General features: G+C 35.1%; 2 protein-coding genes across 8 annotated transcripts; one reads left to right on the top strand and one right to left on the bottom strand.

Moving 5' to 3' along the window:
• The first annotated feature begins 23,446 nt into the window (after positions 1–23,446).
• On the top strand, positions 23,447–24,538 carry LOC130801658 (uncharacterized). Of its 5 annotated transcripts, none has more exons than XM_057665544.1 (3): positions 23,447–23,584; positions 23,689–24,001; positions 24,167–24,538. In XM_057665544.1, the coding sequence occupies exons 2-3, from the start codon at positions 23,744–23,746 to the stop codon at positions 24,347–24,349; spliced, it is 441 nt and encodes a 146-aa protein (XP_057521527.1). In that variant the 5' UTR covers positions 23,447–23,584; positions 23,689–23,743; the 3' UTR covers positions 24,350–24,538. The 5 variants fall into 5 exon arrangements, with proteins under 5 accessions (XP_057521527.1, XP_057521525.1, XP_057521528.1 ...); XM_057665542.1 differs by having other exon boundaries at positions 23,447–23,566; positions 24,164–24,538; XM_057665545.1 differs by having other exon boundaries at positions 23,447–23,566.
• An 11,287-nt stretch (positions 24,539–35,825) lies between these two features.
• Positions 35,826–50,966, bottom strand: LOC130801657 (probable galacturonosyltransferase 7). 3 transcript variants are annotated; one of them, XM_057665538.1, is made up of 10 exons: positions 50,497–50,966; positions 50,391–50,422; positions 50,212–50,271; positions 48,339–48,398; positions 42,541–42,643; positions 42,415–42,461; positions 41,996–42,288; positions 41,110–41,467; positions 40,493–41,017; positions 35,826–36,657 (listed from the first exon to the last, which is right to left on the bottom strand). In XM_057665538.1, exons 1-10 carry the CDS (start codon positions 50,681–50,683, stop codon positions 36,379–36,381), a joined length of 1,944 nt encoding a protein of 647 aa, XP_057521521.1. In that variant the 5' UTR covers positions 50,684–50,966; the 3' UTR covers positions 35,826–36,378. The 3 variants fall into 3 exon arrangements, with proteins under 3 accessions (XP_057521521.1, XP_057521522.1, XP_057521523.1); XM_057665539.1 differs by lacking the exon at positions 48,339–48,398 and having other exon boundaries at positions 50,497–50,948; XM_057665540.1 differs by lacking the exons at positions 50,212–50,271; positions 50,391–50,422; positions 50,497–50,966 and having other exon boundaries at positions 48,317–48,398.
• Positions 50,967–72,089: the final 21,123 nt, after the last annotated feature.

Below are 72,089 nucleotides of genomic sequence, written 5' to 3' on the forward strand. Positions count from 1 at the left end.
AGTACTTTTATTAAAGAACTTAAAATAAGCTATTATCAACATTGTTTATGAGGACATTTGCAAATAATATAAAGTTTTATAATAACAAACCAAATTAATATATTTATCAAATCAACCAAGTTCAGAAGGAAATTTATGTTATTATAGTAAATCAAATTAACTTTGATAAAATGAAGTACATTGAAATCTTTACTTTAAATATAATAATAACATTTAACAAAACAAGAATTATTTTGTTTAAACTTAAATGTTATAAAAATTAATCTCTCATTATGTTTGGTGCTTAAGGATAAATAACTAGATAAGTTACTAGCACTATCTATACTCAAGGCTATTTAAGCTAAGATTTAAAGAGGTTTAAAAATAGGGTTATTACAAATATTATTTGATTTTTCGAATGTTTTGTTTTGTAAGTTTTATATTAAGACATGTATACAAACAATCTACTATTGTTTCAAAGTTTGTAATAGGGAACTCTATAAGTTATAATTTAATTTTGACTTTTAAAGTTGTATTTACACTATTTTTCTTAGCAAATATTTGGCAGCTATTGTTTATTTTTTTACCTTATTTAATTGAATCAAGTTTTACAGCAGAACTAACAAGGTATGAAGATCAGGATTGCTGGTGTCAGCAGGGTTCAACAGTTGGATTAAATGATGATCTAGCTGTCCGTGTGCAGCTTATCCAATGGTTCTGGTTTATCGCTTAGGATTAGTTGAATAGTAGTTAGTTATAACAAGAGTTAGTTTTAGAAAGTTGTATTATAACTGTGTCATGGTAAGATTTATTTAATTTATTTATTTATATAAATTATTAATGTCACATTACGTAATTACCCTTTGACTTTTTTGGTTGACCCTGATTTTCAGTCAAGGGCCTTTTCTTAAATTCCCCAGCCTTCTTGATTGGCCCATGAGTTAGTAACCTCTAAATACCCTAACTCCCCTCTATTAAATAAGTTTCAAATGACCTAACTTCCTTCTGATAACTGCCCTTTACTCCTCACCATCATGATTCCTCTTCTTTAGTGCTGATAACCGCCCACCATTATCCATGATAACCAACCTTCTCCCAGAAGTAACTTCCTCTCCATCATTATAAATAGAGGCAACCAGCATCAAGGGAAATCAAGGGAAGGATCATCTGATAATAACCCTTCAAAAATCCTTGTTCACAACCCTCTTCATTAACCTTACAAAACCACAAGTAACTTCCACCCTTACACCCCTATTCTTGCGTTCTTCATTTCATTTATCATTGATCTCTGACTTCCGTTCTAACTTAAGCGTCGGAGGGGTTTCCCGGGAGATCACCTCTCGGACAAGGCTAACGTGTTGTGTTGCAGGAATTCAAGTCACTTCATTCCGCGAACTTCCGTCCCCGACAACGCTTCCACTTCCAGTATTCCAAGTGTCTTGCACTTCCACGTTTCACATCAGAAACAGTTTGGCGCCGTCTGTAGGGAAGTGAATAAAAAGTCATGGCTCCCAAGAAGAATCCAACTCAAACCGCTACCGTGCACAGCACAGATACAGACACTTCAGCGGGTCACGCTAACAATCAAGCCGTGACTCGCCGTGATCTGAACATGCTAGCACGAAACCTCACCGCCGCCTTCTCCGAACAACTCCGCGCCGTCATTAATTATAACCTTACTCAACAACGAGTGTTGGAAGACATGGTGGACCAAATAAAGAATCTGCAAGAACGAATCGAATCACATAATGAGATACCGAAATCCCATGAATCTCGGGATGGGAACTCGGGGATGTCACGTTCCAGTAGAAGAAATAAGAAGAGATGGGAGAGATCAAGGACCCATGCAAGCCTCAACAGAAGTGACTATCGAGACGGAGAATCTAAAACCGCCTCTCGAGATGCCCGTACTTACCTGGAAAGCAAGAAGCAGAGAGCGTCCGAAAGTGTCCAATCATTAGTGGACAAAAGAAGGGAAGAAAGGAAAAAATCGCAACTCACAGGATCCAGCCATCCCACCAGCCCCATCACTATACCGCTGAATGAAGTTGGCAAGGATAATCCTCCCGAAGGCTCCATGCCAATAAGCTCCCCGCTGACTCCGAGAATACTGAATACTCCCAACCCGGTGAAGATAAAGATCTCGAATATGACGGCCTTCGATGGAACGTCCTGCCTAGAGGAACACTTGATGGCCTACAAGAACTTGATGCTGCTATACACCACTAACCCAGCATTGTGGTGCAATTTCTTCCCAACTACTCTCACAGGAGTAGCCTTGACGTGGTATACCTCCCTTCCAGGGGGAAGTATCCATAATTTCGCCCAATCAAAAGGTAAATTCCTGGGTCACTTTGTAGCATCTAGAAAGCAGGAGAAATCGAACTTCCACTTGCTTAGCATAACACAATTGGAAGGAAAGTACATATCATCATAATTGAAGAATTTCATGAAGCAATACTGGAAGTAACTGACTTGGAAGAATCAGTCGCCTTGAACGCCCTGATTAACGGAATGAAGGCTCAAAGGCTGAAGTTCCAGTTGGTCGAGAGTCAAGTGAAGACATACGCGGAGGCCATGAAGCAATGTCAAAGCTACGTCACGGCCTCCGAGATATAGCAGGCACATGACCCCAAAAAACAAAAGTCTGAAAAGAAGCATCCAATATCCTCCAATCATTCCTCAAGGAACAGAGAGGAACGTTCATCAAGGAGGGATAGAAATTACTTGCCGCGTCGTCCGGAACCCCCATCAGACATGGGACCTCCACGATCTAGACATGTATATGCCATGGAAGGAGAAGCTAGAACACGGAACTTACTCGATGAAGGCAATGATCCGATGTTCAACCGGCACAGGAAAGACATTCTTCGCTATCCGGGACGATTTTCCGGTTCCACCCCCTACTACAACTCCTTCTGATCGCCGCAACTACAATTTGTGGTGTGATTACCACAAAGTACATGGCCACACCTTGGCCCAATGTCGCGAACTCAAACGTATCCTGCATCAGTTGGCCGACGAGGGGAAGCTGTCGAGGTTCATCAACCGGAAGGAATATGACACAAGAGGCGAAGTGGAAAGGAGGCCTTGGAACCAAAAACGCAAAACCCCCAAAAGAGACGAGGCTAGGCGCGAAAGTTCCAACACGCAGGGAACTATTAACATGATTTTCGGCGGTTACACTGAGGAATACCTTACCATCCGCGCTGCAAAAAACAGCGTTCATACTCTACTCAAAGGACCTCCGAAAACCACCTCAAGTGGGCCAATCATGAAATTCGATGCCACTACCTCCCAACCGCTGCAACAGCCACACACTGATCCTCTAGTGATTACCCTCAAGATAGGGCAAATGAAGGTTAAGCGAATATTGGTGGATACTGGAAGCACGACCGATCTTATAACGATGGAGTGCCTAAGAAGAATGAGGTTTAAAGAGAAGCACTTACAACCCCTCGATAAACCTCTGATCGGGTTCGGAAGAAATCAGGTCATTCTACTAGGGACAATCATACTCCCTGTGCGAGTAAGGGAAAGAAGCGGAAGTATAACAGTACCCGTACGATTCACGGTAGTGGACCTAACATTCCCCTACAATGCCATTATGGGACTCCCACTCATCAACAACATTAAAGCCGCATTCTTCCCTCACCAACTCTTGCTGCAATTCGACCAAGACGACGGACAAGTCGGCATCCTCAAGGGAGATTACGTAACAGCACGTCAATGCCTCGTCAACACCCTAAAGCGAGGAACTTCCGTCATCCCCTCTAAAAGAGAGAGGGAAGAAAACTCTCCAATCATGATGAGCGTGTATCTGGAGAACCCTAACACGCACGAAATGCCTCACCAAGTAGAACGATACGAGGAGGTGGACATGTTCGAAGGAAAACACATCAAAATAGGGAAAGATCTTCCAGATGCGGTCAAGCGAGATATCATGGCCACCATCGCCGAGTTTCGCGACATCTTCGCTTTTTCCACGAAGAAATGCCTGGCATACCAACAAGTGTCATATGCCACAAACTTGACATAAAATCAGGCTACAAACCCGTGAAGCAAAAGCTAAGACATCAGGGGAAAGAAAGAATAGAGGCCGCCAAAGAAGAAGTTGAAAAATTATTAAAAGCAAGGTTCATCAGGGAGTGCAAATACTCCGAATGGCTTTCTAACGTCGTTCTCGTCAAGAAGTCAAATGGAAAATGGAGGATGTGCGTTGATTTTACGGATCTAAACATGGCATGTCCAAAATACGACTATCCTCTCCCCAAGATAGATCGTTTGGTGGACTCCACGGCAGGCCACACCCTATTGAGCTTCATGGATGCTAACGCAGGTTACCATCAAATCCCTTTGGCCGCAGAAGACCAGTCGCACACCGCATTCATTACAAATGTCGTACTGCTATAAAGTCATGCCCTTTGGGTTAAAAAATGTCGGAGCCACTTATCAGAGAATGGTCAACAAGGTCTTCCAGTCCCAGATAGGACGAAACTTGAAGGTATACGTGGTTGACATGATCATAAAGAGCAAACAAGCGTCCGAACATGCCACGGACTTACGTGAAACATTCATAACCCTCTATGAACACCAAATGCGACTCAACCCTGACAAATGCGTCTTTGGAGTCACCGAAGGAAAGTGTCTTGGCTTTCTCGTGGACGAGAGAGGGATCGAAGCAAACCTAGACAAGATCCGGGAAATTCAAGATATGAAATCCCCTACGTCCGTAAAAGAAGTCCAAAAGCTAACAGGGTGCGTGGCCGCCTTAGGGTGATTCCTATCCAAGTCCGCGGAAAATGCTCGTCTTTCTTCAAGACCCTTAAACAAAGCAAGTTCGAATGGACAACAGAAGCCGAGGAATCCTTCCACTAGTTAAAAGAGCACATGTCCTCTTTGCCAAAACTAGATTCACCCATCAACAGGGAAAAGCTAGTCTTATATGTCTCGGTCTCCGAATACTCACTGTCAGGAGTATTAGTCGCTGAAAGAGAAAAGAAGCAGTTCGCCGTATACTACGTAAGTCATGCCTTTCGAGGCTCGGAGGGAAACTACAGCGAAATGGAGAAGGTCTTATTCGCAGTCGTGATGGCTAGTAGGAAATTGAAACCGTACTTCCAATCCCACCAGGTCACCATCCGAACCAGCCAACCATTGAAAAAGATTCTGGAAGGGAAAAACAAATCAAGCCGCGTCACAGACTGGGCTAATAACCTAGCAGATTTCGGTATTGAATACGAGCCACGAACGGCAATCAAAGCCCAAGCCCTGGCTGACTTCATTGCTGAAAATACCATCCCTCATCATCCCAAAGCCAATCAAGAATGGGAATTGTATGTAGATGGGTCCTCCACGCAATCAGCAAGCGGAGCGGAACTTCTAATTGTATATTCCGCCGGGGTTTACATGGAAAGGGCAGTCAGATTCGAATTTGCGGCATCTAATAATGAGGCAGAATATGAAACACTGCTGTTGGGGATTAAAATATGCCATGAAGCCGGGGCTAAATCCTTATCCACCTTTTCTGACTCCCAATTGATAGTCGGGCAAGTGAACGGGGAATTCGAGGCCAACGATGATAGCATGAAGATGTATTTGCAGCAATAAGAGAATTTATCAAGAAATTCGACAAATTCACATTGGTTCACATCCCAAGATCCCAAAATGCACAAGTCGACTCCCTGGCAAAACTTGCTAGCTCAACCGAAACATATGCGGCCCGTGATATCATCTGGGAAGTGCTTCCTAACCCTAGCATTAACTTCATGGTCAACACCATCGATAGATCAGAGACGTGGATGGAACCATACATCAAATACTTGCAAAATCAAACGCTCCCCCAAGACGAGAATCAGGCAAAAATGCTTTAAAAGAAGGCCGGATGGTTCGAACTCCACGAACGAACGCTCTACAAAAAATCATATACACATCCCCTTCTGAAATGTGTTTCTCTTGAAGAAGGAAAAAAAAATACACGAAGGCGGATGTGGAATACATCAAGGAGTACGAATTGTAATTGGCAAAGTCCTCAGAAATGGATACTACTGGCCCTCTCTCAAGGGTGATGCTGAAGCACTGATCAAGCGATGTCCCCAATGCCAGTATCATTCAAAGATAGGAAGAAAACCATCTAACTATTTGTTCGCCATTCAAGCTGTCCTACCCTTTGACAAATGGGGTATAGATCTCCTTGGCCCCTTCCCACCAGCCAAGGGACAACGAAAGTTCATCATCGTGGCTAACGATTATTTTACCAAATATGTGGAAGCCGAGGCCCTTAGCTCAATTACAGACAAGCAAGTCTGCCAGTTCATATGGCGACATATCATCACAAGATATGACATTCCTCGCATAATCATCACCGACAATGGGAGACAGTTTGTCAGCAAGCACACAATAGAGTACTGCGACAGGTACAACATTCAAATTCGATTCAGTTTAGTATCCCGACCTCAAACAAATGGCCAGGTCCAGTCAGCGAACAAAGAAATTCTATACGGCATCAAAAAGAAAGTGGAAGGGGCAAAAGGCATTTGGGATGAAGAACTACCCGACATTCCGTGGGCAAGCCAAACAACAATCAAAGAAGCAACGGGACACACCCCATTCTCCCTGGTATTCGGATCTGGAGCCGTGCGCCCCGTAGAAATAGGTATACCCTCCACGAGAGTTACCTACTACTCGCACAGCGAGAACGAACTAGAAAAAAGAACAAACTTGGATTTACTACCAGAGACAATGGGGAATGCCTTGTTAAAATCGATAGCCAAAAAAAAGAAAATGGTCCGCAGCTTCAACCGTCATGTCTAAACAAGACGTATCCAAGTTGGTGACTTCGTCCTCGCAAAATCGAAGCTACAGGAAAGATAGTAGAGAAAGGAAAGCTAGGAGCCAACTGGGATGGCCCATTCAAAGTTATCCGCGTCATCAAACCAGGGATGTTCGAATTGGAAGACGTAAAAGGAAAGAAATTACCCCGTCCGTGGAATGGAGATCACTTGAAGAAATATTTCATTTAGTAATATTCGCAAGAGGCTACAATCAATAATCACTAGTTTCATTCAAATACCAACTTGTCAAGCCGTGTTATCATTTACATTTTCATTGTTATCATCTTCGTCGTCGATTACAAATTCATTATCAATATAGCAGAAGTTTCAGTATTTTCAGACTATCCAACTTTAAAGCTTTAGCATTCACACATATTCGGTTATATTCTACTTTCTCATTATCATCTAGTTTTCAAATATTGCAAATCTTATTAAAATCAGTACTTTCCACAAAGAAATCAGTGACCTCAAAAAGTCGGACCCTTTGAAAGGGGTCCCAAAATCAAAATCAATCTAAGTTAAAATCAATGATTCATATAAATCCGACAGAATTCAGTGACATCCATAAGTCGGACCCCTTGAGAGGGGTACAATGATCAAATTTATTCTAAGTAAATTTGGAACTCAGCATTCTCCATTTTGGTCGGTGGTAATCCGCGGACCATAAAAGTATATTCAAAGTATCCCGACTATAAATATTTAAAACGTCAAAAATAATCAACAAAGACTAAACAAATCGTCATTCAAATTACAAGGCCCAAATATTCAAATTCCAAATTAAATCAAATTACAAATTCGTCAAACTACAATTCAAATTAGAAAATATTCAAACGTCATTTAAGAAGGCATCAACATCCACCTCAGGTTCAGGACGCAGCAGCTGTGGAGACCCGGCCACCCCCTCGTCAAGGCTTAGGGTGAAGATTACAAAATCTTCAATGTTGAACGGCTCCACCTCGATCTCTGACAGTTCCTTGGACAAGCCCTGGAGGTTTTTCCCTTCATCGATTATTAAATTTGATAAATCTAAGCACAAACTCTCCAGTTTAGAGAGCGCCAAGTTCTCAGGGGCATCCGAGGCCGAAGAAGGAAAGAGAGTTAACTGATCCAAGTCAAGGCATAATGCCTCCTTCTCAGCTTCCATATCAACCTTCTCCAGCCAAGCTCTCTCCTCCTCCACGTCCCAGTTAGGGTCAACCAGCACCGCCGACTCCCGCTCCAGAATCGAAGCTAGGTTGGTCAAAGCTTCGTCTCCCTTTTGATTGGCCATTTGTTGGAGAGAATCAAAGCCAGAAGATATTTCTCATCGCTGATCCTAGAGCTGGCGTCCATCATCTCGACCGTCAGATCTCCCAAAAAACTTGACGCTTCTAGCTCATCCGAGGTCAGCCAATCCCTAGCTATCCGGGCTCGTCTTTCCGAACGATGTTTGTACACTTTAGCCGCAGATAGCAAGGTCTTGAACTTAGCCAAATGATCTGACACTTGATGCATAAGAGACTGGTTCTGATGAACCAGCCTAGCGTGAATATCCATCAGGCGCCCCGTTTCATGGCCGAGGGTGGCAGACATGTTTGAAACTGCGTCCAAGCTCCCAATGGTCCCCTCTAGCTGCTTCTTGGCCCTCTCCCGCCACTGTTCAGTCCTGACCAAACGCTCCTTTAGTTCGGCGCATTTAGCCAGTTTCTCTTTTAAGCCCGGCAGCTCGCCCAATTCTTCTCGAAGCTTCTTGAGCTTCTCGTTCTGCTCATCGCAGCGGGAGGCCAGGGCAGCCAGGGTCTCCTTATCCGCAACACTTTGACGGCTCAAGTTTAGCTCAAAGGACAACCTTAAAAAAATCTGCAAAATAACGAGGATTAAAATCCATGTATAGATGACTTATTAAAAAGACAGAGTAAATGATGTTACCTCGGCCGCGGAAGCTTGGAATTGACGCACTCTATCGCAGGGAGACAGGGACTCTAAATGATCGACATCCACTTTGCTAAGTGCGAAGTCACCCTGTTGAATTGAGTAATCTTGCCCTTATGCCCCAACTCTGTAAACAGGGTGTCGTGTCTGAAGGGCAAGACTTCACGACGATGATACACCTCTGCGATATGTGACTGCGATATGTGAATCCGGGGCCGCAGCTGACTCCCCCACCTTCTCCTTGCCCTTGCTGGAGACAGCCGCCACCCTGACCAGAGGGGTAGACACCTCCCCCTCCGCCGACCTCACCTGTAGAGGCACGACCGTCCTTATAGTGTCCACGGAAGTTTTCTTCGTGGCACTTTTAGCAGTGGAGGAGGAGTCTCTCTTCCTCTTCCTCTCCTTCTTCTCTTTCTTCTCCTTCACTTCCTTCTGGAGAGGGATCACCATCTTAGATTTATCAGGGATGTGAACCCTCCTTCTTTCCTCGAGAAGTCGGAGAGCCTCCCCTTCTCTAGGCACTTCGTCCAACCCCTTTTCGACTGTGACCGAATCCTACAAAGAGAAAAAGTCAGAAAATTCCTCCTGTGTAACATCCCGGAAAAACTCGGATCGTTAAAAGAGAGATTTTTTTATTTTAAAATAAAACCAAGCAGGACCCGAGTTTAACCAAGATGTCATAAAGGCACGAGAAAACGAAATTTTTAAAGTTAAAACTTGCGGATCGAGTTCTACTAGAGTTATTGTAGATTAATTAGTGATATCATAGTCTTAGCAGCGGATAAAAGATAGGAAACCAAAAGTCCAAGGAGTACATCTCGAGAGCGAAGTCGCCTCTTGAATAAATCCATTTTAAAAAAGCTAATAAAGTTCGAAATTAAAATCCTTTCATACTCTATCTCTTTTATTCTTCAGATGTAATCCTCACTCCCCAGCCTGCAACTTAACTCTCTGCTAGTTATTAACCCCGAAAGGAAAAACAACATCATCGCAGGATCATTAAGATCAAAGGTACACGTCAGCAAAAACATCTCTTATAACATTAACATTATAGCATAAAGCACAATGGCAACTTACCATACGTTGGCTACAGTTCAATATTTACTTTTTAATAAATTTCAAATGATTCATTGAGTTAGTCAGCCATACTGCTGTACTTTTCCGGCCATACTGCCGAACCAAACCCCAAACTTCCGGAGTAAGACAATACATTAGGGGGAGCTAACCCCTAAGCAAGTCTCTACCATAGGCAACACGCCTTACTTCGGTGCCTATGGTTAAGTATGCATACCCCCGCGGTGGCTCATAATGCCCCCACAAACCGCGAGTAAAATCTTTCCACCAATCGACGTCATACTACGTCTACTTTAAAGTTAGTGAGGTCATACTACCTCTACTCATCAAGTTATTGAAATCATATCTCTTGAATAAGAAAGCATATCATCACCTTCACACTTTATTCAATATATTATTATTATTATTATTATTATTATTATTATTATTATTATTATTATTATTATTATTATTATTATTATTATTATTATTATTCCTTTATAACAACCAATCCACGATATACAAAGTTTTACTGCGTGTACGTACCTTAAGAAAGCAAAAGCAAATCTTAAATGAACCTATCAACTTCCCGTCACGAATCGACTTCCTACACGATTCAATCGTACATACGAGAATAAGCATATATTCACACTTTCTCAAACCACAATCAAGGCACACACATACACACATCTAACATCAAGCCACACTTGCAAACTATTCATGATCACACAACATACTTCATCACAACATAACATCCAATAAAATTCAGATTTAGTATTCTGTCCAGAACAGTATGTTAACACTGTCAAACTGAAATTCCGACTTCACCGTTGCGTCCGGAAGGCGTCAAAACCCCCAGGTACCAATTTTCATTATTCATAATGTACTCTAAATATTTTTAACCTATTTTCAAGCCAAAAAGTGTCTCAAAAACAGATTTTTTTACCATTTTTCTAACCCTACGGGATTCACCAAAATTTCATCAACAAATGAATTTCAAATGGTACATTGCCTATTAAATATCAATGACCAAATTTATATAATTCTTATGAACCATCTTTGACATTAAATTCATTGTTCAACAATAATTTCTTTAACCACACACATTTTTTTTTACATGAACATTCATTTTTATATATAAATTTCAAAATCACCCATCCCACAAACCAATCCTATTCTTCACATATATGCATATCTAAAAACTCTAAAAAGAAACATTCTTCATCAATTTAGATAGAAAATACATCCCAAAATCATACATGAAATTTTAAATTCTTAAATTAAACATGAATTATAAGATAAAACATATAATAATCATAGAATTTTAAACTAAAACTTAAGAATCAACATAGATTAAGAATTACACTTACAATTGTAAAGGAAAACACCTAATGATCAAGTGTAATGGAGTTAAGAATGTGGATTAGGAGAAATTTTGAAAGGATATGTTTTTTTGTCCTTGGAAACTTTAGAAATGAAAGGATGTCAAAATGAAAATGATTAAGGAATTAAGAAGGGTTAATTATATGGGATTAATGCCTTGATCCTTCATTACCCTAAGGGAGTTACAAGCTCCACCAAGAGTCCCTCCTTTTTTTTTTGAAAATAAAAGATGGGTAAAGGAAAAGTTTGGGCCCAAATAATTCTAATCGCCAAAAGGATTGCAAATCTCATGACCAAGCCCAATAATAAATAATATATATATATATATATATATATATATATATATATATATATATATATATATATATATATATATATATACATATATATATATATATATATATATATATATATATATATATATATATATAAATAATATTACTAGTAAATTATTAAATATATCGGGGAAAAAATATCGGGAAAATATCGGGGTGTTACATCCTGGCTCACTTATAGAAAACATGAAAGTATACCTTGGGTGGAAGAGGCAAAGGCTTCTCCACGGCCCTCTAGTTAGCCCCTTGAGCAAATCGCAGGACGCTGAATTGCTTCATTAGGTCTGGAGTCTTTGCCTTCAAAGTTTCCTTGGCACTCCCTGAAAAATCAAAAGTTAGAAACAAGTAAAACACAATGGTAAAGGAAAGAGCCAACGACCCTTACTTTGATCGATAGCCAAGCTGATGCGGAATGCTGAGAAGAGGTTCTCATTCTCCAGCTCAGAACGACCTGGTATCCAGTTGAGCTGTACGTTCATGGGTTTCCTCCCCAATTGCACATCCATCTTTGCATATTCTATAATCTCCGCATCAGTAAATGAAAATTGGGGGATTCCGTTATTAAAACCCAAAAGATTGGATTTGATGTCAAAAGAAGTCTTGATGTTCCACCCCCAGAACTATACAAATAGGCGAACTTTGTCCTATACCCCTTCTGGTTATCAGGGAGGTCGTGGACTATCTTCAGCCCACGACGGTCTGTAAAGATTATCCACCCCCAACCATGCAATTGGGAGTTACATAATCGGGCTCTAAAAATGTATCTAAAAGCTGTTAGTGTTGGAGGCACAGCCAAAACTTTACATAAAATCAAAAACGCCACCATGCAGCCCCATGCATTAGGGTATAACTTAGGCATAGAAAAGTTCAAAAAATCTAACACTTCCCTAAAAAAGGGATGAAGAGGAAACCTAAGCCCTAACTCGAAGGAAGGGAAATATACAGCTATACAATGTGGAGGGGGAAACCTAATAGTGTCGTAGTTCCCCGGTGTAATGATGTTTAAATCATCCTTCAAACCCCATTTCAGAGAGATGGCATCTCGTTGTTTTTTCAAGTCCCTCTTAGTTTGGAGGTCAATGAAATAATTGAGGGGCCCACCGCGCTTTCCCTTCCAGAAGACTCAGCTGCTCCCTCGATCTTTTCCATATCTACATACAATAACCCTTCCAAGTCAAGATTTATTCGCGGCAAGTAATTTGGGAAGAAAGCGATGCTCACTTCCCAAGGAGCCGATTTCATTATCTCCGGTGTATATATAGGAGATACAGACGTCTCATCCCCGGTCTTTATTGATTCGTAATGAGGGGTGATTCTCACGGAACTACTATCATTCGAATCATTTAATAACAATCCCTCCTTATTAAAACGTCTACATACTACCAAAGGAAATTCCGTCGGGTTAGCAGAGTTAATGTCCAAGTTATCTATTGTTCCATGAGTAGCCGCGACATCCACGTTAGTAATAGTCATAAAGTAGTAGTCGAAACTTGTAAAGAATAAAGACTAGTTTCATGAACTAATTCAAAGCCCTATACTAACATTCAAGTACACGAAGAACAATTTGAAGAAATTCAAAAATTTGAAAGAAAATTTGAATACCTTGTTTGAAGAAATTTGGAAATTTGTCAGGAATTTGATGAAATTCTGTCAGAAACCTTGAAGATCTTCAAGAATTTTGTCAGAAGTTTGAAGGATGGTAGGTTGTTGTCAGAGCTTATCTCTCTACTTTCTCTCACTAATAACTTGAAAAATGAAGGAGATATTAATGAAGATTAGGTGAGAGGGAACAATTCCAAAATCCCTATTTATTGCAGCAATAAATGCTTAACCTCACACTTAAACGCCCTTAAAACGAGAAGTGGAATCCGAAACTAAAACCGGGAAGTTGACAAGTCGGATCTTCAATGTAAGGGGGGTTAGGGATAATTTTTCTAAGTATCCAGTCACCCAGCTCTCAAGAAACCGTAGGGTCGATAAGTCGAACCCCCAATGAGAGGGTCAATATGGATAATTTTCCTAAGTATTTACTTGGCGTTATCCGTGAAGTCAATAAGTCGGACCCCCAATTAAGGGGGGAGATATGAAATTTTTCTAAGTATTTCAGCACTTGAATATGTCCGGGGAGTTGATAAGTCGGACCCCCAAGGTGTGTGAAAATGTTGATAATTTCTCTAAGTAATCAAGTTTTCTCCTGAAGCCGTAGGGTCGACAAGTCGAACCCTAAATTACACCCAAGAAAACATGGAAAAAATTCGAAGTCTGAAAGTTTGCTCATTCTACCGTCCGACTTGTAGATGTGGTGGATCTTTTGCTATGACATCCATGACAGCCGCGGAAAACAATGTAGCCGCGTCATCCCCCTTATTGCTACAAACCGTCATGCGACCAACTTCTAATTTTTCAAAGTATGGAAGATGTCCGTGTGGTCGATAAGTCGGACTCCCAGGTGCCCCCAATAATTTTGTAAAAATTCCAAGTATGGAAGAATTTCTGTGTTGTCCGTATGATTGAAGACACGGACCCTTACATTCTTTCCACGGCATAAAAAATACGAGACTAGTCAAGAAAAATGAGGGGCTCGTTGAGACGAGTAAAATTATTCTAAGTATTTTTATCATTCCGTGATATCGATAAGTCGGACTCCCAGGTGCTCCCAATCATTTTGGAAATATTCCAAGTATGGAAGGATTTTCGTATTGCCCGTATAGTTGAAGACGCAGACTATCGCACTCGTTCCGCGTCATGGTTAAATAAGAAGCTTGTGAAGATGAGGAGTTATTCAAAGACCTGTTCCGTCATATAGACGAGTCAGACCCCCTAGGTCCCCCCGGGAAGATTAAAAAATCTAAGTGTAAATCCAAGCCGCGTCATCAGCCGCTCACATGATTTATTATTCGGACTCTAAGACGTATGTGGGCCAATCAAACTCACTTCCGCGGCATATGATCCTCCTAAGACTCCACGATATGTAGTATTGTAATATAAAAAAAATAATAATAATAACAAAATAAAATAAAAAATAAAAAATAAAAAATAAAAATTATTGTGATTTTATCCGTATAGTAGACAAGTCGGACCCCCTTGGGGGCGATCTTGTTCCAAAATATTTTAAGTATTGGAACTCCCGCTGCATTAAAGTAGCATAAACTAAGCTGGAAGTATTGAAATATAAAATATCTGCGCGGAATGTTACACGTTGGTGATGCTGTCTCAGTTGGTCCTAAGTGCTGCACTTCTTATTAGAGGTCGCGGGATCCAACCTCCACGTTCACATTTTTGCTGCCGCACGATATAGATGGTTGGGGCTACTTCATGGCACATCGAAAGCCGCGGCTGTGATTCACTTTGTTCGTTTTTTGCTTAGATGTGGTGTGTCCCACGTGATTTTCACGTGATTTTCTTGAAGATGTCACAACCTTTTCGTTACAACTCGTAATTCGACATGTGAGTAGTCGATTCGAAGCTTACGAGCCCAATTTTCATAATCCGTCAGAAGGTCTGCCAGATTGTGGATATATTCGTCTGCTTGGGCATTCGAGTGTCTTCCACATCCGTGTTTCTTCGTGAATTCAGTTTTGATGGACAATTATTTTTTCCGCATAAAGGAAGATGTTTCCGATCGTTGGGGCTATTTTCTCACATCATCCTTCATGCGTGGGGTTAAATGTCATGGTAACATTTATTTAATTTATTTATTTATATAAATTATTAATGTCACATTACGTAATTACCCTTTGACTTTTTCGGTTGACCCTGATTTTCAGTCAAGGGCCTTTTCTTAAATTCCCCAGCCTTCTTGATTGGCCCATGAGTTAGTAACCTCCAAATATCCTAACTCCCCTCTGGTAAGTAACTTCCAAATGCCCTAACTTCCCTCTGATAACTACCCTTTACTCCTCACCATCATGATTCTCCTTCTTTAGTGTTGATAACCGCCCACCATTATCCATGATAATCAACCTTCTCCCAAAAGTAACTTCCTCTCCACCATTATAAATAGAGACAACCAGCATCAAGGGAAAGATCATCTGATATTAACCCTTCAAAAATCCTTGTTCACAACCCTCTTCATTAACCTTACAAAACCACAAGTAACTCACCCTTACACCCCTATTCTTGCGTTCTTCATTTCATTTATTCATTAATCTCTGACTTCCGTTCTAACTTGAGCGTCGGAGAGGTTTCCCGGGAGACCACCCCCGAACAAGGCTAACGTGTTGTGTTGCAGGAATTCAAATCACTTTATTCCGCGAACTGCCGTCCTCAACAACACTTCCACTTCCAATATTCCAAATGTCTTGCACTTTCACGTTTCACATCAAAAACAAAATGTTTTAGAAAGTTGTAACTATCTTTAGTTTACTTCTGTTTTGCTCCTTCTGTCTTATATATACAGAAGGCTTTGTACTCTTTCAGATTGTACTTTTCAAGATTCAATAAAAAAAATTTTACATTCTTTGTATCTTTTGCAAGTTTTTTAACATACTAAAGATAATTTTAGGATAAATATACTTAATATATTCTTAATTATAATTTATTAAACTAAGATCACACTTAAATGTACTCAATATATTTCATAATTTGCATATTATAAAATAAATATAATGTAACATTTCACATAAAGAGTAGAGTAAGAAGTTATACCATACTGACACCAAGAATTAGTATCAAATACAAATAAGTAAATATGATCCTCCAAGCTAAGTATTCCAAACTCCAATTCTCCAAGTTTCAAGTAAGATGACTCTAAAATAATTATCCAACTTCAAACAAAATAAATATCCAACTCTAAAATAAATACCCAATTTCAAAATAATGATCTTTTAATTATCCAATAATGCTCCAAAATGATGATGGTTTAAGCTAGTAAAAAAGTATTCTAAACTCCATCATCTTAAATTTCTTAACTAATAATTATTAGGAATTTACTAAGTAATATTATGAGGTTAATGTAGGAAGAAATTAGAAGAAAATTAAGTGGCATATACCCATAGTATCGTACGGTTATGAGGGGGCTTGGGGTAATTTTGTTCAACTTTTGCAAGGTAAATCCATTGGGTAATATCTAGTATGAAAGGAGATATTTTTAGGAAACAAAGAGCTACGAAGTAGGATGAAAACAATTACATCAATATGGTCCAAATCTTACTTCAATATCTACTAAGGAGGGTGTTTGATTTGTTTCCATTAATCTCACTCAATAATATTTTTATTATTCTAAAATCAATCAATCTATACTTAACATTTATAGAACAAAAGCTAAAGAAATTCAAAACACGAACAACAATTTGAGGTATTTTTTAATCAAACCTCTTTAACAATTCAAAATAAATAAGTAAATAAATGGAAAGGGAAAGTCGTGCGCAAGCCAGCCACGGAGGAGTCGCGTGCGACTCTCTCTTTTTTTTTTGTGAATTTGTGCGTTTTATATGATTAATAATTAATAAGTTATATTATTAAATGTTTATTAATTTAAGATTATTAATATTATTAATTTATAATTTCATTATTAATTATATTTAGTTTCAAGTAATTTATTTATGTATTATATTTTTTTTAATAATTTATATTATTAAAATAATTATTAATTTAATATTATTAATATTAATATTGTTTTTACTTCAAGTGACATGTTAATTAATTAATTGTTTTCAATTATGAATTAATATGTTAATTAATTTGTTTATTCATGTAATTAACTTAACGTGTGTAATTTAAGTTATTTTAGTTATTCATTTAATTTATTATTTTAATTAGTTATTAATATTTAAATAAATTATGAAAATTGTAGTAAATGGCGAGTAATCAAGGAAAAGAAAAGGGTTTTTTTAAAGGCTTATTGAGCGGGAATAGCTCTAGACCCACCTTACTTAGAGGAGACCCTTATGAGAGCGGAGTTACAAGTTCTGCTCGCCGTGCTAGGCAGGATCAGGCGGCCAGACACAGTCACGCGACCCATCCGCGGCCCAGTTGTGCATTTTATGCGACCCAACCGCAATCTGGTAGCGCGCGATTGTGCTCCTCCTATTTCTTTATAAAATAAATTTTGAATCGATTTCGAAGCTTACTGAATCATATCCATGCACATTTTTATTGGCCATTGTGATTCAATTATTAGTTTTAACTTGTTTTAGTTTAGTGAGTGTTTGGAGAGAGTTTTTATAGAGATTAAAGGTTTGAAAAGTAACCAGAGGCAATCTTGAAAATTCAGTATATAAAAGGTGACAACAAAATGAAAAGGGCTGCAAAGTTTAATAATACTCTTATCAAATTGCATAAGTTGTGTAAGTGGGCAAACATAAAATATTTGGGTAAGTTTGACTAAGGTTAACTTACGTAATTAAGATTAGTTTAATTGCAAAAATTAGCTTAAAAACTTAATTTAAAGTTAATAAATAAATATACAAAAAAAAACAAGTGTAGAATGATTTAAATAAAAATATTAAAGTTGTAAGTATAATTCAACATTTACTCGATTTTTTTTACAATAATCCCAACTATTGATTAATTATGAATAATCTAAACTTTGGGAGAGATTTGCCAAGAGTAGACCGAGGCAATCGGTAACCTATTGTCCAAAGTGATTTTTTTTATTAAAAAGTTAATTTATAATAAAATTAGAAATTTAAAAGGTGAATAAAAACATGTAAATAGGCAAACAAATCTAACAAATTAAAAAGTATAAAATAAATAAATAAAAAAACCCTTCTTTCTCCCACCGTCGACAATTTTCTCCCTAAGCATCAACCTTCTCCCCTAGTAATGGTGCTGAAGCATCATGAATGAAGTACTACTCATAGTATAATACTGATAATTTCCAATTAATAACAGGTAGAATTTTGTCGACAAGCACCCTTTTAACCTGGTGACCATCCACTAACTAATAGCTCCATTTTCAAATCAAAATTACTCATGAATTCCCAAGTATCATACTTATAAAACCTCTAAACAGAGAAAGTTTGAAACTTTTGACTTAAAAGTGAGAACACTACACAAACTGGAACAACCATTATAACCACCTTTACTCTTCCGGTCATATTGAGGGTTACTAATCATATTATACTAATTAATTTCAAATTTAAAAGATAGTCTGAGACTCCTTCATTTGGACGAATTGCTACAGGTTTTGTTATGGGAATCAACTCAATCAAGGGAAGGAAAGGTTGGGTTGGTGTTGGTAGTTAGTATTGTTGCAGGAATTAGTTTTGAGTTTTTTTTTTTTTTTTTTTTTTTTTTTTTTTACCTTTTGATTTTAACAATTTTATAAATTTATTTATTTATTATTAATAAGGGAAATTTACAAAGACACACCTTTTAAATTCCTTTTTTGTAAAGAAACACTGTAACACCCCGTAATTTATCGAGTTTAGAAATAAGTAAAATATAATAAAATAAAGTATAACAAAATAAAATAAATAAGTAATATTAAATTATACTACTTTATATAGTTAATTATAAAGTAGGTTTAATTCTAACGGTGACAAGTTTTATTGTGTACGTTGTTATCGCGTAGAGTTCTTTTTCCGATTTAACATTCTTATAATAAATAAAATAATTATTAACAATATATATATATATATATATATATATATATATATATATATATATATATATAGATATATATGTATATATATATAGATATATATATATATATATATATATATATATAGATATATATATATATATATATATATATATATATATATATATATATATATATATATAGATATATATATATATAGATATATATATATATATATATATATATATATATATATATATATATATATATATATATATATATATATATATATATAGATATATATATATGTATATATATATAGATATATATATATAGATATATATATATGTATATATATATAGATATATATATATATATATATATATATATATGTGTGTGTGTGTGTGTGTGTGTGTGTGTGTGTGTGTGTGTGTGTGTGTGTGTGTGTGTGTGTGTGTGTGTGTGTGTGTGTATATATACACAAAAGGGAATTTGAGAAGGCAGCCGGTTGTGGGGAAGTATGGGAGGAGTTTTGTAACTCCTCTCGTAATTGTGTTTTAGGCTTAATTAGGATGGGTCTTTAATTCCTTATTAATTCTCAAGCATTTCAAGCATCCTTAATCATCATTTTAATCATCTCCTGAACATAAAAAAATTCAAAAAAATATCTTCTCCTTTGCTCCCTTTTGTTTTCGGCATTCTCAAGAAAAAAAAAACTTTGTTGTTCAATCCAATCTTTTGTTCAAAGGGTATGTTTAGTTGAATTGTTATTTATAAATTTTATTCATAAGATTTCTAAGGTGAAATATATTTTATGTATGATGATATCCTATGACTTTTAGGAGGATTGAACATATTTCTTTTATATATAATTTTCTCTACTAATCCTTTAATAAACTTCAATTTTGTTAAAAGGATTGAGTTATGTTTCTGATTTGTATTCTTTAGCAAAGTTTAATTTGTTAAAAGAATTAAGTTAATATTGATATTTAAATAAATTTCTTTTATGATTTACATTTCTCTAACTAAATTACAATTGGTTAGTAGGAATTTAAATGGTATAGATCAAGTAGTGTAGTCATCTAAGAGTTATAAATCCTTTAGCAAAATTGGATTTGCTTGAAGGATTGTGTATTTATATATATGTCTTGATTCAAGAAGGATGATTTTTGTTTTATGATTCTCTACAAAATTTTAATTTGTTAAGAGAATTAAGTATTTAATTTAGTTATCATAATTTGTGGAGTTTTAAGTCTCTTGAAGATCTTATGGATGGGCCTATTCTTTTTATTTTGATGCCTCTTATGCTTTGATGATGGAGTTTTGTGTATGAATATATATAAAATAATAATAGCAACAATAGTAACGTAATGGGAGTTCCGGACAGCAGCTGCTGTCTCAGTATTGGTGCCAATTCGGAAAACGTTAGTCGTTTCCGTTATTGGTTTATGTATCCGATATGTTAAAAAAAAAACTCGTTAAATGCTTGAAATAATTATAAATAGTAATTGTATGTTAGAAATTATGAAATTTGGTACCCAAGGTAATTGATGCATTCCGGACGCAGTGGTGAAGTCGGATTTTTCATTTGAATTTTCTAAACTGTCCAAAATGGCCAATATAGTTTCTGGTCAGAAATTAAATTTGGAATCTTTGGAAATTGGATGAAAACATTTAAAATTATCAAGTCTTAGTAATATCTTAGTAGTATGGAGTGGATTAAATGTGTAAACACGTTCTAATACATGACCATATTGTGTGTGTTATTTAGGACCTCGATTCATAAGAGGGCGAAATTCTTATCGTGCTTAAACATTGTTTGGTTGCAGTGCTTAAAGGTACACGCTTAAACCATACTGTTTATATGGTTGTGCAAGTAGTGTTGTTTCATTTCTAATCGAGGCATTGTAAATCATATAAGGATTAGACACCTCAAATAATATGAAATAATTAATTGGAAATTGAGAATTTATGTGTTTGTCACCCAAAGGGGTTGACGTTTGGTTATGTTACCCAAAGGGGTTAACGATTGGTTTGGATTATTATAATTATTGTTCCCATGGCAGTTTTGGATCATTACGGTCATCATGGGGTATGCATACTTTAGCCTTTGGCGACCCGAACAGGACGGGCAACGTCTTAGATCGGTGGTTGCCTTGGGATTAGCTCTCCCAAGTGTATTCCTCCAAAAATATTTGAATTTATACTTGAACGACCCGAACAGGACGGGCAACGTTACAAGTTGGAATTATTGAATAATGAATATATATTAGAGCCTATGCATGCTAGGATAAGAACAATGCTTGTTTTCAACCTGTTTGATATATGTATGAAGTCTCTGACGTGTATTGGTTGTTCTTTGGAACCTGCTACGTGTTGTCATACGACGTGTAGTAGGTTGACTGCAGGTGGGGGCTGGAGTGAGGACTCGGCTTAGAACTCGTAAACATCAAGACTAAGTTATATTTTGTAATAAGTTTATGAGTCGAAATAACTCGGTTTATGTAACGAAAGATTTTGACGTTTTTCTTTTGTTTCGTACAACTTTTTAGCTAGTCTAGAGGCCGATAGGCTCTCGAGTTGTATGTATAGACTTCCGCTGACTTGTTTTCTTTGTTTGGCGTTGTTTCCTGCGTTGACCATATTCCTTTACCGTTGGAACGTTGACGATCCGAGTGAAAAATGATTTTTTTTTGTGTACGTTTGTGAACCGGCATCATGTTTTCATATGATTTTCCAGGTCACTTAAACCGGGCCGTTACAAACACCTTTTATAATTTATTTTTTGTAAAAAAAACACCTTTTAAGAGACAGTTTTAAAAATAGACACCTTAATTCAATTTCCTGTGGCTTTTGTATAATTTCCGACGTTGACTATGCCTGTTGACCTTCAAAAATTTTAAAAGATTAATTTTTTTTTATATTTTTATATTTTTATTATTATTATTATTATTTATTATTATTATTATTATTATTATTATTATTATTATTATTATTATTATTTATTTTTTTTAAAATTTTTTTTTATTATTATAGTTATTTTTTTTAATTTTTTTAATTATTATTATTATTATTATTATTATTATTGTTATTTTATATTTTTTTTACTTATTATTATTATTATTAATTTTTTTAGAAATTTTTTTTTAAATAATAATAAAAATAAATATTTAAAAAAATATTAATAATAAAAATAAAAATAAAAATAAAAACAAAAATTAAAAAAAATTAAAAAATTTTTTTAAAAAAAAATTTAATAATAATAATAATAATAATAATAATAATAATAATAATAATAATAATAATAATAATAAGTAAAAAAAAATATAAAATAATAATAATAATAATAAATAATAATAATAATAATAAAAATAAAAATAAAATTAAAATTAAAAATAAAAATTAAAAAAAAACTATAATAAAAAAATAAAAAAAAATAATAATAATAATAAAAATAAAAATAAAAAAATATAAATAATAATAATAATAAAAATAAAAAAATATAAAAAAAAATTAGTCTTTTTAAATTTTTGGAGGTCAACAGGCATAGTCAACGCCGGAAATTACACAAAAGCCACCGAAAATTGAATTAAGGTGTCTATTTTAAAAAAAAGTCTTTTAAAAGGTGTTTTTTAAAAAAAAAATTATAAAAGGTGTTTCTTTACAAAAAATGGGTTTTAAAAGATGTTCTTTGCAAATTTCCCTATTAATAATTAACGTATAATAACAGGAAAATATTTTGGCAACCACTCTTTTTTCTCTTTCATTTTTTCAATCAAAAAACCCTAACCTCTATTCTTTACTTTGGAGGTACTATCAAGCTTATGGTTAGTGGTACGCCTTATTTAATTTTTTTCGTTTTGGTCACAAATAAAGTGCATTCACTCTATATTATAAAGTTATTCTATCAATTTATTAGATTAGATGTACTCAAAATTTGGGTTTTAAAGTCTCTTATTGTGAATTTAGAGTATTGTTATCAATTCAATGGTAAAAATAATATGACGTCATCACAGTTATCAGTTCGGCTAATACAGTCAATAGTATCAAACTTATTTCTATTTTCAGAAAGCTACCCCTAATCCAAAGACCCCTTAGAGGAGACTGTATTAAGCAGCGATGTGATAGAGAAAGAATTTCAGTGTTAAATCTCTTTTCAAATGGTCATGACTTAATCTATATAGGATATCGTTTGATTAAAGTAGTTATGTATTTGATCGATTGTTATTGTGTTATAAATGTCGTATGATATTTTTATCAATAAATTATTAAGTTTCTTTCAAAGAAAAAATTATTATGGCAACAATATTTTTGGGTAATTGACTCAATAGTTGAGATTATTTAGAGTTAATCAAATATTGGGATTATGGTAAGAAAATCAAGAAAAGATAAAATTATTATGGATAATTTTTTTGTTGTTAAAATGGGTTCTTACAAAGCTGTGGAGGACAAACTGGATTCCGGATCAGTTTGATAGACCGGCTAAAATGTACTGGACTCAACATCATAAGTTGAGATTTTTGAGATGAAATAAAGAGAAAAATAGGGTAATGTTGACGACGCTGGTAAGGTTAAGAGTTTGTTTAGCATTGAAATTAAAGGGGAAAGCTAGAAGAATTGAATGTTTTCATTTGAAATCTACTAATAGTTGTACTAAACAATTTGTTAGGTTTGGAATTGGGGCGTTTGGCAAAGGTAGAAGAATTTATAGCAGCAACACCTATATGAAAATGGCAAGTCTGAATGGGGAAGATGCAACTGCTACACCAGATTCATCATCTACAATGGAGGAAAAACAAGTAGAAGAAGAAGAAATAGTGGTACAGTACGTTGTTGTAAGGAGAGATTTGATAGACACATGGCCGCTTGGTAGCGTTATTACTCAGGGTTGCCATGCTTCTGTTGCTGCCATTTGGGAACACAAACATGACGCTACCACTCTTCGCTATTGCTCTCCTCCCGCTCTCGATTCTATGCACAAGGTTTTTCGTTTTTTCAATTTACAATTTATCCATTGAAATTCTTTTATATTTCTTTTGAATTCACAATTTAAATCCGAATTTCATCGATACGGATCCAGTTAAATTAGCTGATTCATATGAATTGAATTCATATTTTGTTGTTATTGTTATATTTGGATGAAGCAGGTTACGCTTGAAGTGAAAGGGGAACCTCAGCTTGTAAATCTTTCTGAAAAACTGAAGTCCAATGGCATATTACATAAACTATGGATAGAGCAGCCTGAGAATTTTCCGACATGCTTAGCCACAAAACCGTACCCCAAATCTGTGGTATCCCCTTTTTTTAGAAAGTTGAAACTTTGCAAGTGATTCCCCAGCCCCTTATCTAATACTTCTACCATATCATGACTCATGACTATATTTTTGTTTTCAACTGATCTGGATTTTCACTGTCTAGTCCTGTAGTCCTGCTACTGCTCATTCAATTCACTATTGTTTTACTCGACTTTGTTGTCTGAAATTTTATACCAATAATTAGTCATCTGCTTCTTTGAGCCAGCCATATTTTTTTTTTCTGTTGAGACGAATTTGCCAATATTATCTGAAATTTTTATTTATTATTTTTTTTTTTGCTAAGAATTATTTCTTATGTGAGATGCCCAGAACACCTTTTAGGCTTTCACGATGTGTTGCCTATCATAGTGATCAAAGTGAGGTGAATTATCTAAAAATTATGTTTATGATACATTATTGTTTATATTATAATGGAAAAAGTGTCCTGAATCATCTTATGCTTCACTCATTTTCTATAAATAGTCCCACCTCTGAATTTTTTTTATAATCTAACATTTGCAATACATTTACTCCTTGCATACCTTCAAATCCTTTTACCTAATATATAATAAGTTATTTTGTTAACAAAAATAAGAAAAAAATTAATTTAGAAAGGAAAACACCTCCCACAGTCCTCTACCTCTTCCATCATCCTTACTCCACTTCCTGTGCCACCCAACCCCCTCAAACCCTGCCACCTCCCCCTTTGTGCCACCTTTCTGCAATTAAGTCTCCAATCCAACCACTTAACCTTCCCTAATACATTCCTTTCCCATCACCTTATAAACACCACCTCTGAAACCCAAACCTTAAACATAGCCCCACAAACACCCATCCCCTTCTAATTCCCATCGCCAAAAACCCTATTTCTCCTTGTCGAATGTGGTGTTGTTGGTTGTGAAGTGGCCAAAGCAAAGGCATTGCAAAGTGATTTTGGGTCTGTGGGGTCACGACTGATGCAGATGGTGGAGATGGCATGAAAGGTAATGCAGTATCGGTTGTAGAAATTTGGTTTACATGTTGTAGCAAGAGTTGCTGGCGTTGGCAGCATGACATGGGGGTGATGAAGGGGTGGGTAGTTCCTAAGATGGTGGAAGGTTGTGGTGGTGACGGTTGTTACGGGGTCAAACGTTGTGGGTGAGGGGGGTGGGGTCCTGGGGGAGATCGCCGATGATGGCGAGAGGGGGACTAGGCAATGGTGGTCGAGGTGGGATAAGGTGGAGAGAGGGGTGGAGAAAGGGTTATGAACCATGTGTAACTGGTTCAGTTCAAGACTCAGAGCAGAATCAGAACAAGATCGAGCTTTCCCTTGTATCAAAGCGGATTATGTTTTAAGAAATAAAATCGATATTCAATTTCAAAAAGCGTGTGTGCGCTTTCTTGTGAGTGTGAGTGAAACACTTGCATTTGTCCTTCTAATTTAGTGAGTGAAGCAAGATTAGAGTGCAAATAATGTATCCAAAATAAGGGAGTGAGCCTTGGTTTTTGTAGGGAAAAGAAAGACTTGGTTAGTGAAGCCAAGCCATTCTGATCCACAATCCATCAAAAATTGAACCAAGAATCAAATTGTTGGAGGGTGAATTCTGTGACATTGAAAGTGTGACCTGTTAGATTAAAGGGAGAAACATGGCTACCACACAAAGGACCATAATACTGAAGATTGGTCATCATTAAACCCTCAGTCTAGGCCCCAACTTGGTGTGCGTTATCTGATTTTCAGGTTTGAGGGTATGTTATGAGCAAATGTGTTGCAAAGGTTGAATTAATAAAAAAATAAATTAAATGTGAGATTATTTATAATTAGTGGGAGTGGTTATTTTCTGGGTACCTTTGTTTGCAGGCAAATTTGAACTCTGCTAATTAATTAAAAATAATCTTTGAGATGACTTGTAAAGAATCAAGTAATATATTTACTGGAATTAGAATTCAAGAAGAAAAGCTGTTAGGTTGCTTGATTATATATTTCTGTAAGTATGAAATTACAAGGATAGTATACCCCACTTCGAGAGGAGGCTCTCTCCCAGGTGAGCGAGCTCAATAACAACTTTTTGATGCCCAATACAATGCATGCATCAGGTATTTAAACAAAACAAGAATAACAACCTGCTGACATCACTAACAATTTAATGACATCATAATACAGCCAAAATATTAATTAATTAATTCTTTAATTCTTAGCTGCTCTCTTCCTTGTATATGTGAATAGGACCGGCGGTTTATTGGGCTGGCCCAATTGAGTCCTTGCATTACCTCCCCCCAAAAAGCCACCTTGTCCACAAGGTGAAAGTCAGGAAAGCGAAGATCCAGTGAAGCATAGTCCTCCCAGGTGGCCTCAAATTTCAGAAGGCCCTTCCATTTGACAAGCACTTCCGCTGTTATAGCTCCTCCAATAGAAGCATTACGAACCCCCAAAATCTCCTCTGGTTCAGCTACCATAATTATATCCTCCGTAAGCTGGGCAGGAATAGTAGGGCACATCGTTGCAGAACCCACGGCCTTCTTGAGTTGGGAGATGTGGAAGACCGGGTGTATCTTGGCTTCTGGAGGTAAGGATAACTTATAGGCAACCTTACCGATTCTCTCCAATACTTCAAAGGGCCCGAAGTAACGAGCAGCAAGCTTTTCATGTAGCCTAGTAACTACAAATTTTTGGCGGTAGGGTTGCAATTTCAGAAACACCAAGTCCCCTACCGCAAACTCCATATCTCTCCTTTTAACATCAGCCTGGTGTTTCATGATTTGCTGAGCCCGAAGTAACTGAGCCTTCAAATCATCGAGTATGGCATCCCGTTCTTGCAACTGCTCCTCAAGGAATGAATTTGCAGTGCTACCCTGCTCAAAACGGATCAAGGTAGGGGGGTCTCGTCCATATAAGGCTTTAAAAGGCGTACACGATATAGAGTTGTGATGGGAAGTATTATACCAGTATTCTGCCCAGTCCAACCACTTACTCCAACTTTTAGGTTTCTCTCCAATGAACTTCACTTTGTCCATCCGTTTGTGGGTGGTAAGCTGTGCTCCTTTTTAAGTAAGTACCTTGAAGGCGAAATAACCCCTGCTAGAAGTGACTCATAAAAATTTTATCGCGATTTGAGACGATAGTGGAAGGAAAGCCATGTAATCTGACCACCCTGTGAATGAACGCTGCTGCCACTCCTTAGGCCGTAAACGGATGCTTTAGAGGAATGAAATGGGCATATTTAGTCAGGCGATCCACTACCACCAATATCGTGTCGTAACCCTGAGATTTTGGCAGTTTCTCAATGAAGTCCATAGTCAAATCTTCCCAAACCTGAGATGGGATGGGTACAGGTTGCAGTAGTCCCGCGGGACTAAGGGTCAAGTGTTTGTTGCGTTGGCAGACAATACAAGAAGATACGTATTTGGATACACAACGCCGCATCCCCGGCCAATACCATTCCCTAGCCAAACGCTGATAAGTTTTAAAATCTCCCGAGTGACCACCTATGGTTGAATCATGGTACTCCGCCAACAATCTGGTGACCGAGTTCGAATCGCCTGGAATGGCCATCCTGCCTTTGTATTTAAGAATCCCATGTTCAATACTATAGCCTTTAGGCACTGGTTCCCCTTGTTGAATGACGTGAACCAATTGCTGAATAAATGGATCCGCGTGTATTTGCTGTTGGAATTCCTCCCATTTGATTCCGCCAGCTGAGATTAGAGTGCTGCACTCCATATCGGAATGTTCCTTACGAGACAACGCATTAGCCACCTTATTAAGAGCCCCCGGCTTGTACTGAATTTCGAATTCATAACCCAATAATTTACTCATCCATCTTTGATACTTCGATCCCACTTCCTTCTGAGCCATGAGAAACCTTAGACTTTGTTGATCCGTACGTATAATGAATTTCCGACCCAGAAGATACTGGCGCCATTTCATCACCGAAAGGACAATTGCCATCAACTCCTTTTCGTACACGGATTTTTGCCGAGCTCGCTGCCCCAATACCTTGCTGAAGAAGACTAAGGGATGTTCTGATTGCATAAGCACCGCACCTACCCCAAACCTAGATGCATCTGCTTCAATAATAAACATTTGATTGAAATCTGGCATAGCCAGAACAGGAACCTGAGTCATAGCTTGCTTCAATGTTGTAAAGGCTTGGGTGGCCTCTTCTCTCCATTCGAATTGGTCTTTCTTGAGTTGTGCAGTTAGAGGAGCTGCTATGGTGGCATAGCCCTTCACAAATTTGCGATAATGGCCCGTTAAACCCAAAAATCCACGGAGTTCCCGATGTTTGTAGGAACAGGCCAAGAAGTAACTGCTGAAATTTTCGATTGATCTACCGCCACCCCGGATTGTGAAATAACATGCCCCAGATATAGGGATGCAAACGGGGCGGGGCGGGGCGGGTATTGAAATTACCCATTTTCCCCGCCCCACCACCCGTCAAATATTTTGAGGCGGGGCGGGTATCACCTAAAACCCATCACCATCCCCATCCCCATCCCCGTGGTGGGTATGAATTCTATACCCGTACTCGCCCCATGACCTATCAAACCGGGACCCATCCCCTCCTCGATGGGGCGAGGATGGGGCAGGTCTCCTATTAGACCCGCCCCGCCTGCATCCCTACCCAGATACGCCACCTCCTCTATTTGCCCCTTTACATTTACGTCTGTCTCCTCTCCATACTCATCATCCTGTGAGATCAGCACGCTAAGCTCCTTTCGACGACACTTATGGCCGATAAACCATTTCTCGTCGCACCTAAAGCATAAACCCCTCTCTCTCTTCTGTTGGACCTCCCGTTCCGTGAGTCTCCTTATTTCTCCAGGTTTTTGGTTTATGTTTGTGGTAGTGAAGGTTTTGCTTTGGGGTGTGATTTGATTCTAGGTAGCAGTAGGGAAACTCGTGGAGTATGAAGATGATGGAAAGGTATTTAGGGTCTTTGGGTTATATTTTGTGAAAGGGGCAGTTTGGGTTTGGGCTGAATATTTGCGAGTAGGCCCAATTCTTAGTTTCTCTTCCACTTTAGCCGCCAAGTCCATTGCCTGGTCCAAGGTAATTGGGCCTAGCAATCCTACCTCGGCCCATATTTCCTCCTTAAGGCCATTTATAAATTGTCCCATGGCAATTTCTTCAGGTACCCCTTCTAGAGGAGCCAAGAGTTCAATAAACCTTCTGCGATAATCATCCACCTCTCCTACCTGGCGGTTGTTCAGCCATTGCTCCTGGAGTGTACCGGTGGAGGTAGATCGGAACTTCCTCAGAATTAGTCCCTTCATTTCGCCCCAAGTGGTCATAGGATGACGCTTGTGCTCCCATTGATACCAAAATAGCGCGTCACCCTCCAGTGCCACCACCGCAGCCTCCAGCTTGTCCTCCTCTGAGAGCTGATAAAACTTAAAGAAACGTTCGGCACGGAGGATCCATCCATTTGGGTTCTCACCATTAAAGGCGGGCATGTCCAGCCTCTTAAACCTCCAGTTAGCGCTGTTGCCGTGGCTCAAACCCATACCCCCTTCTTCATGAATACGAGATTGATTTGGCGAACCCCGAGGTTGTGCCCTAGCATCTGATTCCCCTGACTCACCTTCGAGACGCGAGCGAAGGGCTCCCAACGAGTCACGTACCTCTCGCTGAAAACGCTCCTGGTCCTCGCGGTTGTGCGCCACCTTCCCATCCAACTGCAGCGAAAAGACAACCAGTTCTCGCCGGAGATGTTCAAATAGCTGTTGTTGCTGCTCGACGCGTGAATTAACGAGGGCATTTGCGATCTCCTCAGCCACGATCGAGCGCATCTCCGTCATACCCTGTTCCAGTTGTTCGACTCTTTGCGTCACCGTTGATGGAGCCATCGCCGCTGTTCACTGATCGAACGATGCTCCGATACCAGGTTTGTGAAGAATCAAGTAATATATTTACTGGAATTAGAATTTAAGAAGCAAAACTGCACAGATCACATTAAGCTAATAACCACACAAGTATCTTGTGGAAAATGGGGCTATATACTGTAAAAATGAGAGATTTAATAGGTAGAGTACATTTTTGTCAAGATGGAGATGCCAATCTAGCCAAGGGCCCAATGGCGAGAGAATTAATATAGGTACAGGGTTCTTCATAGTTTCCAATGTTACGCCGGTCTACGAAATTATCGCTTTTGTCGGGACCACCAATGATGGCACCGGTAAGCTCATTAGGGTTTGGAGCATCTTTAGTAAAAAAGTCTATAAAAGTTCTTGCACAAGTCACCACCTCAGTCAGTGGCAATAAAGGGTTTGACGCTCCCCTGTGATGCGGTTTTTTTGGAAATTTTTTTCCAAAACCTACCATGTATGATCTCTGCTGGGGGTTGTTTCCCAAAATATAATCCATCTGCCATTCCCGTAACAGTATATGTTAGTATAACAAGAATTGTTGGTGTGATAATGAAGCTGGAAAATGTTAGATTCAAGCTTATTAATTTGTGTACCTGTTGTTTAGCAAAGCTCCCAATTGTACACAAATCATTTTCCATTGCGGGCTATTTAGAGTCGCTAGAAAACAGAAATCACACAACCAAGTCCAAAACCATAAAGTTCATCAAAAATAATAAGATAAACCGCCGGTCTCCCGAGAGATCGTCTCTTTGAGAGATGTCTCTCAAGCCCGGCCAGTACATTGAATTTTAATGTCCACTTACTGTATTCTTGATGCCTGGTTACATATCCTTGATGCCTACTTATAATAATGTCCACCGAAAAAGTACTTAAAATGCCTACTTACAATATGTTTAATGTCTACTTACAATATACTTAATGTTCATTGAGTAAGTACTTAAGTACTTACGATGTTCTAAATGTTTACTTACAATATTCTTAATGTCTACTAAAAATTTTACTCTATATTTTTCTTTTTGGATCAATTTAATTAGAGATGGTCTCTCAAAAAGACCGTTTCTCACAAGAATTTAAGCTTTAAAATTTAAGACTAAATTGGCAAATTTTAGGAAAAATTATCTAGAATAATCCAATGTTTTCATGATTTTCCTACAATAGTCCTACTTATTGATTAATCATAAATAATCTCAATTTTAAAGGGTATTTTCCTAAAGTGAACCCGGTAACCAAATGACTTGTTATAGCAAGTTTTATATTTTTTAAAAAAGATAAATTAAAATAAAATATCGAAAAAAATGTTAAAAAATGTTGAAAAAAAATTCTAATTCTTTTTAATTATTGAAAATTTTTTACGTAAATTTTTAAAAATTTTCTCTAATTTTAAATTAATTTTAATTTTAATTTTTTTTGTTGAATTGCTTACTATAGCAGGTCATTGGATTATCCAAGTTTACTTTAGGCAAATACCCCTAAAATTGGGATTATTCATGGTTAATCAATATGTGGGATTATTATAGAAAAATCATAAAAATGTTAAATTATTTTAGGTAATTTTTCCAAAATTTTGTGCACATCACTTTTTTTTTTAATTTTTATTTAGAGTTATTTTTTCTTTTTATTTTTAGATGTATCATTTCTATTATTAAAATTTTTTACGAAAATTTCACGTAGTAAGTATGAGATATTGATTTTTCCTCGTAGTAGACAAATTATTTTAAAATCCGCACGGTATCTTTAAGGTTTATAAAAACTCTGATCGTTTTTCAAAAAAAAGTGTTTGACATTTGTTAATCAAAATAGGATGCTCAAGTTTAGAAATAGTGACCCTTTTGCTGAGGAGTGTTCTAAGATTTTACCCTAATTTCTTAAATTTAATAAAAAATTATAAAAAACTATCTAATGTATATATTTTTTTTCAAAAAACTATCTTATGTAAATTTTTTTTGCAAAAGATTACCTAATATAATATAAACATTTATGGATGACTACCGGTTAATGTTTTTCTTATGTTGACCGTTAATATATTACTTTGACGAGCAAGTAGAGTCACATGATCTATTTAAATTAATTCACCATTTCTTCCCATTCTCAACCCTCACACTCATTTAAAGGTTTTTTCTTTATCTCCTTCCTTATAATTTTGGAAGATTTCAGCAGTTTTAACTAAAACCCAGATCAAGATTTGGGTGATTTTCTTGTTTCTGCTTCGAAAAATTTAAAATTTTAGGTATTTTTCAATTCTGCAGGTGTTTTTTGAGGTGGGTTCTCATAAAGTTGGAATCTTTCAGCAGTTTCAGTTAAAGCCCAGATCATGAATTGGGTGATTTTTCTGTTTATGCTTCTGAAATAGACAATTTTAGGTATTTTTCTTATTGGCCTCCAGTGGGTTTTTCCGTTTACTGCTTTTTGCTTGATGTTTGTATTGTGGTATGGCTTAAATTTGAAAAATATTTTGGGAATTGGTTTGGTGCTTTATTGTTGGATTGGGATTGTATTATTTCAGCCTTTTATTGTATCCTTAGCTTTTTTAGATCATATGTTATGCTGCTGTAATTAAGTATGAGTGTTCTTCTGAAACTTATTACTTGAGTTGATTAGTATTCGATTTTTTTTAGGAGTGATTCTCATTGGGTTGTTCTTCTTATACTTAGGTTTGAGGAGCTGATTTCTAGGTATACTGAGGAAGGAGACGACATCCTTCCTCAAATGATCTGTGGACAGCAGCCATGATACGTTCCTTCCCTCTCCATGCTTGTTTGTATGATAAAGCGATTCCATGTACCCGATGAATCTCTTCTAGTATCTCAGAGATGAAATGAGAGGAAGGAGGAAGGGGGGGGTCAAAATAATATGTTAACGGTCAACATACGAAAAACGTTAACCGGTAGTAATTCGTAAACGTTTATGTTACATTAGGTAGATTTTTGAAAAAAAATTAACATATGGTAGAAAAAATACCTATACATTAGATCAAGGATGCCCAAGTTCAACCCAATATTGAATGGCTACTTTTGAAGGATTTCGCTCTCGTTACATCGGTACCTATAAATCTTTTCAAAGGTTTGCAAGAATTCCAAGTGTTTTAGCAACCCAGATTTCGAAAAAAATTTGATGATGAACTACGAAAATAATCTATTACTCAATAAATATGGATTGATGTGATAGTAGAAATTGCTGATGATTGGGAAAAAATAGCTAGAGTTTGTATTTTACGGTAGCTCTTGCCATGAATTTAAAGGGATAAGTTACATTTTTGATAGCCCAGGAGCGAAAAACAATGAATGTCAAAACGTTTTTTTCTTTATCAAAAAAGTCATGGAGATTCTTAATTGGCAAACCTCGGAATTACTACCTAGATTTTTAAAAATAATTGTCAATCGTTTAAAAAATCTAAAACCTCAAAATTACCACGTGATTTTTTTTATAATAGAAAATACATTTGTTATATATACAAGTGATCTTCTCACTAAAATTTATCTATTTTACTATTCCTTCGGTGAACTTTAACTTCTTTAACTTTTTTATTCTTCCTATTTATTCTTTACAAATTTTCAAGAATAATGTATAAGTGTCGATATCCTTAAATATACATTATTAATAAGCATCATAAAAAATTATAGAAAGTTGTATAATAAAAAAATTGTATATAAAGATGAATCCGATAATATCTCATATTAATATATTTTATCTATTACGTATCTTTTAAAATTTTATTAAATTTATGTTTCCAAAATGGAATAATTTAAATGTAAAAAAACAAGGGGAATTATTTACAAAGTTATCTTTTATTACAAACTAAACTAATTTTTCTCATAAAATCTACTCTCATCAAATATGTAACCCATATATATTAGACTTGTCACCGATCCTATTTTGTAGGTTGATTTTTAGTTTTCCTAAACATTCTTCTCGATCAAATATAAGAAAAACGATAGCATTATGTCACTTATCACAATATGAAGTAAATAATTTGGACTTATTAATCCAAATAAAATAGAGTACTTGAAAAAAAAATAGAGTGAATAGTAGGGGAATCACGTGATTATCTCCAATGTTAAATTTTCTATCTCACTTCAATATTAGTCGACTCTCCCTTCATTTTGATTGATTAATCTGATAGAGTATACTCCTTTTATTTATTGTAGGTGTTTTATTTATTTTTGAGACACTATTTATCTATTATTTTTAAATTGTATTTTATTAATAATTAATTAAGTTAAAACATAGTCATGTAGGATCTTATTTGATTTGTTTTGATGTAAAGATTATTAATATCAATTTTTTTATAATTTTTAATTATACATAACTCGATGTATTAAGGATCGAATAAGTGCATTGTATAGAGTTCATAAAGTAAATGGGACACTTAAGATGAATAGGAGGGAATATAATATATCCTAGGGCTTTAACTATTAGCTTAAACTTTTAGTTGAGTTGATTTCTTGACATGGTATCAGAGCTAATATGACAAGGGGTAACGGGTTCAAATATCAACCACTACTCGTTTAAAGTGAAATATTTAGCACCAAGTATGAGAAGGGTATGTGTTACATTCACACTTCTTACTCAAAATGCTCTCTTGTGAGAGGACGTGTTAGAATATATAATATATTCTAGAGCCTCAACCACCACTCATTTAAAGTGAAATACTTATTTTAAAATTTAATATCTAGAAAAGTACAACTTGTTGAAAAAAAATTATAAAAAAACATATTTAATTCAAAAGTTCCTAAATTTTTATAGGATATGCTCAAGGTATATAATTATTAAGGACTAGTTTACTTGTTGGAAGTGTAAGGCAACAATATTGTAAATGGTATTAAATAAAGGGAAAGAAATGTGTGAATGAGTTAAAGAAACTAACGAGATTTAAAATTTATTTATTGACTTATTTTCAGTTTGACATTAGCATTTTAAATATAAATTCATCAATCTAGTCATGACCCACTACATTTTGAATAGATTTTTCAAATTTTGATTATAGATTTCTTCATTGTAACCCTAAAATTGTAAAATCGGTATATTAATCCTTTTTTATGTAAAAAATTTCTACGAAAAAAAAAATCCTTGACCAAATGGGATGACTCAAATTTGTCTTGAGCCCGATACAACCCGACCTAAAATAAACCAAATTATTCGATATATTGACATGTCTAATGGGGGACCATATCCATAAAAAAGATGTAATAAATTAATAGAATAGAAAAAATAAAAATTATAGCAAACTGAAAGGTACATAACAAGAGTAATGGTGACTTAAGTAGATTGGTGAAGCAATCAAAAAGATGTAGTAGGTATTAGATATTCTCCATTCATGTGTGCCGTGTGTGGTTTTACATTTGCAGCTGATAACAAATCAATTAGTCAATCACAGGTGGTTGAACTCTGGAAACGAAAGATTGGTTAACCACGGCTATCATTAGGAGTATTTATTAACATCGTAAATTCTGACCACCGTTAAACACCACTACTACGGTACATCAACTTTCTTTGGCATCCACCTTCACCAATTCCGCCATCTACAAGTCTACAACCGCCACTTTCTTTGGCGTGAACATGAACAAAAGCCTTGCGTATTCACAAGACCACGCTTATGTAAGGTGGACTTGCTATTGCTAATTGGAAAAAAAGAAAAAAAAAACAAAAACGAACAATCCTCACATAAAAATAAGAAACCAAATATATAGAGCAAATCGGCAAGCAATATTCAGTCCAAACAAAAAACGGGTTGTTCAAAACAAAGGGGTCTTAGACCACCTATCATTTACACAACACTTTAATTACTACTATAACATACGCACAGCACAACACATTTGATCTGCTCAGGATAGCAAGCAATTGGATTTTGATTTACCTTCTCATGATCGGATCGTGCAACTTAAAAAAGATATATAGATTCCCTTGATGTTCCCAATATCCCTGAAATCATAAGCTAAACATGTCCAAGCATAACTCCATCAATTCCCGAAATTTGAGTTGACAAGGAGCTCTTCTGCATCCATTTGATCAACAATGTACTCTTGTGTTAATTGAAAGAATAATTGGATTGTCGAGTCTATTCAACTACGAATTCTAGAATATAACACGCCAACAACTCCATCTTTAGAGTTGTGGCTGCATCTCTGAAGTCCTAGCAACGAAGGATTCTTTAAAATCCTCAACTAAGGTAAAAGAATGCCGTAACTTATACTTCAACAACCTGGATCCTCCTCTCTCTAAGGAATCACATTGCAATCACTCAAAAACTGGTCCTCTCTGTTTAAAAACTTAAGCCATAAACTTCTGTATTTTGGAATTCCTAGTTCAAGCCAAGGTTTCATGTTTCCATTATAATGCAACACTGCAAAATCCTTAACCGAATGTATATCAAGACCATATTCATGACCCAAACCTGAGAGAACCCATGTATCATCAAGAGGATAGACGAGATCCTGAAATGTAAGCAAACTAGCCCTAGATGCAGCGGCTTCATGCAGCCTGCCTTCCATATTAAGCTGTAAAGTATTAAATAAAACAAGGTTAGCTTAATAATGATGAAAAATCCCTTTGTTATGAACTGACTAATTCCTGAAAACAGTAATTTGGAAATGAAATAATAAAGGACAAAAAAGAGAAATTATTTTATAAAATTGATGATTTAAGAAAGATTACAGTCCTTAAAGTAATGAAAGAAAAAATAGATCAAGCTATTCGAGACAATTGAAATCTTCTAATGAGTATAAACCCACCCACTATGTGTTTAACAATTTTCATGATATCTCCTAGCTCCCCAATCCCCCCTATTTATAACAAAACTACCTCTTAATATCAACTTAATTGCTAAGATACCACTAACATAGTAATTACCTACATTACCCCTTTGTAAACCAATTATTCCCAATATGCCACCACAAATAAAGGTCGGGACTCTGGTGGATTCTGCACACCAGACATTATGCACCTTGCTTGCTTTATTTTAGACATTAAAACATGTTAGTAAATGAGACTTTTAGTGTCCCACATTTAATTATATTATCATTAAGTTTAGATCAATTAGAGTACATGGATTATCATAAGATTAATTACAGTACATGAATAGTTAAGAGTTATGAGTAGATGAAAGGCCAAAGATTGTGACTCTTAAATAGTTGCAATTATTGTTTTGCATTTTTCTTCCGTTATATAAAGGGTGTTTTGTACACATTTTCAAGTCAGAAAACAAGTAAATATCTTTCTCACTTTATCTCTTCTAGTTTATTTCATAGTTTTTCTTTACTTTCCCCCAACAATTCCCAAAAATTGGAATCAAGAGCCATAGTATCTAGGCATAAGTTCCGCATATATCCACAAATATAAAACACAAAACCCCCAAACACATGGCTTCTTCATCTTCTACAAATCAGACCTCAACCATATTATAAATTTCATGTTCAAAGGAGAAAATTATGATTTTCGGAGTGTCAAGACCATTTTAAGAGCCAAAGATTTATGGGAAGTAGTAGAAAACAATTCTAAGGTCGAAGCCACATTTTCTCAGGTTCCTAGTGGAACACCGCCAAAACAGGAAACTTCGTCCAAGGAGGAGATCATCAAAGACCAATGTGTTATGCATATTCTTCAGAACGGTTTAACGAATACACCATTTTTCAAAGAATAGTTACTACAACTTCATCTAAAGAAGTATGGGATAATTTGCAGAAAGAGTTTTAAGTAGACTGATCAAGACCATCAGACTCCAAAACTTGAGAAGAGATTTTGGAAATCGAGCATGGAGTTTAAAGAAAACATCAATAGTTACTACGCTAGAGTCACAGATGTAGTTAATCAAATGAAGATGTATGGAGATGAGATAAAAGAAAAAGATGGTGTTAATAAGATTCTTAGCACTGTGACAGAAGCATATGATAGTGCAACCGGTGTGATAGAAAGTACAAATGACTATCAACTCCAACAATATTAGAGATGGTAGACATAATGAAAGCACAAGAAGAAAGACTAAATAAAAGATCAAAGACAAGTCTGGAAGGAGCATTTCAGACTAGTCACGAAAACAAGAATGACAAGTAGAAAGTCAGAAACATTTCCGATAACAATTCTGCCAAAGGAGGAAATACAACAGAGAATCAAAGTTCTCCCAAACTAAAGAAAATTAGAAGTGATAGAGGTACATAGCATACCTCAATGCAATCCAACAAGATCTATGAAGATGATGGTGTTGATCACCAACTCACAGTTGGTTACACGTCGCAGCAGAATGGAGTTTCAGAAAGGAAAAATCGCACAATGATGAAAATGGCAAAATGAACGCTCGCGAAAAAGGGACATCCGAAGAAATTTTGAGCAGAAGTTGTTTTCACTTTGGTGTATTTTCAGAAGTTGATGAGATTGAAGACTTATGCCACATAGCAATCATTTAACACACAGATTTTCATGAAGCAGTTCAGTATTCGAAGTGGAAAGTTGCCATAGAAGTAGAGATTCGAATCATTGAGAAGAATGAGACGTGGGAGCTAGTTGAGAAGCTATCGCATAAGAAAGACATTGGAGTTAAGTGGATCAACAAGATCAAGATTAATCTGGATGTTCTGTTTCGAAGTATAAAGCAAGACTTATAGTCAAAGTTTATTCTCAGCAGTTCGACATAGATTAAAATGAGACATTTGCACCTATCTAAAGGCATGACATAATTTGAGCAATCTTAGATCTAGTTGCCTCAAAAGGATGGAAGGTACATCAAATGGATGTAAAGTCAGCATTCCTTAATGGACATCTAGAAGAAGAGATCTATGTTCAGTAACCCCAAGGATTTAAAGCAAAAGGGCAAGGTGACGAAGAATTGAAGCTGAAGAAAGCATTAAACGGTCTAAAACACGCTCCAAGAGCCTAGTACAACATAATCGATGATTACTTCACTCAATAAGGGTTTGAGAAAACTCTAAGTGAGCATACCCTATATGTGAAGAAACACAAGAATGCAGTTATACTAATTCTTTCTTTATATGTGGATAATCTAATTATTAATGGATTACATTAGGAATTGATTTCAGATTTCAAGAAGAAAACGATGCAAGAATTTGAAATGACTGGTCTTGAAATTCTTAATTATTTTATCAGAATCGAAGTTCATCGAACTTCCAAAGGAATATTCATTTTCCAGAAGAAATACGCAGAAGGCTTACAGAAGAAGTTCATGCAAGAGAATTATAATTCTATCACAATTCCACTTCAAGCAAATGAAAAGTTGTGCAAGGATGATAGACAAGAGAAAGCATATGAGATAATCTATAGAAGTATGGTAGGTAGCTTACTTTATCTTACTGCAACAAGGCCATACATAATATTGTAGCAAGTTACTTGTCAAGATTCATTCCAAGCCATACCCAACTTCATCTAGGAGCAGCAAAGAGACTCTTAAGATATGTAAAGGGTACATTAGGCTATGGTGTTCAGTGTCAAGCCATGTCTTTTAGACCAAGAGTAGTTGGTTTGACGGACAGTGATTAGGCAGAGTTTCTCGATGATATGAAGGGCACCTCAGGTTACAATTTTACACTAGGAAATGGAGTATTTTCTTGGTCATCTCAGAAGCAAGGTACTATAACCCAATTTACAACAAAAGCAAAATACATTGCAACTTGTGTAATCAGGCAATATGGATAAAGAAAATTATGTCTGATATTGGCGAAGTTCAAGGAGGAGTTATCGCCATTCATTGTGATAGTGATTCTGCGATAGCAATTTTTAAGAATCCTATCTTTCATCGAAAGACAAAGCATATCATGGTCAAGTATCATGTTGTCAAAGAAGCTTAGAGTAATTGAAGTCAAGCTGGTTGAGATTGATGGAGAAGATCGTTAGCAAACATTTTCAACTAAACTGCTTTTAAAGGTAGATTTAAGAAACTCAGAGGCTTACATGGAATGAAGACCAAAAGTCTCAAGGAGTGTTCGTAAATGAGACTTTTAATCTCCCACATTTGATGATTTCATCATTAAGTCTAGATTAATTAGAGTACATAAATCATCATTAAGACTAGATTAATTAGAGTACATAAATACTCGGGATTTATGAGTAGATGAAAGGCCAAAGGTCGTGACTCTTCAATAGCTACAATTATCATTTGGCATCTTTCTTCCTTATACAAAGGGTGCTTTGTACTCATTTTCAATTAAGAAAGCAAGTAAACATCTTTCTCACTTTATCTCTTCTAGTTTATTTCATAGTTTTCTCTACTTTCCCCCAATAAGTCCCAACAAAATTGTAAATCATATTGCTAAAAAGCATACTCCTATTTGATAAAGCTCAAACACAACAAGAAGGGTGAAACCGTGAAAAGAAATTACAACTCACCTGTTGGACTATTCTTCTGAATTTTTGGCTAAGATTAAGCTCCCGCCACCTTGCCAGGTTTATCACATTCAATCCGGACATCCAGGCACAAGAGTTTTGATTGAAATAGATTCTTCCCAGATAATGTTCCAGCTGACCCAACCTTACTGCACAATGCTCAGATGCACCATTGACCATCTTTCCCATGTTGAGTCTCCATAATGCTGACAAGTCTTGCTGTACAACAACATCATCATCCAGAACAACAATTTTGTCCAAAGTCTTGAAAATTTCTGGTAGGAAATAGTGTGAGTGGGAAAACAGGGAAATATATTCCGTCTTATAATGCATCTTTGGAAGCTTATGAGCAGTTTGAAAGGTAACACGAAATTCCTCAGGTAGGGATAAATCGGATATCATACTGTACTCTTCAATATTCAACACTTGAATTGCGGCTTTCTTGAATGTGTTACTAGAGAACCATAATTTCATTGCATAGAAATTTTGTCCGTCTGTCAAGACATGAAAAACCAGCTTCTTACTTTCCTGAAAAAAAACTCGTCATCAACAACTAAACAAGTGAAAAGATAAAAAGGTAGAATATAAATGGTAAAAAAGTGCAGCAGAAAAGAACATACTTTAGCGTGCAAAACAGTAGAATTAATAGCAACAGAAGATGCTAATATGTTGTTGGAGAAGATAACATAATGGTACAATTCTGGATCTACAAACTTCTCTGTCAACGAATCTTCCAAATCCACAGAGGATGTGTGGAAATGCTCAACAGTTAATCTCATGGACAGGCAATGTAGAGATTTTGGCATGGTTTGGACAGCAAGTTGATAAAGAAAGGCACTTTGCTTGGTGTGGAAATTAGCTTCATCCTCAGTTAGATCAAGAAGTTGCCTGAATTTCTTGTCCACATTGTTGCAATCCACAGGTACAGATTTGGCTCTAGCTATTGTAGCTTCCATTTTCACCAGCTTATCCTCAACACTGTTCACAACAGAATACAAAATTTTAACTTCACTTAAAAAGACCATCAAATCAATGCTTGTACAAAAAAAAAGATGATAAATACTAACAAACATATCAAATGCTGCAGATCTAACTCAGCAAACTAGATCAATACATAAACTCAAAAAGAAAATCAGCAGGTAACTAGAGCGTCTATTTTACTTATTTTCTCAAAAGCGTTGGTACTCTATCATTTAGATAAACTGGCTTCAACTGTCCCTTTCACATTGTAAAATAAGCTAAGCATAACAGAATAACACAAGCAAATAAAACCATATAAGCAGGTACTCTTCAAGTAAGAAAGTCATCCACCCAAAAACTTTCTTTTATTTGATATTATATCTTCGTCTTTCCTATCTTTGGTTTTTTGTCACTCATTATCTTCTATCTTTCCCTTCCTTCTTTATTCCTTAAGTTTTGGGGAGCAGAGAGGGGTACTTCATGAGAATTTGAGAATGGAAATAACATTTTACTAGGCTGGTAATTTTGAGATGGTTGATGACTCACTGAGGTGGAAGATCAGCATCTGTAGTAGCTTCACTCAACATACGTTCAAAATCTTGTATATTTTGCCTTAACTCCTTGGACAACTTATCTTGTACAGGAAGTTTTGCGATGCTTGGGAAGTATGCACGAGCTAGAAATAGACGATCCTTCAACTTTTTCACCATGGAATCTATCATAGCTTCCTTGTATTCACGGCGCCAAAGACAATAGCTCCCAAATCTCAATTCACATGGCACTTCACTTTCATCACCATTTGATGGTTGTATCAAAACAGTATTGTTGACGTTGGCATTCTGCCAGAAATCAAAATAAACTTTGATGATTTTTCAGTGATCTCTACTCTATGAAGATAACTTCATCCAAGGAAAGAAATGACAAACTAAATAAATAAAACCACAAGAAAAACACTCAAAACATACATGTCTTTCTGAAGATGCTTTTTGAATATCAACATCGACAGGATGCCCTGTAAAAATTCAAGGATTCTTTATTTTCCATTAACATAAATAAGACTTTGATATAATAGTTAAGAAATGTCTAGATACCAGGGCTTCCTTTTAGTTGGAGAACTTGCACAGGAGCTTTAGTAAAGGATCCTTTTATTCCACTATGATCAGATCTTTCTGGAACTTGTGTACCAACATACTCCTGACACAAAATTGTAGTCAGTGACGACATTATACACAAACTACATATACATCAGCATAGTGACAAAAAACATTTCCAGGATGTACTTTTGATGTACTGATTAGTTGACATTCAACCCAAGTTGATCTCAAAATGAATTTACATGCTGGCAATAAAAGCACCTAGCTCCAGCTGACAGACAACAGTACTTTAACAAGTGGCAATTGTAGTTGGATTCTTCAATTATTCTTCACTAATAAATTACCCCATAGACTAAACCCAGGTTCCAGCAAAGATAATGTTTTAGAAATATACATTATTTTACTCGATAACTGACAAACATGACGGAAAGGCCAAAGACACACACATAAAGAAATTTAATTAATAAAACACGAAGTGGTCTAGGAAAAAGCAATTTGAAGATAAATTTGTAGACTGGAGAAATAAACAACGTATCTAGAGGGAGACACACCAACCGAACACCTTTAACCACCACAATGTTCATACCGAGTAAATTTACACCCCTTACATAATTTTCAGATAATATTGTAATGCAGAGATAGGACCACCTACACCACCAATTTCGGAAACATTACAAATTTTTGCAAAGAAAGAAAAACTGAAGTGTTTTGGCAAAATTCATACCTAATAAAAAAGCCATATTCAAAATCATGTACCTCCACATCATGTTAATTCTCTTAAGAGAAAATAAAAATTCAAGCACATCTATAAGAGCAGCTAGCTCTCGAAGGAATACAATGAAACAAAGATCAACTAGAATATCCAAACCTCTAGTACCCTTCAAAACAAAATACCTACAGGATTACACCACAAAGAAGGCAGTTGGCATTGCTTCAAATCTGCCATAACTGTAAAAACATGTACCAACTATAAATGATTCTCCTATGTGAATGATCAGCGGCAAGCATGATTCAGCAACACTACAAGGGGTCAGCAGCAAAGTTAGGAAAAAGGTTGTATGCAATGTTGACAGCAAAAGGCACCAGACAGTTGGTTAACAGAAGTCATGTCGATTCAGCGCTCTTGACCTGTTGAATTATCGTACATACTGGAAGGGTGACAAGCTCGAGTAGTGCGGTAGCAGCTGCTGCAGAGCTGTCCGTGACGATTCATTACCCAATGTCGGCCACTTGCACATAAACTGTGAACTGAATTAAATTGGCAAAACAAGCAGACTCTCCAAAGACTCTTTGTCAATATGGGATAATCAACGCCCGGCGCCGAGTGCATAAAACACAACTCTGCCAACTTGTTTAGGTTACTTAGGCTTTAACTATTAAGCCACTATATTCTATGTCGAATTAGTAGCTTTAGCCTGTAACGGGGAAATTATTGTCTTCCAAATTGTTAGTTTTATAGATAGATGTTAAGTATGTTGTATAACACAACCATGTTTGACTAATAGCATAGATGTTCTTCATTGAAAGCAGTGTTCATGAGCTAAGGTATTCAGAGTGATTGCAACTTAGTCTTTGTTCAGGAGATTGATAAAGAGTTATCATTTGATTGAAGAGCTTGTGAGGGAGAAAAGCCTACCTAACACCTACTATCCGTACGTACACACCCTAAACCAGGCAAACATCTTTCACTAAAGCACGTACAACTATTTGACTAATCCTATGCGAAAGGTGCCTATTTGATATCAGATCAAGGTCATGATATGTGGAAAAAACGTTGAAAAATAGGGCAAAAAATCGAAGAGCACCCTCATTTGTGTCTAACAGTTTTGTTGGAGTGTTTGAAGTAGGTTTTGAAAATTGGGACATGAAATTGCATTGGGACATGAAATTGCAAGGTAATAGTCAAGTTTTCTTCTTTCAATTACTAAAGATTAACGAAATTTGGTAGAATTACAAGCAATTGACATAGGGTTGCATGGAGTTCAAATCTTTTTATGCAAGTGTATCTCTATATTTGAGAAATTACGTTGCACTCCTGTTTTGATTTGTGAATTCATTTGTGCGTCAAAATAAGTGTTTATGGTGTAAAGTTGAAGCTTAAGGAGTCTAGCTTTTAGATTCAGTGTCAGATAATTGTTGCTAGTTAGGAGTATTGCATGAAAAAGTGTAGTTTTAAAGGCGCCGGTATTGTGTGCGGAAGTAACCACTGCTGCGCAAACTAGGGAATGAATTTTTGGTGGTGGCAGACTTGGCTAAGTGACCAGTAGTCGCAAAAGGTTGCATTTTTCATATTTCTGTTCAAATTGTAAACATTATTTAGGAATGGCAAGTGACCGTGGAAGATAGGTTGACACGCCAAAGCACCAAACTCGGGTTCTAGCTGCATTAAATGCAGCAATGGCGGATTTAATGGTTGCTTTAATGGCTCAATTACCATCTACCAATGACAGTCAATAGAATCTGGTGAATGAAGTGATACCTTCTAACAATGCTTAACCAATGGGTGGCTTTGAATTTTGAATACAAGAACTGTAAGATGGAACGTCATGATTCCAAATTTTGATGGAAATATGATTCAAAAGTATTTATTGAATTGCAGAGCTCCTTGGAAAATAATTTTGGGTTTCGCAATAATTTGAGGAGAAGCAAATTAAGTTTGCAAAATCGAAATTAATTAAAACAGCCTGGCTGAAAGGAAAGCAACAAAAATGTCAGGAATGAGGTAGGCAAAAAACCGATAATTAGGAGGTCTTGAAAAAGAAATTGGGTCAACTTATATACATCTAGACTACCACTAGAAACTTTTTGTCAAGTGGAGTCTTCTCCGGTAGGGTACAGGTCAGGTACAGACTATGTTAGGGATTTTCAAAAACTGGTCGTGGAATGTGATATCGATGAAAATACAGATATAAAGTTGGGCAGACAAATGTTTTGCTGGATAGGATTGAGCTTCTTTCGAATTTGGATTATAATATAGTAGATATGGTGTTGTAGCTAGGGAACAACACAAGAAAAAGACAAGCTTTTTTCTTAAGTGTTATTGATGCAGGTGACACCCGACTGAGTGTCCGAAAGCCAACCTTTCACAATGCATAAGTTGCACAAAATACAGTGACAACATCCATCCAAAACGATTATACTATTGTTCGGTGACACTAAGCAGCTAAAAGCAGTGTCAGACATGGATAAAGATGGTACCTATGAAGAGGATAAAGATAGTGGTCGTAATGTTTATAGTCCTTGTGATGATTATTGTGGACAGTTAAAAAAGTGATGAGAGTCTCATTTGCTTAAGATGCTAAAAACTAATAAATCAGGAAGAATCTATGGCAGCACCACTCAACGTAGGTACTAATCAAGCGCGAAAATTTTTCCAACCGAAACTTCGAGTGATGAGACTTGACAATAGATGTTGGGAGTCTGGTTAAATGTAACATCTAAGAATTGGTTGCAAAGATGGCACTTCCAAAGACTAAACATCCAAGACCGTACCCAATGACGTGTTTAGATGATCAAGGGGTGAGCCCGTTCGTAAGAAATGCTTGGTTACATTTTCTAAGGGTTTGCAATGTGTAATATGGGCACATGTAATCAAGTCTCGGGTAGAATGTGAAAAGCACATAACCCCAAAAGCGTAATGTGAAGCTACCCATATACATTAACTAGTTTGATGCTAACAATATACATAACCCCAAATACATTAATTAGTTTGATGCTCCCATATACATAACCCCAAAAGCGTAATGTGAAGCTACCAATTAGTTTCCCTGAAATTTCCCATGAACTTTCATCATCTACATAAAATAGGGAACTTGACATATGGCATCTAACTAAATAACCCATATGGGTATCACATCATGCAATTAACTAAATAACGCATATGGGTATCACATTAAGCTTTTGATGTTGAACGCATCTATTCAATGAGAGCAAAGTATTAGATGAAATTAATTGTATACTATTTATGATTGTGGTGTCAAGAAGGATTAAATTCCACTCCTTATATGCCTCTTCTAAAGGTGAAGCAACAACATGCAACTTTGTGTCTATGAATAATATCCAATGCAGATGATTAGAAGATGCAGTGCTAATGCATACAAGATGAGAATGAGGGGACCACATTAAGTCCTAATGCATATTGATGCTGGTAATTTTTTACTTCATGAATAATCTAGAATTGGAGAAATTTCTCTGAAAAACGGGGATAATTGATTTCATGAGCGAGTGAATAGGGATGTTTTTAACCCAAGCTAGAGAAGCCTGCCCGCCTAATAGACATATGTCGAGTAGCAAGCATGGTTCAACAAGGCTACAAGGTGTCATCTGAGAACAAAGTTGGTCACAATACTTTCAGTGAAGCCGGCAACAGACAATTGACGTACAGAAGTTACACCGATTGAGCACACATGACGACGATCATAGAGATTGACAAGCTAGACAGTGAAGCAGCAATGTATAGCAAATTGAACAGAGTCAGCAACGACTTATCTCCCAAGGTGCGTCAACTCGACACATAATTTAACTAAATCAAATTATCGCAACAGGCTCGTACACTATGCCACAGCTCGTCATCAATACTAGATGACTTGGCACCTAATGCTAAGCATTAACGTGAATAAAAAACAAATTTATAAACTCATTTAATTTACACAGGTTTTATTTACAAAGCAATAAATATTCTCTTCCAAACTATTACTATTACTATTACTATTACTATTACTATTACTATTACTATTACTATTACTATTACTATTACTATTACTATTACTATTACTATTACTATTATTAATAAAGGTTATGTATGATGTATTGACACAATGAGTATGAATAATTGAACGTTAGTTATGCTTTTTGGCACGACTAAAACTTGGTCTTTAACAAAGGTTCCGAGTGTTTCTCGAGAAATTATCTTCTGCTAAAGCACATAAAAGTAGTTAAGTAATCCCGGAGGAAGGTGCAAACTACATCATTTTCCTCTCAATTATAGAGGGAAACATCACTGAAACTCCCCCCATCCCAAAATTATAGCCCCATTTGTATTTTGTTGCTTTTTCAAGAATAATATTTTTTGTTAGTTTGTGATAGTATAATGAATGGTTTAAATAAGGAGAAAAAGAAAAAAAGTGAAATAAGTGATTGAAATTATGTTTTAATGGTAGGTAGAAGGTGGGGTTCATATCCCAAAAAGGAAATGTAGCTAAAATTTTGGAATAACTCAAAATGAAATATGTAGCTAAAATTATGGGATAGAGAGAGTATAAAGCAACAAATTAAAAACCGTGTTGTCCATCTTTAGTATGAAACAACCAAAATCAGTCGAGCATCTTCATATAAAGCAAAAAAATCCAAAGAACGGATTATTAATCACATACATACAAACAGAATTCGGAAACCAATTCAAAAATAAAATCATTAAGTTTTCCACTATTTGAAACACTACATAGCACTAGTACCAAAGCCTCGATCCCAATATCTCAAATTGTTAACCGCAAAATCCCTTTAATATGGAAATAATTCTAGTCATAAAAGTGGACCATTATAACTTTGAGCTTCATTCACTGAAAGTGAGGAACTGCACGGGTATAAAGAGAGGAAGACATGACCAAGGGTATATAAATTATGAAGAGAGCAAAATATGACAACTAATCAAAAAACAAAAACTAAGAACCTAAATCGACACACAAGCATTTGGATATGCTCATTGAAATGCAATCATAAACTAAAAAAAGGGACTAAAGCAATTTCTAATTGGAAGTGCAAGATGAGGCTTAACCATCAAAGCATATGCAATGAACCTTTGGTAGTGTAGGTGTCAATCTCCCCATGAGATCTTCAATATGTCTTGTTTGATCATGCTGCAAAACATAATACCAAATACTACATTACTTCAATCTAAGGTAAATTGCATATTCACATGAATGGTCAAAGTTAATACTACATTACTTCACTCTAATGTAGATTGCATATTCACGTGAAAGGTCAAAGTTAATACAGTGCACTGTCCTTGGTGCAACAAAAAAATAAATACAAGGGACACTTGTTTAGTATAATCCATGAAAAGAGAGGTATAGTATAACCAATCATGCAATCTTCATGTATGGCTACAGTTACGTTCAATATTGTATCACAAAATGACAAACAACACACTCAACTTCACTGTATATAGTTCTTCCAAAACAAATTAAAAAAACACCCAAATTAATATTGCAATGTTCACCAAGTTTAGGAAGGAGTTAGACCTTCAGATCAGAAAATCGCACAATTAAACTAGTATGAACAAAAAAATGAAAACACAGAAAACAAAGTATGAGTATGGTGGTTGATTTTCTAAACTACTGTCAAAACACTTAAAAGGTCACAAGCTACCATTTGGGAGGAAAGAACCCTACAAGAGAAAGAAACAAAATCTGAATGCCTTGCAAAACTGACTTCCTCCCTTATTTATGCTAATTTACTTTTTCCACACTTTCCAGCTTTTCGCTACAGAGAAAGTATTTTGTGTTGCACTACTAACAAACTAACAGAATCAATAAATTACTGTATCGGATAAATCTTTTTTATCGTTCTTCCTTCCTTTGCAAAAGCGTTGAGTATATGTGGTTGGTTCTTAGCTCATTATCAATTCAGACTACAGCTAGGAATGAAATTGATTATCAATGTAGATTAAATGGAAGTTTACAAGAAAAACAGACATAATGTATGAAGGCCATAGTTGGCAAATAGACATTTACTAGAACCGATTGTAATATGAAGGAACTTATTTAAGCAACTTTTAGATGATTAGTTGTTTGAAAACATAAACTAATAGTTGGTTTCTGGTAGTCTTGTAACTAGCTAATAGTGTTGAAGGCAATAAAGTACTTCTAAATCATTGCCATCTAAAATAATTCAGTACACCAAGCTTCAACAGCACTATACCCTCATGGAAAGGGGCTCAATTACATCCCAGCAGGGAAAAGTTAATCAGAAGTACTACTCAACACTTATATCTGACCATTAATGACATTCTGGTTTCTAATGTAAAAGTTGATCCCCTCAATTATTTGGTGTCCATTGGATGTTTAAACTAATTTTGAAAGAAATGAGAGAACAAAGAACCATTTCCAATGAGCTTCTTAACCAATAAATCTTAAACTTATCTTGGGATGGTCAAACAGCTAAACATTCAAATCAATTTCACGCTCTTGGATAATCTCTTTCCAATTTCCTGTAAAAGATTGTAGAAGACCTTTCTAACAAGCAACTTCTAATAAACTCCAATTTTCCAAATACAAATATATCATGGTTATAAGAAATGTTTCTGTCATATGAAAAAGAAAAGCAGTTCTACTAAGGTAATCTGTTAAACTAAACAACCTGGTCCAACAGTAGTCAGGGTCTCAGGGATGTAATGCTTAAACCACAGCAAGTAGATCTTGAAATCAAACAGGTAAAATTAAAATTTATCCACTCCAGTGATTAACTTGGCTAAGATGGATATGTAGAAGAACTCTAGGTGGTTAAAAATTGATGAAATAAGAATGAGAAAGCCCAAAACAGCATTGGAACGTTTTCATATCAACCAATCATGTTGAAACAAGTTAATACAATGTTTAATGGTAAGTAAATAAGGAAGCTACCATTCTTATTACATTGACATAGACATTGAAAAAGGAGATAGAAGTGTACCTGATCCTTAGTATTGTTGTTGGAGTAGTGAGATTCATAAGCTCCAATAGTAAAATCATCCTGCACCAACAATAAAGGAAGGAATAATTTGTTTTATCACAAGTTTACAACTGATCAATTGATTAATTGTTTGTAATAAATTGAAAGAGGAATGAAAGAAAAGAGAATAATTACTCTACCAAGGAAAGAGTATGTTGTTGAGACGGAAAAGCTGCAGAAGGAGAAGATATGATGAGAATGATTCAAAAAAAAAAAGAAAAAAAAAAGAAGTATCGGTAAGAGTACCAGATCCAGAAAGAGAAGAGTGAAAAGCATTGTGAAAGCCCAGAAGGAAGACGAGAGGAACAAGCATAGAGAGGAAGACGAGACCAAGAACAGCAATGACGAAACCTCTCCATCGTCTCTTTGTGGTTGTGGTTGTGGTTGTAGTTATGGTGGACATTCCAACTCCATTAACAGAACCTCCCTTCATCGTCTCTTAACAATGGAGAAATCAAAGAGACATTGCTTCTGCCATCAACTTTCACTCACTCACACACTCAGACTGCAAATTAGAGCAAGAGAAGGGAAAAGGAGCAAATCTGGGTGAGGTGAGTTCTCAACTCTTAATCTGAAGATGAACAGACACCTCCATATTTAAGAAATATAATATAAACTCTGAATCAGATGATAAACAGCGTTAGATTTAGAATTTAAGATTTAGGAATGGCCAAAGATAAAGAAACTCTGATTTCTTAATCATGATAAGCGTAGTGATGGGCTAAACCGAAAAAAAAAAATGGGCAATACAGTCCGAAATCGACCTATATTTGAGTTGTTGGTTGACCTGAGGTCCGATGAGTTGGGAAAAAATGAAATAGATAAGCTAATTTATAAAAAAAATGTACGAAATAAGATAAAAATTAACTTATTTCCAAAAATAAGCGTGTAATTTTCAAACCTGAGGTTTGCTTATGTTCGCAGTTAGTAACTGCGAACAGGTTCTTAATTTTTTAAAAGGGCAAAGAAGTTGTTCGTAGTTACTAACTGTTGACTTTTTTGACCCTATTTGTAGTTACTAACAGGCCCATTATGCTTGATGGTGTTCGCAGTTAGTAATTGTGAACAACGTCAAAAAAGTCAACAGCCCTGTTCGCAGTTAGTAACTACGAACAACTTCTTTGCCTTTTTAAAAAATTAAGCACTTGTTCGCAGTTACTAACTGCAAACAGAAACAAACCGTAGGTTTGGAAATTAGACGCTTATTTTTAGAAATAAGTTGATTTTCGTCTTATTTCGTGCTTTTTTTTTTAATAAATTAGCTTATCAATTTGAAAAATTCGTGAGTTGGTGACCTGTAATTGACCGAAACTCAACCTTATGTTGACCCAATTATTTTAAACCCATAGTCGACCAGCACCAGACTAAAAAATAACCCATGCCCGACATGAACCCGATAGTTAACCGAATTCGAATTGCACCCGACTTGTTACAACTCGAACCTGCCCTTGACCCTATAGGTACTCGACGTAATCCCACTTGAAAGGACCCATAATCAACACTCGAGATTTAACCCGACAATGTGGTTAACCGAACTTGAATTACACCGAACTTGTTACAACTCGAACCCGCCTTTAACCCGATAGGTACTCGATATAAACCCACCTGAAACGACCCATAATCTACGTTTGAGATTAACTCGACAATGTGGTTAACCAATCTCAATTTGCACCAGACCTGTTACAACTCAAACCTGTCCTTAACCTAATAAGTACTTGACATAATACCCCCGAAATGATTTGAAACTCGTAATTGACCTAATTTGCAATTAACATGGCCTAAAATCGACCAAACTGGCAAATGGCCAAACTAATATGTGATAATTTCAATTATCCACACTTATTCATATCATTTAATTCTCTTGTATGATTGTCGACGTTAGTGATATTATACTTATTTTGAAGGTTTATGTTACTTTTCTCATTTTGGCAATTCATGTTGATTTTTGAGTGATTTTTGTTTATTATAACTGATTTTTGATTATTTTAAGCATAATTTTTATTTAGGTTGAAAATTAAGTTGATAGAAAAATCTTGATATTATATATTAATTGTTGTCCATAGATACGCTTAAAACAAGAGCATGTCGTCAAATGTAGAGACAATTTTCGTTAAGGACATTTTAGATAGCAAATGAATACACAACAAATTTTAAGTCATATAGGTGTATGTGAATTTCACTATTTGATATACATTTCATTTTTGTATTAGATAATAATCTTGAAAAAAAATTGTCAAAAATAATCCAACCTTTTATTCATCTGCTGGAATAGTCCCACGTTTGAATTATTTTCTAATAATTCAACCTTTTTGTAGGTTTTTTATCCCAACATACCCAATGACCTAAACCACCATAACCTCACCCCCTTATCCACCATAACACCACCCCTTCCTTCACCCATAGGGTATGCTAGGAGCAAATACATATTAAGATGAGATTATTAGAAAATAATCAATAGGTGAGATTATTCACAGCCGATGAGTGAAAGGATGGATTATTTTCTAGGGCTGGCAAAAGTTGAGCCGACCTGCTAACCTGATCTGAAACCGACCTGAAATTAGCGGGTTTGGGTTTAGATTTTTGACCCAATTAATTAAATGGGTCAACCCGACCTGATCTGTTTATTAAATGGGTTAGGTTCAGATTAAATATTTAAACTCGAAAAAACCTATTTAACCCATTTATTAAATGGGTCAGTCAGGTCAGGTCGACCCATATTATCTGATATTTAACCTAAAGATCCCAACAAATAAAGGCCCAACATTGAGAATTGAGAGGCGTCGCCCGTGTGTTTCATGTAGTATTAGTGTGTGTGTATTACTGTATTATCAATTTGATATTCTCATTTCTAAAAAACCCTAAAGCAAACGGCAGGACAGCAAACCCTAAGGCACCATTTCCATTTTCCAATAGATAGCGTCGTTTAGGCGTTTCCTGTTCATCCTCCATCAAAGCTCAAAGGCATCAACCCTTCAAAAGTATTCAATCATCTTCTTTGTCTTTTTTTTTTATTCGTATTTTCTTTGATTTTTTCTTGTTCTTATTTTTATGTTCATTGTTCTTATATGATTGCTCTTATTTTCCTGTTCTTATTGTTCATTATTCTTAGTTTTGTGTTCTTATTTTTCGTCTTCTCTTTCGTTCTATGTTTTAGCCATTTTTTATACTGTGTTTTAGCCATGAATTGCTATTTGGGATTCGTCTTCTTATTTTTGCTCGATACTTCGAATCTTCGATTCATTTGATTATACTGTTTTATTATTATTGTGTGTAATTATTATTGTTTTATTATAATCATCTTCTTTTATTGGTGTTAATATTTTTATTTGTTTGATAACTTATATTTTTGTTTGTTAATGAAACAAAAATGGAATCACAATTGGATGAGCCTTGTGGGATGGTAATGAAGATTAAAGTTGAAGAAGAAGAAGACATATCTTGCCCTAGTCCAAGTCCAAGTTTTGATCAATATGAATTCAGCTCAAAAGCATCTTCCTCAGCCACCATATTTTAGTTTATGATGATTTGTAAAAACTTATTATGATGTTTATTATGAAATGTGAATGTTTATGTGTTTAATTTTTAAATTTTGAAAAATAGGTCACATGACTTGAAGTATATAGGTCAAATGACCTGAAATATATGGGTTTAATGATCTGAAAAAACCCAACATAATAAAAAAAAGCAGGTTAAATGGGTATTTAGCAGGTTGACCCGACCTGCTACAGATCAGGTTCGGGTTTCAATTTCTGACCCATTTAGTTAAACAGGTCAAGTTCAGGTTAAGGGTCTATTGAGCCATTTATATATGACCCGAACCCGATCTGTTTGACACCCCTATTATTTTCAACAATTTTTCCTAATCTTAATTCAGCATAATAGAAAGATTACTCTAATTATAACAGTTGGAAAAACTTGTATAATAATATAAGTCAGACCATCAAGGCGAACTTTCAATAAAACTATACATTGAGTTTAATAAGGAAAGAAAATCATCTAATGTTGTTGTTAATGAAGCATTGTCATTGATATTACAACCAAGATAGTTGAACCAAATCACCACCTCACAGCAGGTTGATTAGAGCCTCAAAGCAAGAAAAAGTAGTCAACCCTACAACCAACATAAAAGAAACCAAGACACTTTAGATTCATTTATAGAAAGCACCAAGTAACTCAACAACCAAGATTAAATTTAATCCACCAATGTGAAAAGAGTACACCATACCTAAACATCATAAACGCCATAGAAAATCCTTTATTTGTTGATTTTTTGTGAACTAGCAATTTCTTTTAGTACATTAAGGTAGTCTTCATTCTTCTCTTCTAGTTTGAAGCCATACATCCAATTACTAGTTATTACAAAAATCTCCACATCCTTGTCAATAGTAAAGCTCTCAATTTGCTCAAAACTCGAACCCCCCCAAACTAAAAGAAGTCTTTGAAGCGGTAACTGAAATGGCCAAAAATATCTTTGGCTGTGCGAGAAAGTATTGGAAAAGAAACACTTTGAGCTTTCTAGTAGGCTAAAATATCAACATCCTTTGTATGAGATATATAGTGTAAACTAATATAAGATTCAAATTTTGATGTTCCACTAGTACATACGTGATTAAAATTCTAACAAACAAAAAAATCAAATAAAATATATAGATATTGCATAACAAAACAATTTATAAAGTGAACATAATAAAAGAAAGTAAATTAACTTGAAAAACATTGGAAAGAGTAAATGGGCATTGAGGGAGAGAAGAGCAACTTGAATTTTGATTTGTTAAACTTAGGACAAAAGAAGACGAGGAAGAATTGGAAGAGGAATAACTAGGAGTAGCATTTGAATAGACATTAAACAAATCAACAAACTCTTACTGTATATTTCTTACCTTTTGTAAGTCTCATCATCACAATAAAGAATTCCATACAATTTATATAAAAACCTAATCTTGAATCGAGGATCAAGTATTACAGCAAAACTTAGAATCATCGAGTGCTCCGACCAATATTCTTCATATTTTTCGAGCATAGATTTTGACATTGTGTGAATGCCCAAACACGAATGAATGTGAGCATCAGTCAACATTTTCTCAATCGTAACAATGTTAGCTAGAAACAAATTGGAAGTACGATAGTTACATCGTGAAAACAGTATAGTTATTGAGTTAAATGGCTCAACAAAGTCACATATTAATTCAATTGTTTCCTAATCCTCTGTGGTAATAGTTTTTGATTTCTGGTTTAACACCAAGTTTTTTTTGTTTATTGTTAATTTCTATATATTTCATTCAATTGTAATGGTGTTTATTTATACAAGAGTTCAAAGAAAACTACTTGAAGTAACCGATTCTAATAAGCAACTGCCTCTGTAACTGCTATACTACTTACTTATGCTAAATAACCGTAATACATGTAACCATTATACATAAATCTGCTATACATACTCTAACACTCCTCCTCAAGTTGGGTCGTAGGGTCACCAACACCCAACTTGCATAGAACCTCTTCAAAGAACTGAGTTCCAACTGCCTTTGTAAGAATGTCGGCTAGTTGATCCTTGGACTTAACATGTGGAAGCTTGATTACTTGGGCTTCTAATTTCTCCTTTATGAAATGCCTGTCGACTTCTACATGTTTGGTGCGATCATGTTGAACTGGATTTTCTGAAATGTTGATAGCCGCTTGATTATCATTGTATAGCTTGCAACTTCTTTTAGGAGGGAATCCCAGTTCAGTTAGTAACTTTCTCAGCCACATGACTTTTGTAATTCCCTTGCTACACCCCTAAACTCAGCTTCTGCACTAGACTAGCAACCACCTTTTGTTTCTTGCTCCTCCAAGTGACTAGATTTCCTCCCACCAGAGTAAAGTAGCCTCAAGTTGACTTTCTATCATCTCTATCACCTGCCTAGTCTGTATCTGTATATGCCACAAGATTAAGATGACCATTCTTCTGATATAAAATTCCCTTACCAGGGCATCCTTTGAGGTATCTGAGAATTTGATGAACTGCGTCCATATGCTGAACCTGTGGTCTGTGCATGAACCGGCTGACTACTCCTACTGCATATGCAATATCAGGACTTGTGTGAGCTAAGTAGATTAGTTTCCCTACCATGCATTGGTACTGCATTCGATCAACTAGTTTCCCTCCTTTAATTATCTGTAGTCCATGGTTCATCATCATTGGTGTCTCAACGGGCTTGCAGTCCAGCATCCCTGTTTCAGTTAACATGTCTAAAACATAATTCCTCTGGGATATGAAAATTCCTTTGTTTGATTTAAGAACTTCAATCCCTAGAAAGTATTTCAGTCTACCAAGGTCTTTCATCTCGAATTCTTGGAATAGTTTTTCCTTTAGATTGGCTATTTCCTCTCTATTATCCCCGGTAATGATCATGTCATCAACATATATTATCAGACATGTTATTCTCCTTCCTTTTCGTCTGAGAAACAAGGTGTGATCTGAATTGCTTTGCCTGTAACCAAACTTCTTCATTGCAGAGGTAAATCTTCCAAACCACGCTCTAGGGGATTGCATCAACCCATACAAAGCCTTCCTCAATCTACACCCCTCATTCTCAAAGAACTCTGATGTGAACCCTGGTGGGGCTTCCATGTACACTTCCTCCTGTAACTCTACATGCAAAAATGCATTTTTCACGTCAAATTAATGAAGGGGCCAGTCTAAATTTGCTGCAATGCTGAACAGAACCCGAATTGTATCAAGCTTAGCAACTGGAGAGAAGGTTTCTGAGTAATCAACTCCATACGTCTGGGTGTATCCTTTTGCCACGAGTCGAGCCTTGTATATTTCAATCGTGCTATCTGATCTGTATTTAATAGTGAACACCCATCTACATCCGACGACTTTCTTATTATTCGGCAAGGTGCACTTTTCCAATGTGCTATTCTTCTTGAGAGTGTTAATTTCTTCCTCCATAGCTTTTCTGCAGTGAGCAGAAGTTAGGGCTTCTTCAACTGTGGTCGGGCTTTTGGTTGCATCTAGGGTTGCCTTAAATGCTAAGGCACTCTGTGACAAATTTCCTGTGTTAGACTTCTCAATGGAATATCTCAAACGTTTTGCTTCATACTCAGGATCATATCTCCTTGGAGGAACTCCTCGAGTGGAACGAGGGGGTAAAACATATGATTCACTATCAACATTTTGACTGTCATGATTCCCTGTTTCAACTGTGTTTGTGACAATTTCTTCATTCAAAGTGACAATTTCATTGTTAGTGTCTTTTGGAACAATATTATCAAAATTTGTGTGACTCACCTGATGATGATCAAACATGATTGGTAGTGGTAGAGGAGTGGACAAAACATCTTGGTGAGGTGGCTCTGTAGCATTGTCTACTTGATCTTTTGGGTCTAGGTTGGACAACCATGGAGTGAATAACCATTTGAGATCGTCATTTTGCTTCTCCCCCTGACATCGAGGATGGTGGTAGTAGTATTCGTTCTCGAAGAACTCACAATCCATGGTGGTATGGATTTTCCTAGTCAGGGGATCATAACACCGATAGCCCTTCTAGTTCCTCCCATATCCAATAAGAACACATTTGACTGCTCGTGGCTCAAACTTATTACGTACTCTTGCTGGACAATGAACAAAAACTGTGCACCCAAATATACAAGGGGGTAAAGTATGTGAGGAGGGTATAGAAAAATGAGTTTGTAGAGTGGCTAGGGGTGTGTGGTACTGAAGGCTCTTTGTGGGAAGTCTATTGGTAAGGTAATTGGCAGTAGCAATGGCATCAGGCCAAAGATGAGTGGGAATATGAGAGTCAAGCATAATAGCTCGAGTCCTCTCAAGAAGTGTGTGGTTTTTTTGTTCTGCCACTCCATTTTGTTGGGGTGTATTAGGGCAAGAGGTCTGATGTATAAGGCCTTTCTGTTTAAAGAATTGTTGCATGTTAGAATTAATGTATTCTCTACCGTTATCAGTTCGAAACATGCGGGGTTGAGTTTGGAATTGAGTACAAATCATATTATAGAACTCAACAAACACATGAAACACTTCAGATTTCTGTTTAAGGAAGTATGAAAAACCAAGTAATCCTACAACGGGAGCAGGACCCCACACATCAGAATGAACCAGCATAAAAGGCATATCAGTTTTATTCAAACTATTAGAATACAAATGTTTATGACTCTTTGCAAGAATACATGTTTCACATTTAAGTTCAGTTTTGAGTCCTACAAAATTAGGATAAATTTTTTCTAGATACCCTACAGACGGATGTCCTAGACGTCGATGCCAGGTCCATAGTTGTCGTTCCTCTGACCCGCGAACAAGAACCGCTTTGCCTTTTTGAGTCTCCCCTTCTAAGTATTATAGTCCACCTCTCTCAATATCACGCCCAATAAGTTTTCTCGTCTGAGCATCCTGCACAATACAACACCCGGGTTTCATGAGAACAGTACAATCAAGATCTCTAGTAAGTTGACTCACTAACAATAATTTATGTGATAGGTCAGGGACAAATAAACAATTTTTTAAAGTGAGGTTTTTTGTGAAGGAAATACTTCCGGCTCCGCTCACTTTAATCCCTTTCCCATTAGCGGTTTTAATGATGTCTTTCATAGGTTTGTCACGAGTCAAAAAATCTCTCGGGTCATATGACATTGTATCTATAACACCGCAATCAAAAATCAAACTCCCTTCGAGAAAAGATAAATTATTAAAAGAAGTCGAAAATTGAATGGGAGGATTTGTGGCTTGGGAGACACGTGACCTTTCCCCTTTTCTAAAGGGCTTGGGCCATATGTCTTCACTCCCCACTCCCCTTAACCCTAAACCTGCTTTGTATTTCTGTGTGGGAGCGTCGTTTCCTTCTTCTTCCTCGCGTCTGTGGTTTCCCTTTTCTTCTCTGATACTTGTGACCTGCATGGCTCCTCCTTGTTTTTCCCTTTCCTCCATGTATGGGGGTTCTTCCCTACTCCACCCCACTGTCGCTCTGCCGGTTCGGTGCTGATCGGAATATTGTACCGGCTTCTTTTCCCCCTTTTTCTTTGTGTTTGGCCACCATTCCAGGTACCCAACGAGTTTAAATCATTCGTTTTTTGTATGCCTTGTACCTCCACAGTGGGTACATTTTAGGTAAGTTTTATCATCCTCTCGCCTGTAAGTCCTTCTTCTAGCCGAGAAAACTCCACCAGAGCCCGATGATTCCAGATTTGATAAGGGCTCCGTTTTCATGATTCCAAGCCTCAGTATTTCTCTCCTTATACTTGAATAGGCCTCCTCCACTGTAGGGAGTGGGTCTAACAGTAATAGGTCTCGCCTATCTTTGTCGAATGTTTGATGAATTCCTGCTAAGAACTGGTACAGTCGATTTTTTTGGATTAGTTGATTATAAGTGATGATATCTTCTAGGTCTTTTAATGGGATTTGGCTGCCTTCTGTCGATTTCTTTCCATAGCATGAGTAACTTGCTGTAATATGTTTCAATTGTGTCGGTTCCTTGTTGGATTTTGTTGGTTTTGACTATTAGATCGAATATTTGCAAGCCGTCTCTCCCACTACTGTAAAGTGTTTCAATCCCTTGCCACAAATTTTTGGCTGTCGGGTAATCAAGATACTGATTCACTAAGTCAGAATCTATGTTCTCCGAAATCCATGAGATAACAATCGAGTCGCGTTTGATCCACTTGTTGTACGCTGGGTCATTTGTGGAAGGTGGGTCGTCGATGATGTGATTGAGACGATCACGTCCACTAATGGCCAAGTGCATCAGCCTGGACCATTTTGTGGAATTCTGGTTTGTTAATTTCTTTGAGATTGAGAGGGTATGGGTGTTGGTCACGGTTTCAGTGGGTTGGTTGGAGTTTAACTGTTTGAACAGTTGCAACAATTGCCCCATTGTGACCGGTTGATCTGGTGCTATGACAGTTTTTGATTCGTCTTCCATTTTAGGGTTTCAGATAGGTTAACGGTATATGATGAAGCTGCAAAAACGATTCAGAATCGTTGCTGTCCTGATACTATGATTTCTGGTTTAACACCAAGTTTTTGTGTTTATTGTTAATTTCTGAATATTTCATTCAATTTTAATGGTGTTTATTTATACAAGAGTTCAAAGAAAACTGCTTGAAGTAACCGCTTCTAATAAGCAACTGCCTCTGTAATTGCTGTAACTGCTATACTACTTACTTATGCTAAATAACCGTAATACATGTAACCGTTATACATAAATTTGCTATACATACTCTAACAGTTTTCAACTCATTTTTGCTATTTTTTTCCTAATAATAAACAAGAAATGACTGATATTCGTTCACTTCCTCTACGAATCATTGAATAGGTTGAGTTCCATCGAGTACGGAGATCCTATGTTAATTGACCTCGAAAATTAGAATCATGATCTTTAATAGCTTGTTCAAAGCTAGAAAGTCGAGGATCAAAAGAATCAATATATCTTACGATGTTACCTGACACTTCAGATTTTTGCAAGAGAAATTGAATACCTGTAAAACCATTTTGGAGTTGTTGAGTACTTGATTTTTAGGGAGTGGTTTTTTGGGAATGAAGGTGGAGCATAATGGGAAACGTGGGAATATAACGGTTAAAAGTGTGTAATTTACTGATTTATCCTATGTCCCTCTTATTTTACTTCACTTTTTATTTTAATTAATTTTATTTTATTTTATAATTAACAATGGTGCCAGTCTTTTTTTCAAAGTAAATTTATAAATATTATTATTATTGTTGTTGTTATTTTTGTTGTTATTATTGTTGTTATTATTATTATTATACTAGACTTTGTCTCTAGTCTTATTAGCTTTTGGCATAAAGACTAATAAAATAAAGGAAAATTTGTTATTAATAATACAACCTATTTGTTATCCGTTGGGAATAAATTTATCCATGATTTATTTTTGAATAAACTCATCTAAGGGGGTTCCTTGTTGAGAATAATACAACCTATTCGCGATCAGCTAAGAATGAACCCTTAGTTACATGTTTGATACTCTATTAAACATTAGGTGAGTTTATTTTTAGCAAGAAACCCCTTAGATGAGTTAATTCAAAAATAAACCATAGGTTAGTTTATTCTCAGCGGATTGCAAATAGGTTGTATTATCAATGACAAATTTCCTTAAAATAAACACAATGAATTATAATAATGGGATATTTATAAATAAAAGAAATATATAAAAGCAAAATTGGTGAGATCATATAAGGTAAAAGAATTGCTAATTTATATTGTGTAAGTTTGTCTAGTTGAACCAAGTTTAGTTTAGGAAAAATAAATGTTTGATTCAACTGAACCAAATTTTTTCAGCTAAAATTCAACTTGATTCAGCTGCATCAAGTTTTGTTCATCTAAAAAATGTAGTAGTTTAATTCAACAACTTCAAGTGTAGTTTAGCTAAAGATAAGTTTTGATTTAGCTGAATTAAGTTTATTTTAGATAAAAATAAGTTTCATTTAGTTGAATTAAGTTTAGTTTAGCAAAAATAAATATTTGATTCAGCTGAATCAAATTAGTTTAGCTAAAAATAACTTTGATTTAACTGAATCAAGTTTTGTTCATCTAAAAATAGTTTAATTTAACTACATAAAAAATATTTAACTAAAAATCTGTTTGATTTGGCGGAATAAAATTTAGTTTAGATAAAATAAGTTTGATTCGGCTGAATCAAGTTTAGTTTACCATTTGATAAAACTTAATGCAGTTTAGTTAAACAAAAAAATATTTAATTAAGCTAAATCATGTTTAATTTAGGTAAAAAAATATTATTTAGCTGAATCAAGTTTAGTTTAGAAAAAGTAAATGTTTGATTTAGCTAAATCAAATTTGTTCAGCTAAAAATGAGTTTGATTCAGCTGAATCAACTTTTGATAATCTAAAATATAATTTAGCTAAAATAAGTTTGATTGCTAAATCAAGTTTAGTTTAGTTAAAAAAATGTTTGATTTAGCTAAATCAAGTTTAGTTTAACAAAAATAAAATGTTCTATTCAGCTAAATCAAATTAGTTAGCTAAAAATAACTTTAATTTAGCTAAATAAATTTTGTTTATCTAAAAATAGTTTGATTCAACTCCATCAATAATAGTTAGCTAAAAATAATTCGGCTGAATTAAGTTTAGACTTTTAGTTAACCAAAAAGTTCGATTCAACTTAATCTAGATTAATTTAACAAAAAAACTGTTTATTTAAGATAAATTAAGTTTAGTTTATGTAAACAATTTATTTAGTTGATCAAGTTTATTTAGAAAAAAAAATGTTTGATTTAGCAAAATCATATTTGTTCAGCTTAAATTAAGTTTGATTAAGCTGAATCAACTTTTAATATAAAAATAGTTTGAAACAACTGCATCAAGCATAGTGTAGCTAAAAATAAGTTTGATTCAACTTAATCAAGTTAGTTTAGATGTAACCGCCTTGAATTATGAAGGCAAACACTAACTGGAATTTAGTATTAATCAAGCGGAAGCTTACTTTTGCCAACATAATTAAGGGGTTACTTAAAGGTCAAACCAATATTCAAGTATAATACTTTAACCAAACCAAAGCAATATAACGGAAGTCTTAACTGTCCAAAATATAGGAAAATTAAAACCAATTCAAAATAAGTCCAAAGTTCAAATTACATCCTTAAAATAGTCTAAATCTAAACTAATAGTCTCTCAAATACAATAAAGAGATCTAAACAAATGGGGAGTCATACTCCAACTCGGGTTCCACTTCCGCTCGCATATGCATTCTCTGTCGAGGTGCCATAGGGGTTTACTCTAAAAATAAAACCATTGGAAAAAAATACAAAGCATAGTATCAGCAAAAAGGCTGAGTATAAACACACTGGTGTCCGTCAAACAAGTTATTAAAATCTTTTTTTTTTTTTGAGTAAATTCATTTTGAAATATGCTTTTTCATTTGATAAATCATATTATGATTCAAATCCAGTTCAATAGCTCTATGGTAATTTCAGATTCTCATTTTTCATCATAAATCATAAGATCTCAATAGATCCAAATCAATTTCAAACTCATATCATAAGTTTACATGGGTACTCTGTGAGTCATCCTGTGATTTGTTTGGTAGTCGGTCTACCGTCCGCGACATGTCCGACAAGTGTAACACAATGGTATTATGAACAATACGCGCTCAGCATTGGTGAGCCGTTTAATCATGCACACAACATTTGCTGTGGCATATGTACCCGCCATTTAGGCTAAGACATTTTTTTGTACATAATATATATCTTGTAATTTTAATAGCATTTGAAAGTAAAAAAAAAATTAACTTTTTCCATATGATAAACATCTTTTATTTGCACACAGCAAAACATACTTTATTTGCGACTTAGCAAAATCAAATCATAATATTTCCTACATGGGTAAAACATGCTTAGCATAATCATATCATTAAAAATAACCTTTGTACTATATTGAGGCATCACTAGCATGTATGGAAATGCATTGTAACAAAAAGTGATTAAAGTTCAATACAATTTTTTTTAAGGAAACCACTAAAATGTTTCGTTTTAATCTTTCTTAAAGTAAATATAACTTTAAAGGGTTTAAAATTCATTCAAAACAGCTGGAATATGATTCATAAGTCTATAAAATCATTACGACTAAAGATTTCATAAAACACTATTTTGTTAAATACGAAATAGTTTTGCCGGTAATAAAATCGATAATTGATTTACAAAGTACATATTAATTCTCCAACAAGGCCCAAATTAATCAAGTCATTATAATACCTTATTTAAAATGAATTTAAGGTTGTCCCATCAGATTATAATTGGTTATGCGAATTTATAACGATCTTACAACTATTTTCGACAATTTGGGTATTTACCGTTATTTAAATGGTGTCTTAAATCTGTAAAATTTATATACCATCTAATTTAAACTTAATTTATACTATGAGGCAGTAGGTTATTAATATAATTATAAATTTTTTTATATAGGTCTATTTGTACCCAAATTTAATTAACAATATTCCACTTTTTAATAAATAAACATTTTCTATTAATTTGATAAATTAGTAAATAATTAATAATTTATTTTGTAAAATTATACCAAATTTTTAGAAGTCATATAACATATTTATTAGGCCATTTGAACTTATAAAAATTATGTATGATGTTTTATTATTTTGTATAGACATTTTATCGATAAATAGAATAAAATAGGTTTAAAATTATTTGAGTCCGAATAAAATATTATAAAAAATATATGATATTCCAGAAGCTATTTTAAAGGGTATAAAATTTTAAATAACCATTAAAAATCATGTGAGGTATTTTTAATAATTAATATCGTTATTTTTACCGATAAACCGAATAAAATTTGTTTAAGTCCATATATGGTCACGAAAATCCATATAAATTTTTGAACATGTATCTACTATTTATATGAGTGTCTCATAAAAAGTTTCATGTCCAAAAGAAGTCAGTTAATATTTATTTTATATTTTACCGTTTTCCAACTTACCGATTATTAATAACAGATTAAAAATTATTAAGGTCCTTAAATGTCAACGAAACATTCCTAAACTTTTACCAATTTTACCTACTGTCCATATGAGTATGTCATAAAAATTTCAAGTCCATATGTCTTTGTTTGGTAATTATTTTATATTTTGCTATTTTACAATTTACCGTTAAACAATTTAACGATTATTCAAAAAGCATAAAAAAAAAAATTTCAAACTAAATATATTCTGGCCAAATCTTGTTGGAGACATTATAATATGTTTTTATTAATTATTTTTGATGATGAAGAGTTCATCTAATACCATGTTTTATAATAAGAGCATTTAACACCTTAAAATCCATTAAAATATCAATTTAACGAATAATCTAAACAAAAAAGTATCCAAGAAATTTTCTTAACATATAGCTACTGGAAATTTCCTTAAAATGAATTTCAAATATTTTCAAATTCATATAATCATTTCCATCACAATAAAGTAGTGTTAAACATGCCGTTAAACATACAATAATTTATAAAATCAACATGCATGATGCCCACAATAATAATACATGTAATAAATTATTCCATTCTCAAATTTATCATTTTCACATCATTTTTCAAGATTTAAGAACTTCTCTTTGGGAATTTTATTATTTTTTTTAAAAAAACAAGTTTATACACAAACTTTCCCAACTTTCTTAAATCCTTTAAAAATCACCCCATGTGACATACCTCGACTTCAGCCTATATAATCATTCCGTAAGCTCCTACGCGTTTTTAGAAGTGATTCTAACTTCGGTTCCTTGCCCTTCAAGCCTCAACTCCAACTCTTCAACTAAACATATTGCATTCATCCAAAAATCAATAATAATTTTGGATTTCTAACATGCACTTAACTTTTCCTAGTTAGAGCTGTTAGACTAATACTTGTGATGATTTTAACATATTTGGAGTATACTTATTATGTTGAGCAACATAGTTAAGTCCCATAATTTTACTTGAATACTTTAAGTAACAAAATTTATATGTTTGTAGATATACATCTTCTTACTTTCTATTATGGCCTATTTTTATAGATTTATAAATGATGATTTTCTTAGTTTAGAGATAAAATACTCATTTTATAATGATCTTAGTTTATAGAAAGATTCATGTAAAAAAAAATGTTTTACATGAACAAGTTTTAACAAAAACTAGTAGAATAAAGAAATGAACATAACTTACTCTATACTTGGTGGATTTCTTCATGTTTTGTGTCTATGGAAAGCTCTTAAGATGAAGATTATTTTTATGGGAGATTTAAGTTTATAAACATAAATTTTCAGAAGTTTTAGATGGGCTTTTGAAGAAGATTTGATGAGAAAAGAAGGTGTTTTTGCTAGCAATTGTAAGATTGAACTTCAACTATGCTTATAGATGAAATAAGGAGTAAAATGAAGAGTGAAAGAAGGTTGATGGAGCTGAAAATATGGATAGCAAATATGTCTTGATTTATTATGTTTGCATGCTTGTTATGATGGTGTTTTAGGGTAAGAACAATAGGGGCTTTGGGTAGAGAGTTTGGTGGAGTGTGCAAGTGAGTTTTGGGGCTAAAGGAGAGCTAGTATGGCAGCTAGGGGCTGCTATTTTGGGGCTGATTTGAGGTGATTTATATCCTCAATTTGGTCTAATATGGTGTAAGAAAAGTTTATCTAAGATAGTTTAATGTTTGGGTAAAAATTGTTGTACATGTAACAAGTTATGTAACTTGTACTTCAAGTTTAAAAATCACTTGTATATGTGTGAAATATTTAATTTACTCCCATCATGGTTATATAATATGCTTGGGTAATAATTAAAATTTTCTCGAACTGTTATGGGTAGTTGCTCAACTTTAAGTTTTACCTCCAAAGTTTACGTTACTTGTTACGATTCATAATCACATTACGAATTAACAAGTTTCTAATCATTGTAGAGAATTTTCAAATTACTACCATCACTAATTAAATTATAATTAGTAATGAACAAATATATAAGAAAAATTAGGCGCTAAAAACGACTAATGAAATCTCTAATAATACGACTGTTTCATTAGATAAAAAAAAGTTTGATTTAGACGAATCAAGTTTAGTTTAACAAAAAAAATTATCGAATTAGTTAGCTAAAAAGAACTAAATTAAGTCTTGTTCATTTAAAATATAGTTTGATTCAGCTGTAATCAAGTTTAATTCAGCTAATAATAAGTTTGATTGAATTGAATCAAATTTAGTTTAACTAAAATTAAACAATAAATGTAGGCCCGCAATCAAATTTTATCGACTTTATTTTAAGCTTAACCAAATTTGTCTGGTAACGGACAACTTAATTAACCTACTACAACTCGGCACGCTCCAATCACAAACGATTTCAACTTGAATAAATTGTATAATAAATATAAAGTTCATTCGACATAAAATTCAACTGAATTGGACTTTGACCGACTCGAATCCGAAGAATAACCGAATGGACAACTCAAAAATGATATAATCGATCCGAAGTTAACCCAAAGCCAATATAACTCGACTTAACGTTAGCCTAAAACGAAAAATGACCCGACCCATAGTCTAACCGAACTCGATTTGGCCTGCAGTATAATCGATCTGGATCAGAACTATATTAACCGAACCCGATACAAATCCAAACCGAAATGGACATGAACCGAAACTGAAACCGACCCAGTGTGGTATTAACTCGATATAGGCCCGTACTTAATTAGACCTGTAACCAAATCGACTCGAGCTAAAGCGTTAAATTACTCGAAAAAACCCGAACCCGAGAATATTTGAACCCAATGAAGTCCAACCCAAAACCCAACCGAGTAACCGAATTTACAGCTTTAGGCGCAGTGCAGGTTACTCGAAATCGAACCAATCTCGAATTAGTGAACAACTATCCTGAACTAGAACTATATACGACAAGTTTGACCTGATCCGACTTGCAAGTTTGTTAACATTCCAAAACAATTATCTAATTAACCTGCGGAAACGTTGTCAAAAACCGATAACAGCAAAACCGCGAACTGGTCCCCCTCTTCGAATCCATAAAACCATCTCGAAACCCGCAGGTTCACCCGACCTAATAGTTCCATGAAACCCACAAACTAGCTGTTGGAAATGATTAAATCTTTCAATAGTAGGGTGAGCTTAAAATCGATATTTGGTCTGATCCCCCACATAGTGAACCTTATATATGTGTAACAACATATTGGATAGATTGTAATTGATTTATTCAAACAAAATATCGTTTTGGAATTAATGTCCACATCGCATTGGCGGATGTATGTAATAACCAACGGTAGCATGTGTTACTCGTGGTTTTTTTTTTTGTTTAAAAAAAAAATTCTAAGTTTTCTTGCATCTCTCCAAAATGGTATTGGTAACCATCTTCTTCATCTTCCATGTTTGTGTTGGTCATCTTCTTTAGTAACTTATTTCAATATTCTTTTTACTAGAAATATAATGCAAATACAAATAAAACAAACCGATTTGTATTTCCCTTGTGTGGATGGAAATGGAACTCCTTGCTTTGTAAATCACCGAATGGACACCATGAAGATAAAGTTGCGACAATCAGAGAAGCCGCTCGGAAACGTGATATGAGTAGAAGGCATTCATGCACTTTCCTATTGTGATATTTCTCCCACAAAGGTGCTTGGGATGATAAATGAAATTCACAATGAGATACAATCTACACAACAAAATCCTAGCACAAGGAAATTGCAATAGTAAATACAAGTGTTGTAGTGAATTATGAACTTTGATGATATTAAGAGTTAATTACTCTCTCAATATTATCTAATGAAAGGAAGAACAAGAATAAGAGTATTCTTAAGAGAGAAATCATAAATTATATGAAATTGGGATGGAATGTCCCTTGGCATGCAATCTCTATTTATAGAGCTATACATCAAACAATACCTCATTTTGAAACAAAAGTGTTTCACTAAGCAAAGCTTATGATTCAAAGTAATGTTTCACCAAGCAAAGCTTACGAACCAAAGTAATGTTTCACCAAGCAAAGCTTATGAATCAAAGTAATGTTTCATCAAACAAAACTTATGAATCAAAGTAATGATTTATCAAACAAAATTTATGAATCAAAGTAATGATTCATCAAATTCTTTGAGGCATTTAATTTGGACTTATAATATATTTATTTAGTCCCATTACTATACTAAGTATGTAGTATATACAAATCTAGGTCTATATACTCTAAATGTTCAACAATCCTCCCCCATTTAGAGTATAACAAACCTCCTTTTTCCTTTACACATTAAGTATATAATTCCGTTTCATGCATCAACACTAATGTCCTTACGGATTGAATTAACGCCTAGTATAAAACACTTCACAAGCGATCGAACTAGAATGATGTCTCTACAGATTGAATCAACTAGCCCATCCAACCACTTGAAGGTTAAATACACACAATCCCAATAGTACATTGTCATTTACCTTGACACATTATATAAGGCCGTGTATATATCTATTCATAAGTTTATCATAGTCGGATATGCCAATCTTGACTACTTGAAGCAGCCAAAACTTCAAACTTATATAGGTAGGTTTTCACTACGTAAAACATATCCCCGTGATAGGATACCACCTAGAGCTCTTCAACCCTTGACCTTGAGAACTTAAGCGACTACCTTGTCATTACGGTCTAAAGCAACTATGGGTCATTCATCCTTGTTGCTTTCAAAGACTTTAAAAGATTTTACCACATTGAATTCAAGACACAATGCTACTTGTGTGTGAATTGGGACTTTCCTTTAAACTTTATTGACATAAACCGATCTCAATTGACGCTTGTTCAATTGAAACCTTACTCATGGCTTTAGTGAAAAAATCAGCCAAATTGAACTTGGTGTTCACATAGTCAAGAGTTATGACCCCATGAATGATAAGATCTTGCACTAGACTGTGTCTAAGAGCAATGTGTCTCGACTTACCATTATACACTTGACTATAAGCTCTTCCCAAAGCCGTTGTGCAATCCGAATGAATTGCCACCGGTGAAATTGGCTTTGGCAACAAAGGTATCTCAAACATGAGATTCCTTAACCCCTCCGCTTCATTTGCTGCCGAGGCGAGTGCAATGAATTGTAGACATAGTGGAATCTGCTATTACCATTTGTTTCTTGGAAGCCCAAGAAATGGCACCTCCCCCATAAACAAAAGCCCAAGAAATGGCACCTCCCCCATAAACAAACACCCAATTACTAGTTGAAGAATTATCCTCTTCATTAGTGATCCAACTAGCATCGGAATAACCTTCCAAAATAGGAAGTTCACCACTATAAGTTATACCATAATTTATGGTTCCTTTCAAGTATCGTAACACTCTCCTTATCGCCAACCAATATTGGGGACCCGGGTCACTAGTAAATCTACTCAATTTACCAATCGCAAATGTTATGTCCGGCCTTGTACATGTCATAGCATACATCAAAGATCAAATAATCTTTGCATACTCTAATTGAGAAATTGGTTTTCCGGTATGCTTGGTAAATTTCATACCTTGCTCCATGGGACTTGAGATTGGTGTCGAATCTTTCAATTTAAACCTATTAAGCACTTTATCAATGTAATGAGATTGACTAAGCTTAATACGACCACCATCTCTTTTGATCTTTATGCCTAAGATCACATCGGCCCCCCCCATATCCTTCATTTGGAAGGATTTAGACAAAAAATCCTTTGTCTCTTGGATATTAACTATACTAGTACCAAAGATGAGCATGTCATCCACGTATAAGCAAATAATAACTCCATTGCCATGGTTATCAAATTTGCTATAAACACATTTATCCGTTTGATTCAACTTGAATCCAAAGGACAAAATAGTTTCATCGAACTTTTCATGTCATTGTTTTGGTGCTTGTTTAAGTCCATATAGTGACTTAACAAGTTTATACACCTTATTTTCTTGTCCTTTCAAAACAAACCCTTCAGGTTGTTTCATGTAAACTTCCTCATCTAGCTCACCGTATAAGAATGCGGTTTTCACATCCATTTGATGGACCTCTAGATGATAAATTGTAGCCAACGCTACCAACAACCTAATGGTAGTTATTCTTGCAACTGGTGCATATGTATCAAAATGATCAATACCAAGCTTTTGTCTAAAGCCCTGTGCCACTAAACGGGCCTTGAACTTATCAATAGTTCCATCAATTTTCATCTTCTTGCGGAAGATGCATTTGTAACCAATTGGTTTACAAGTCGGTGGGAGATTTACTAATACCCAAGTATTATTCCCCATGATGGATTGCATCTCATCATCTATTACCTCTTTTCAAAAGGCACTATCTTGTGATGCAATAGCATCACTAAAAGTCAATGAGTCTCCTTCCACATTAAATAAATATGGAACACTAGAAGTAACATTATTCTAGTACCTTTGACCAATCATCGAATTTCTTAGTGCGCATTTTTTCTTGAAAATGACTTTTTATTAAACATCTCAAACAAGAGATAATTTAATCTTTTTGTCTAAAACTAAGACAAATGTTTGTGGATAAAATATTATCTTTATTAGTTTACACTTGGAAGTTTAAAATTACCTCCCCTATTAGTAAACATTCAATCACAAATAGAAATGACAATTCTTTGTGATCCAATTCAAAATTGAATTTCATACATATAATTATGTATAATTTGAGAAAATTTCTTACATTATTACAAACTAGTAATAATAAATAAATTATTAAACATTATGAAATTTATTTACCATAATATACATTTTATGCTTAAGGCATAAAATACATTATCATACAACTTGATAATTCACATGTCTTAAAGGACACAATTTTATAAATAAATACTTATAAATAGTAATCACTTTATAGTTTTTAGAATAAATCAATCTGTCACATATAATTTATGAATAAATTATACACCATCTATTTACTTATATGGATCAAATAAACATACCAAAATTATTATTACAAACTAATAATAATAATTTGATTTATGAACATTATGGAATTTTAATCACCATAAAACATAATTTGCAAAATCTATGCAAATTAATTTATTCTCTTATATAGAATAACATTTATTTCATAACTATTTTCATATGTAATGATAAAAACAACCACTTACTTATAATTTCAACATTGTTGAATTATACATAATAATTTAATCTTAATTATTATAAATAATGGTCCGACCATATTAAATTTAAATTTAAAATGCTCCATATACATAAACATGTATATCTACATGACATATAAATTCTACCCCTTAATCTTAGTTATAATATAACTAGATTGACTTGGGTAATTACATAACTCATTTGAGTATTTCAATGTAAATCATTACCCCTTTTATTTTCTATAAAGAACTTGGGTAATAAAAAAATATATCACTTTAATTTTGTCTCATC

This window comes from Amaranthus tricolor, chromosome 15 (genome assembly GCF_026212465.1).
Source record: "Amaranthus tricolor cultivar Red isolate AtriRed21 chromosome 15, ASM2621246v1, whole genome shotgun sequence".
Taxonomy (NCBI): domain Eukaryota; kingdom Viridiplantae; phylum Streptophyta; class Magnoliopsida; order Caryophyllales; family Amaranthaceae; genus Amaranthus; species Amaranthus tricolor.

What these genes read in the sequence shown, in the direction of transcription:
- LOC130801657 (XM_057665538.1), bottom strand. Translation starts at nt 50,683, where the DNA reads ATGAAGGGAGGTTCTGTTAATGGAGTTGGAATGTCCACCATAACTACA. An exon ending in AACAACATACTCTTTCCTTG is followed by an intron (nt 50,272 to 50,390) that starts GTAGAGTAATTA and finishes TTGTTGGTGCAG; the next exon opens with GATGATTTTACTATTGGAGC. An exon ending in ACAACAATACTAAGGATCAG is followed by an intron (nt 48,399 to 50,211) that starts GTACACTTCTAT and finishes TATGTTTTGCAG; the next exon opens with CATGATCAAACAAGACATAT.
- LOC130801658 (XM_057665543.1), top strand. Translation starts at nt 23,570, where the DNA reads ATGTTGACGACGCTGGTAAGGTTAAGAGTTTGTTTAGCATTGAAATTA. An exon ending in CTCTCGATTCTATGCACAAG is followed by an intron (nt 24,002 to 24,166) that starts GTTTTTCGTTTT and finishes TGGATGAAGCAG; the next exon opens with GTTACGCTTGAAGTGAAAGG.